This window comes from Dipodomys merriami, unplaced genomic scaffold, assembly GCF_024711535.1.
Source record: "Dipodomys merriami isolate MVZ:Mamm:240054 unplaced genomic scaffold, mDipMer1.0.p SCAF_19, whole genome shotgun sequence".
Taxonomy (NCBI): domain Eukaryota; kingdom Metazoa; phylum Chordata; class Mammalia; order Rodentia; family Heteromyidae; genus Dipodomys; species Dipodomys merriami.
Window position 1 is genome coordinate 8,868,299 of NW_027203270.1, and position 70,339 is coordinate 8,938,637.

The 70,339-nt window shown below is 52.7% G+C and overlaps 1 protein-coding gene across 1 annotated transcript; it reads right to left on the reverse strand.

Moving 5' to 3' along the window:
• Positions 1–1,965: 1,965 nt before the first annotated feature.
• Tmem132e (transmembrane protein 132E) lies at positions 1,966–55,790 on the reverse strand. The gene is made up of 9 exons (XM_070026748.1): positions 55,476–55,790; positions 13,912–14,842; positions 11,602–11,748; positions 11,151–11,343; positions 10,421–10,564; positions 8,011–8,216; positions 5,972–6,260; positions 4,870–5,061; positions 1,966–4,224 (listed from the first exon to the last, which is right to left on the reverse strand). The coding sequence occupies exons 1-9, from the start codon at positions 55,540–55,542 to the stop codon at positions 3,163–3,165; spliced, it is 3,231 nt and encodes a 1,076-aa protein (XP_069882849.1). The 5' UTR covers positions 55,543–55,790; the 3' UTR covers positions 1,966–3,162.
• Positions 55,791–70,339: the final 14,549 nt, after the last annotated feature.

Below are 70,339 nucleotides of genomic sequence, written 5' to 3' on the forward strand. Positions count from 1 at the left end.
CCCCCCTCAGCATCCTGACATTCTCTTAAGGGGAACACAGTGGCTAGTATGTGGTAGGTACTCAGTTAATATCGGTTGGAGACAGGTCTGGCAGGGCAGTGCAGGCTGGCATGGACAGGGAAGCGGGGTAGAGCTGGGCAAGGAATGAGCCCTGGGGTGGGGGGACCAGCTAAGCCTTTCCTCCAGCAGCTTTTCCCCCCTCTCTGCCCTATTCTGGCTGGCTGAGAAATCTCATTTTTTAGTGAGTTGATTCATGGGCTTGGCTTCTTGGTGCTCCCTGAGCAGCTTTGTCAATAACTATTCTTTACAAGGTCCCTCGATCCATTTTGGGGGTTGAAGACAATTTTTTTTTAAAGAGGAGTTCAGTGGCATAGCCATTCCAGAGGGGCTGTTAAGTTAATGCCCCACCTTGCCCCTGCCCGGCCTGCTTCGGCTGCTGGAATTCCACCAGGGTCAGGCACTGTTGCCGTTTCTTGCAATTAACTTTCTAGTTTCTCACGTGTGGATCAAAGGTGAGGGATGAAGAGAAAGGGACACAAATGACGGAGCCGCAGGGCCGGTTCTATTTCAATGTTTGCTGGGTGACTTTTGGCACACAGCGCCTCTCCTCTCTGGGCCCTGATCTCCAGTCCTTAAAGCAATAGCAAAAGCCATTATAACAGTTGTACCCACATTAATCCTGCAGTGGCCTGGGGTCTCGAGCCCATGCAACAGGAAAGCTCTATCATCGTCCTAGATGGCAGTGGATAAGACCTGTCCATCTTCCCTGTAGGGCTGGGATTTCCTTGATGACAGACCCTTATGGCTTCCTGGACTCCTGGCAGAGCCCCCCTATCCCCCGCACCTCCACCCCCCAGTAGGAGTTTAATTTGTGGAATGAACAGCTCCACACTGCAAGTTCAGTCCATTCTGGACACCTCCATGGCTTCTTCCCCTCGGTCCCCAAGAAACCACAGGGGGATGTTTTGCTACATGTAATTTTCTACACTGATTAAGGGGATTCCAACTCCAAACACTTGCAATTGTCCAGTACCTGACAAACCCCAGCACAGTGTTGGATACCAGGGGCTCACTAAAGTGACCTGGGACCTTCACACTAGCCCCATGGTTCAGCCTTATGCAAAAATGTGTGGCCAAGTCCATTCACTGAGACCCTCCACGTAGGGCAACCTAGGGTAGGTGTGCCTGCCCGTTGCCAGGCAACCTTCATACATGGGCTCATGTAACTCTCAAGAAGTCTGGGGTTGGCGTGATGGGTGGAGCTGCTGGTCTCAGAAGCCTGGCATCTTTCTGTGGTGGCCCATGGGGAAGTGCCAATGCAGTCCACCAAGAGATGGCTGCTGGCAGCCCCCTTGGCCAAGCTCCTTCCCCCTGAAGCTTGCAGCCTCTGTGCTCCCCACCCTGGGTTGCTATCTGTGCTGGGGCAACAATATCCAGGGCAAGGAGATACTTGTGCCTGCTCCCAGGCCAGCCACAGACCACTGGCCGGGTGGGGTGCATGCATCATGCCTGTTTGGGCCTATTCTTACTCGTCCAACAGCAAAGGAAGAACTGAAGACAGCAAAGGAAACTGAAGATGCCCAGGTGGGCATCTTAACCCTTGGCCTTCTCCTTAGTTTTCTCTGCCCTTCCTTTTTTCTACAAGTCCCGAGGCCCCCTTTGAGCCAACCAATCACAGCTGACTCCAGGTTGGGGGAAGAGGAACAATTCTATGAAGGACACATCCAATAGCTCCTTTGTCTCTTATGTGGCCATCCTCATGGTACGAGAGGAGCTGAGGGTCCTGCATGGTAGAGGAAGGAAAAGCAGGACCCCAACCTGCCTGGGCTAGCCAGTCATGTGATATACTCTGTGTGTGTGTGTGTGTGTGTGTGTGTGTGTGTGTGTGTGTGTGTTTGTGTGTGTGTTTATGCCAGTCCACCCAAGGAAGAGACTGCCAATCACCAGTCACCATGTACTGTCTGATCACGGGAGCTACGGCCCCCATCCCCAGGCTGATGGCCTCCATTTATTTATGAAAAATCTGACACAGTGGTGGGTAAAACCCAAGAGAAAAGTGACTGTGTGGGAGGAGGGAGAGGAGGGCGTCAGCTCCCTTCTGCCTTTGCTCACTTCACAAGAGGCCTCTGCAGTCCTCCCCGCCCCAGGGGTTGTATGTAGGGATGGGGGGTGTGAGGAAACAGTGGCTCCCTGCCCTGCCGTGCAGAGGGGAAGGAAGCGGTGGTGAGCAGAGCAGAGCTGGGCAGGCTGGGTGGCTAAGGCGCAATAGTGTTGACTTTGCTGGGGTTGGGGGCAGGCGGCACCCAGGCCTCCCTGGGCCTGCAGACCACAGTGCTTAGGATGTTTGGCCAGAGAGGTAGGAGGAACCCCCGTCCCCTTCCCCGCTTGGACCCTAGCCTGTGGGCCAGAGAAAATCCCAGGGAGACCCCAGGAAGGTGCTGTCTTCACACCAGATCGGCTCCAAGTCTTTGAGGAGTTGGGGGGTGGTGGTCACCCAGAAGCCAGCAAATAACAATGACATTGCCCCAAAACCGCCCCCCCTGCAAATGTTTTGTCTGCAGCAAGATCCTTGGCAAGGCAGGCAGCTGCCACCTCCCACCCTGCAGGACAGAAATCCCTGAATATTAGTTTGAGAAAAGTCTTTGTGCATCCTGTGACACAAGCCCCCTTCTCCCCCCCGCAGTTCCCCTCACACAGAGGGGTGGGAGGAGACAGGAGACATGGAAGGCAGGGCCGGGCACAGTGTGGATCCACCTTGCCCACCCCGAGGAGTATGGCCTCCGGTGCCTGACTCTTGGGGCGGTGGGGAACAGGGGGTTACCTTGCATGGGAGGAGGTTTAGGCAGGGGAGAGCAAGGCCAGGCTGCTTTCCTCCAGGTCCTCCTCCACTTGGAATGGGCAAGAGCCCGTAACCTCCAGCCTGGGACTGAATGGACAGACCAGGGAGGCAGTGGCTGGCTAGGAGCAAAGCAGTGTGTGTGGGGGGAGAGAAAGGGGGAGGAGAGGACACGAAGTAGAAAACCAGTTCAGCCACCCTGGTTAGTGTGAGCTGGGAGGGCAGGGGGGGTCCCAGCTAAATCCCATCCAGAGCAGAACATGTGTGTGTGTGTGTGTGTGTGTGTGTGCGCGGTGGGGGTGTCCATAGCACCCCGGATGTCACTTCTATGCAATCTCTTTGATTCTGCGCATGTAATTGTGCAGGTCTGGGGGAGGCGTGGGCCGCGCAGTGCCCGTCACATCGGGGCAGCTCCAGCCTAGATCTTCCTCCTCCTCCTCCTCTTCCTCCTCCTCCCCAGCAGGTACGGAGTCATAGGCCAGCTCCTCTGAGGGCAGCGTGGTAAATGTGGTGAACTTGACCCTCTTGCGCTTGGAGGTGGGTGAGCTGGCAGGGTCCTCTGCTTGGTCCCGGGCAGAGCCCCCCGAAGAGCCGTCACCACGCCCATGCACCTGGCTCTGGACGCTGGTCTGGGAGCTGCCGCTGCTGTGGTGGTCACCATGGCAGCAGGCGGGCACGGTTTCCAGAGGGTTGCCCGTGGGTGGCGAGAGCTCACCTTGGACCCGGAGAGGCTGCCCATTACCCAGGAACACCCAGTGGTGAGAATGGTCCATGCTGGTCTGGCCCTCGGGGGGGATGCGCTTGTGCCGGTAACGCAGCACAAAGACAATGCAGTTGATGAGGAAGACAAGGATGGCCAGGCAGAAGACACCCAACAGTGCGTACATGCCGATCTCCAGGTCCGTCAGGCCCCGGGGCATCTGCAGGAACCCCGTGGGCAGTGGCAAGAAGTCTTCCGTGGGTAATGCTGCAGGGTTGGATGTGCCCAGGCCAGGGGCCTCCAGGGCGGGCACCGCTGTGCCCAGAGGACCAGCTCCCCGGGCTTCGTCCTCACCCCCACCAGGCCCAGGCTGGCTGGGGCCGGGGTAGTCATACGTAGGGTCCTCTTCCTCCCGCCCGAAGTGCACACGCAGCCCCACGGGGGTGGTGGCCAACACGCTCTTGCGTTTGGTTTTCTGGCAGCTCTCGGCGATGGTGAGTTCTGCCCGGAGCAGCTCCCCTGTCCCCTCGGCCTCGGCCACCACCAATGGGAAGGCTCGGTCCTGAATCACGGTGGCCACTCGCTCGTCCAGACTACTCACCAGCAGCCCATAGTCCCGGGGGCTGTAAAGGGAGAGTGGAGCTGTGGTACCATCACTGTAAGATATCCAGAGACTCAGGAGGGCTTCCTGGGGGAAAAGGAGGGAAAGGAGGAGGAAGATACTCAGAGAGAAGGTATTAGAGAAGCCCAAGAGCATTATGTAGGCCTCACACTACCCCTTGAAGAGCATTCCTCTGATGAACTGATGGACTGAAGGTGGGTTATGCTGTGGGTTCAACTCAAGGCTCTTCTGCTGCAGCATCATTACACCTGATCTGGGAAACCCCCTCATCAGACTTTTGTTAAGGAGAATGTACACCCACCCAGCTGTAGACAAGGAAGCAGAGCCCAGCAAGCCCATGGGCATGGGTAACTGAGAATCAGGGGCAGAGGACACACGCACTCCTGGCCTGGCACTGACTCCCACCTCTTCACTACCCCATGCCGCCCCTGGTAACTCTTCCACACTCATCCTGCAACCAGTGCCTAAGCGGTGTAGAGATGGATTTAGGGACTTCCTGCAGCAGGCAGAGGTGATGCCATTCTGAGAGTCCAGGAGTGTGCTCAGCAGGAGCAGTGGGACCCCGTGCAGGCCAATGCGAAGGGGTAGCAGGTGTGTATCTCCCAAGATCCAAATCCTAACTTGGTGGTTCACAGCACATGGCAGGGGAGAGTCCCCCTCACCCCCATTCTCTATCCATACCCCAGACTTCCTGGCTGAGTAGCTGCTTACCTGCTTGAGGAAGCTGAGGGTCTGCTGTGCGGCTGTGGTGGCCAAGATGGTATGGCTGCTCCCAGGGCTGGGCCGTAGGGAGAGGGCCAGGCTGGCCACCACCTGGGCCTGCAGCTGTGTGATGCTCACCTTCTCCTCCGTCACCGTCAGCATTGTCTCCCCCAGCACAGCCTCCGTCAACGGGGACACCACCTGAGGCATAGCAGGCTGGGGTAGGAGACCACCAGGAAAGCAACACACCCTGTCTGTGGTCCCCACGGGGCCCAGAGTCCTATTATTAAGCTTAAAGGGCCCCAGAGGGGATGAGGCAGTGGGGGGGGGGAGGAGGAAAAGTCAGAGTTCCTGGCTCTGCCTTAGTTTGCATGTGTAAGAACAAGGGTTCAGAGGTCATGGGAGGATGGGGGGCTCATGGAAGCCAGACAGCAGTGTGCAATGCGGCGAGCTGATCTTCAGGAAAACAACCCCAATGTCAAGAGGACAGAAGGGAGTGGTGGGAACTATGGCGGACAGGTGACCTCGTGCTCCACGTTGGGGGGGGGCCCTCATATCAAACCTGGCTGATTATTGCCAGGTGGCAATGGTGGCCCAATATTGCTAGCTTCTTTTTTTTCCCCTCTTCTTCTTGTAAAAACCAGAAATCTAGATTATTATTATTTTTTTAACGAGAGGCTTCACATGTGAAATGTTGGATCGATTATTTCGTAACTAAGAATGTTTTCTGTAGGCCACTCCAGCTTTTGGATCACTTGTGTACAATCCCTACCTAGACACCCAATAGTCAGGAAGAAAGGTCAACGTGGGGTCCCTAGCCACCGCCCCCCCCCCATTCCAAGTTGCCTGCCTACTGACCCTTTCTATACCTGCTCTTGGAGAGGGGTCCTCATGAGTACCCTCCCCGAGTGAGGGAAGGATTGATAAAGGTAGAGAAAGCTTGGAGTGATGGCTTTACCACAGCAAAGCTTGACCTTAAAAGGTGCAGGCAGAGGGGCAAGACTGAAGGAAGCGTGGGGAGGGACTAGTGGAGACTGCTTCCGGGAGACCAAGGCTTCTCCACCCACAGGTAACACAGCCTCCAGTGTGCTTGGATGGCACCCTTTCCTACCTTGAAGGGGGTAGTGCCTGGCTCCAGGCCCGCCAGGGTGCTGCTGTCCACAAGATGTGCCACTCTTGGGTCGCCTATCCGCATGAAATCACTGACCAGGTCTGTGACCTCCACCAGCCAGTCCGGGCCCAGCATGGTGACTACCTGGTCGGTGCCCTCAGAGGATGTGGTATGGAACTGGGTGAACACCTGCAACGTGGCATGCTGGTACTGCAGAGTGCAGCCGCGGCTGGCGCTCTGCCGCCGTTCCTCCTCCTCCTCGTCCTCATCCTCACTCTCTCGGGCTGACCTGGGGGCGGAATGGGCCAAGCTCAGAGCCAGCCAGGTAGAGAGAACCTTATGCTGGCTCTAACTTGCATGAGTGATGGTCCTCGTGGTTTTTCCTGCTGGCTCCTCTCTGTTTCTCCCCATGGCGGAAGTTCGACAAATAGCACCCCTCTTCCCTGGTCCATGTCTTCCACTGTTGGGACCCTCTCTTCTTGGACCCTCCTCACTTGTGCCTGGAAATATCTAGCATCTGACCCCTGCCCCTTCTTCAGCTCTGTGCTTGAAGCCTGTGCCTGGGGCTTTGGGCTGGAGCGTAGGGCATCTCTGCTGTAGACACAGACAAGCACAGCCAATCGTGTCTAAAGCGATGTGGAAAGCAGACTTGTAAGTGATGAACCTGGGTGTTTAACTGAGGAGATTTCCAAGCAAAGTGTGGGAGGCACAGCCTGGTTTTCTCTGGCTGCTTGTAGTACAACATGAGAGTAGATACAACTAAAAAAAAAAAGATGAAACCATTGAAGCAAAAGGGAACTTGGATCTGAAAGATTCTGGGAACCCTGCAGCCTATGCAGACTGGGAAGAAGCTAACAACAGGAAATTCATTGCCAGGAAGGCATGCCTGAGATCTCTTTGAGCCAGTGCTTCGTGAGTGCTTTGAAGAGATCAACCAGAATATCTGTTTGCACCGAGGGCTTTTAAAATCTGTGCTAATTATTTTCTTTCTTTATTTGGTCCAAGATTGGAACTCAAACTTGGTACCTGATGCTTTTGCTTCTTGGCTGGTGCCACACATCCAATCCCTTTTGCTATGGAATTCAATCCTCACCATAATCCTATGGGCTATTAGCTTGCTCATTCGACATGGAAGAAAATGAAGCACAGAGAGGTTATGTAAACAGCCAGTAAGGTCACATAGTTAGTCAACACCAGAGTCAGGATTTAAACCAGGCTGTCTGGCTGCAAGGGTGCATTATATCCTGCCTCTTAAAGCACCACAGCCACCACTTGGTGGATGTGAGTATTTCAGAACCACAGGCTTTGCCCCTAACCTGGCCCATTGAGAATCTTCATTCTGTCAGGAAGTGCCAGCCATATGTAGGCTCAGTCAAGCTTGAGAGGCTCTGGTCTGTACTACCTCTACCCTGCCAATCTCTGTGGTTTTCCATGGCCACCTGCGGCTCTCTCCCTAGCCCTGCCCCCAGTTGTCTACCATGACCTTGCTCTTCTCCTGCATACTGATGGCACTCAGGTGTGGCAGCCTGAATCCCAGAAAGGGAGCCTGGGAATGCATCAGAGACTACACTGTGCCAGTGGGACCAGGCTGGGGCTCACCTGTTCAGGTGTGTATACTGCTCCATTTTGGGCTACCCAATTGCCATCTCATCCAGTGTTCTCAGCCAGTCCCTTTCTACAGGACTCAGCTCCAGGAAGCCTGCTTTGGCTTCTGCTGGAAGAGGGGTTCTCATCTTCCTCTAGACGCCTTGATTCCTTGCCTGCTGGCCCTCCCACATATCACCGTGCTATGGGGCATGTGCCTTAACTAACTAGCTGCCCAGCTGGACTAAGAGCTTGGCTCACTCAGATGGTGGCCACCCTCTCCCTGAACCTCAAACCCCTGTCAGCACCTGGCACAGTGTAGCTACTCCATCAAAGTCTGCTGACTGCATAACAGATCCACAGACTGTGTCTACTGAAGGCTTCAGATTAGACTCTTCTGAGGCTGTGTCCACCCCTTCCGTATCCCGAGGGTATAATCTGTGTGAGGGCTGTACCTGCGGTCGGGGAGGATGGGCACTCTCCAGCCTTTCACTTGGCTAAGGTGAGCGTCTGAGAGCTCAATGTCCAGGGGCAGCTTGGGGACCCAGACTGTCATCTCCAGAGGAGCACTGAGAAGGTCGTAGCGAAAGGTGACTCTGGCGTTCATGGATCCCCGGGACTCCTTTCCACTCACAAACACATAGTCACAGCTGCTGGACACCTGCAGGAAGGGAGGAGCGAGTGGCACTGTGTGGCCCTTTTAGACCTCTATCAGTGAGGCAGGGGATTTAGATCTGACCAGCAGCAGGGCCTACAGAGCTGCAGGAGTAAAAGCACCAGCCACAGGGGGCCACAGGCAGGTAAGTGAAGGCCCTGGTTGGGAGCGGGGAGGTGGGGGTGCACCAGCCCCTGTCCCTGGGAGTGGCTCTTGGTCTCTTGAAAATAGCCAACGTGCTATTTATTTATTTATTTTTGTTGTTGGTCGTAGGGCTTGAACTCAGGGTCTGGGTGCTGTCCCTGAGTTCTTTTGAGCTCAACACGCTACCACTTTGAGCCACAGCACCACTTCCAGGTTTTTTTTGGTGGTTAATTGGAGATAAGAATCTCATGGAAAAAATAAAAAATAAAAAAGAGTCTCATGGACTTTCTTTCCAGGCTGGCTTCAAACTGGAATCCTCAGATCTCAGCCAGGATTACAGGCGTGAGGCACCAGCACTCGGCTAATTATTATTTTTTAAATTAAGTCTTGGTCTGTGGAAAACCACAGGAAGGAGGCTCCCAGGGAAGAGGCATCTTGGAGAGTTCCCTCACTGAGGCTCTGAGCCGCATGGAGTCCTCCACCTGTGGGGGTGCTCAACTGGACAGCAGGGAGAAAGATGGGGAGAGAGTCCAGAGAAAGGGCAAATGGTTCACTTTGGGTTCACTTCAGGCTATTGGCAGGGATGGAGGAGAGGGAGTAGAAGAGGACAAGGCAGGAAGGAGACACCCAAGCCCAGCCCGGTGGATGGTTGCCACCCCTGTATGCTGCTTTGACAGGCGCATGCCTGCCTGGCTAGCAACCCCTGTTCCTAAAGGCTCCTGGCACATGCCAGTGGAGACCAGTGCCCACTCAGTGCCAGGACGTGTCTGCCAATGCTTCAGAACAGATGCAGCTGGCCGTGTGTACGAAAGGTGCCCACGCACACACCTGGCATGCCTTGGAGTGGAACCCCAGGTGCACACATCCACACCCAGCTCCGGCTGGAATGTGTCCCTAGGGCTCTGCCCTGACTATGGGGGAAGATCTAGAATGCAGCTGGTGGGGCTGATGATACCTCACATCTCTGCAGGGGTGGGAAGGGTGCTGGGCTCTCCACATCAAGGAGACAGAGGACAGAGGAAAGTGGAAATGGCAGCCTTGCCGGAAATGAGTTCCTTCCCAGCTTGAAGGCGGAGAATTCTGCAGGTTAGTTGTCTCCACCAAGGGCAGGAGCGTATTTCTCCGGGTGGCAGAGAATGCACTGGATGCGGGCCCATCCGGTGCTGTCCCAGCCTGCCATGGGGCAAGGTGACCCCTTTAATGAAGGGGATACAGGTGTGGATGAAGCTGTGCCCTGGCTCCCTGGAGGGCCTTCTGTGTGGATAGGTGTAGATGGGGAGCCCCAGGCTCTTCAGACCCAGGAGACCCAGCGTGAGTGTAAGGAAGCCCAGGTAAGCAGAACAGGATCCACAGAGCCCACTCCCACTGTCCTCCAAACTGAGCGGTCACAAGATCAGCCAGCAGACCCTGATGTCCAGGTATCTGGTTTCTGTCCTGCTGAAGGCAAGCCCACCCTATAGGCATCAGGACTGGACACACTGTCATATCATTGCCTTCTCCACTGCCTCCTACCCCATTCAGCCTCTGACTCCTGTCCAAGGAGCAAGTCTGGAGGGGGTGACAGCCAGGAAGAGGCCCCAAAGAGCTGGAGGAGTTGAGGTGTATGAGACAGGCATGAACAGCCTTTATCCTAGTCTAATCCACATGCTTCCCTCGGGGCAAGCCTCTGGGAGGCCTACACCCCATATTTGACTCTCCCTTTCCTTCCTCCTTCCTCTGCTCCCCACCCACCCCCCACGCCATGTCTGTCATACACCAGGCCTCTTAAACAATTTTCCGAGTTGAATTCAGGTGGTCCACACTGCTGTTTCCCTTCTACCTGCCGTATTTCTACAGGAAGTGCGTAGCTCCTGCCGGAGCAGGAAATACTGGGGTGATCCACTGCTGCGGGAGTGAACACAGTGAGATGGGACTGAGAAAGAACCAACCCAGGCTGGGGCAGGAATTCCTGCCCGCCCAGAGCACAGTCGGACACATGTAGTCTTCAAGGGTGAGTAAGCTAAGCTGTGTGGACTCCTCCCACTCCACCCCCTTCACCCCCAGGCCCTCCCCTCCAGGAAGCCTACCTTGATGATGTCTTCATTGTCAGATTCGCACTCCACCAGGGCAGAGACATCTAGGACAAGGCCAGTCACCTCAATGGCAATGACCTTGACAGGGATGGCTACGGTGCGGCCCGTCAGGATGGCTGTGTTGATGATCTCTGTGTCCTGTAGGGAGGAGAGGGGGGAGAGGCTGCTCTGTCTTTGGTCTCTTACTCTGTGGGGACCTCTCAGTCAGCCAAGACCCTGGCTCCTCGCTGTTGCTGCTCCTCAGATATTCATGGAACCTCTTAGGCTGCTCAGGTGCTCTGCCAGAAAACAGCCCATCCCCAGGCCCCGAGATCAGGACCCTCTGAGGAATGTCAACATGCCTTCCTGGCCATTGAAGGGACTCTGGGCTGGTCCCAGGCAGACACTGCAGCCCTCTATCCCTCTACACTCAGTCTAAACCTCTGAACCAACTACTCAGTGCTGTGCCTTTGCCCATGGGACTCCGGTCTAGGGTACCCAGTCTAGGATATCTTCAAGCTTCAACAGCACAGGTGCCTCTTCCAGGAAGCTACCCCTCCATGGGGACTTCTTCCACTTCAGCTCCTTGGCACCCAAACCAGGTGCAGAACACTGCCTGTGGGTACACAGGTGCCCCTTCCCACACACTGTGCCCGTCCATCCGCATGCAGGCTCGGCCTTATGCGGCCTCTTCCCACATGTGCACACTTGTGTCCAGGGGCCTGGACACTGCCCACTCACTCACCATGGCCAGGGGCAGGATGGCTTGCACATCCCTCTGGATGACCGTCAGCTCAGTGACTGCCCTCTCCAGGTCAGGCAGGGAACCGTGGCCGCGGTAGTCGATGTGCCACATGATCCGCCGCTTGACTGACTGGCTGGTGAAGTTTTCCATCTCAAAGTCCAGCTGCAGGATCTCCAGAGGCCCCTGGCCCTCCCTGCAGAGCAGGGCAGAGAGAAGAGCGGGTGAAGTGGGTTAGGAGAAGTCCAGGGGCCCTGCGACCTCAAGGGGAGGGGGCTTCTTCCCCTCCTTGGAAACTGTCTCCCTAACCCATTCCCCTAGGGGACCCCAGCTCTGGCCCTCAGATTTCCATCAATGGAGTCTCAACCATGGAGAGCCTGATCTCCTTCCTACAAGCACCCCAAGCCCTACAGGTGCCTGTTCTTTGGTGGTGGGAGGTGGGGGGGGGTCTCACCAGGGTGGCAGGGGTGTGCCCTGGGCCCAGGCTACATCTACAGTGGCTGTTGAGTGCTTTGCCCCGGTCAGCAGCTCTGAGGTCACATGCCACTGACCACTCCGAGACTTGGTGCCTAGAAGGGTCACACCCTTCTTGGCCTTCACCCTGGAACAAAGGAGAGGAGGAAGACAGGTCAGGCTGGAATCCAAAGTTGGCCTGCCTGGCCAGCAGCACTAAATTGGAGCTAGGGGAGGGGAATAGGTGAGCTCTATGATGAGGATATCTGGTATCACCAGGCCAAAACTTCTGAGGTTCAATAGGAGTTGCCATCTGTTCTGCCATGTTCTTTTCCCAGGCTTTGTCTAGACTTGAGTGCCTGAGTGACAGGACTTCTACATATGTCACAGACCTTCCTCAGGGAAACCAGAAGGATGTGTGCATTCCTTTTTCATAAATGAAATAAAATGTTCCTGGGTTCTCCTGGGGAAAGGAAGGGCAACTAGTCTCCATCTTTTTGTGTGTGTGCTGGGGCTTGAACTCAGGGACTCAGAGCTTGTGCTCTTTTTTTGATGATTAACTGGAGATATAAGAGACTCACAAGTTTTTCTGTCCATGATCCTCATATCTCAGACTGCTGAGCAACTAGGATTACAGAAGTGAGTCACTGGTGCCTGGCTAATCTCTGTTTTGTGACATTTGTGTGTGTGTGTGTGTGTGTGTGTGTGTGTGTGTGTGTGTGTGTGTGTGTGTGTGTGTGTGTTACTAAGGATTGAAACCAGGGTCTCAAACACACTAGGCAAATGGTCTTCTACTTGAGCCATAACCCTAACCGGGGTGTGTGTGTGTGTGTGTGTGTGTGTGTGTGTGTGTGTGTGTGTGTGTTGGTACTAAGACTTTAATGCAGGGCTTCACACTTTTCACACTTTCCGACTTTTTTTTTTTGCTCTAGGCTAGCATTGAGCCACACCTCTACTTCTTGTTTTTTGCTGACTAGTTGGAGAGAAAAAGTCTCATGGACTTTTCTGCCAGGACTAGATTTGAACTGCAGTCCTCAGATCTCAGCCTCTTGAATGGCTAGGGTTATAGGTATGAGCCACCAGTATCTGGCATTGTTTGTATTTGTTTTGAGACAGGGTCTCGCTAACTTTGCCCATGCTGGTCTTGAACTTGTGATCCTCTTGCCTTCTCCTCCTCTTCCTGAGTGGTAGGATTTTGGATGTGAGCCATGGTACCTAGTTAATAGAGACAGTCCTTTAGATAACTAATAAGGAGATCTTGGCATCTTCTCCAGTTTTTCCATCTATTTTTGCCATGGTTTCAAATCACACCATAGCCCAATTGCTATCTCCCAGACACTCCGAGCACAGGAGAGGAGATACCCTGCACACTTCCGTTCTGCTCTAATTCACACTGACTAAAGCAGGATAATGCTTGCCTCCTAAAGTCTATACTCTCCACTCCTATTAGTGCAGCCGGAGATCTCTGATGACTGAAATAATTCCTACTCATGTTCAGCTAGCCACCGTGGAATATCAGGCCTGACCCTTTCGAGGAATAGGGGAGCTGCATAGGAGAATGCTCAGGGGAGGGAGCAAGGCTTGATTCAAAGATGGAGGCAAATGGTGCGGATGATTCTGGTCCCACAAGCATACTGCTTGTGTGGGCCAGCATTCTGGTGGAGTCTTTTCTACATCTTTAAAATCCTAGAATGTGACTCAACCCCTTCCCCCAAAAGTAGATTTCTACTGTGAAATATTATGTATCACCCTCATCCATATACTTCGAGGCATTTTTGGATATTTAAGGATTTGGGGATATACTTTAAGGAGTTTCTGAATTCAAGAACTGGGTCCTTCAGAAGGTATAGAAAGAGCTGGGATCCTGAAAACTCTTCTCAACTTCAGGATGGCGCCATCATCCCAGCAGGCATAGACGCAGTTTATGCTTTGTTCAGCGGTCCCCGGGGACTGTTTCCTGACCTCAGTCTCCTCCTGTCTCCTTGCCTGTACCACAGAAGAGCTGTACCTATTTACATCTAAGGTCCCGTCTGGCTGGGATCCTACCATTCTTGACCTCCTTGCTTGTGGAAGGTGACATTCGACTCTGTTTCTAGGAGACACCGGGAGAGGCAGACATGGTGGTTGCCACTAGACAGGGAAGAACATCCAATGAACACTGTTTCTTGAGGTTGCCCAAATGATACCTGGGAAAACTGGGATGAGGATGCTAGCTGAATCAGGATCCAGGCTGGGACCCCTGCAAAGGGTCAGGGATACATTTGACTACAGAGGAGAAGCCATTCCCGCCCTTCCGCCCACTTCCATTTACCTGAGTGTGAAATGCTCCACGCTGGGGCTGGCGGGCGCCGAGGAGTTGGGCGCCAGGTAGAGGAGGATGCTGAGCACCTCGCCAGGCTTGAGTGGCCGATCCGGCAGGCGGATCATCAGGTTACTGTCCAGTCGGTGCTCCTGCACGGTCCTCCGGGGAGGCGGGCGGAACAGGCTGATGCTGCCGATGCGCAGGAGCGGGTGCTGCGTGGGGCTCTCAGCGCGCGCCCCTGCCCCGGATCCCGGGCCCCGCCGTGCGCCCCCGCAGCCTCCCGCCGCATCCGGGGCGTGCAGGGTGTAATAGAGCTCGGCCTGCTGGCTCTCCGCTGCCGTCTCGGGTTCCAGGCCGTCCGGGGACTTGCGGCGGGCGCTGGCAGGCACCGCCGGAGCTGGGGGCCCGAACCAAGCCAGGGGCAGCTCGGCGCGCACCAGACAGGTGGCCAGGCCTCCGCGGAGGCGACAGGAGCTCTTGACCTCGCGTGCGTCCCGGAAAGCGTGCAGACGGACGCAGGGCAGCCGCTCGGTGACCCCGAAGTCATCCCAGTCCCGGCCGGCCACGTAGAAGAGCACCTGCGCCACGGGCGCCGAGGCGGGCACGCGGGCGCGCACGATGAAAGCGCGCACCTTCCAGTTGACCGTCAGGCGCTCGGGGATGTCCAGGGTGCTGGATGGCTGCAGCAGCTCCCGTGCCACCGCCTGGCTGGTGCTGAAGGGTCCCAGGGACACGTTGAGGACCGGCAGCTCCTTGGTCTGGAACACCACGAAGGGCTCCGAGCGCTGCAGGGAACCGTTGGCCACGGCAGGCGATGGAGGGCGAGTCTCCCGCAGGAAGAAGGCCAGCCGCGTGTGGGACAGGCGGTAGCTGACAGGGAGCACCGGGCTTGCCTGCGACCCCGGGGGACTGGGACTGGCCGGGTGGGAACGGCCCGATGCTGGGGACACACAAAGCAAAAGAGGCTCAAGGGTCATGAGAGATGGCATTGGGGTGCCCCAGCCCTTCAGAACCAGCCTGGTCCTCCATCATGGTTGGGTATCCTGCCTGGCACCACTTGTGTTCACCACCCTTGCTTCGTTTCTTCACCTGCAACCCAGGGGTAAAGGGATTCCCATCACAAGGCTCTGTGGGGTTCCTCAGAATTTCAAGACCCTCAAAAAGAACATAGAAAAAGCTTCCTGCCTCAGAATGGCTCTGAGGACTTTCCAAAAACAAAATCTGTGCACAAAGGGTGGATCTTAGGCTCTCACATCAGGAGTGCTCCCCCCCTCCCCCGCCCATCCCTACAGCCCAACTGATGTGTGCATGGTGCTTGGCCAGCATTGACTTATTTCATACTAAAATCAATCCTTACAGTAGGAATTATAGTCTCTAGTTCCTCATTCAATTATAATCTCCTGTCTGCCTATAGCTTAGAATTATTATTATTATTATTATTATTATTATTATTATTATTATTATTATTATTGTGCATATCAATTCTGGAGGTTGAATTTAGGGCCTCACGCTCCTGCTTGTTTTTTTTTTTGTTGTTGTTGTTCAAGGTGGGTGCTCTGCTGCTTGAACCACCTCTCTGCTTCCTCCACGGTTTCTTTGAGGAGGGTAAGGTGGGAGGCAGGGAGAACATTATCCTTGCATCTTACCAATAAAGAAGCTAAAGTATAAGGCACTTGTGATTTCCCCAAGTCACATAGGCAAAGGGTCAGCCATAGGATTTGAACCAGGGCCTCAGCCCTTTACAACACCAACTTTTTCAGAAGGTGTAGAGTGTGCTTCTCCCTTTCGCCGAACATGATGCAAGCAGGAATTCTGTCCCTGGTCTCTCAATCTTACATGTGGTCCTCTCCCCAGCAGTCCGGGAAGCTCCCAATTCTAATAATCCCACCTCTTCACTCAGTGCTATGTCCTGAGATGTCCTTTGGCCTCAGTTCTAGCCTCACTGATTGATAATGCTGCCTAACTGGGCTCTCCTTCCTCAATCTCCCTTTCCATGCTGGCTTTCCTCCTCCACACCCCACAGTAACCACAGTGTCCTTTTCTTGGGCACAGACAGGCCCTCCATGCCCAGTCAAGGACCAGAAAGGACTCACGACGGAGGCCTGGAGGTGGTGATTCTTTTCAGGATCTTCTTAGGAGCTCTCTGAGTCTGGCCCTTCAACTTGAAAATCAGGGCAATATTGACTGTCTCCTAGGATGCCATTTGTCATTTGTTTCTGTGTTTGAGAATCACATAAGCAAACGCTATAAATTCTGTAACACAATGCAAACACGGGCAGGTATTATTGAAGAATCTTTCCTCCCTGATGACAGAATAAAACCCACATCTACCTCACTCCTGAGAGCAGCATTCAGCGCTGAGGGCGTATGGCCTCTGGGCTCCTCTTCTGAGCCTCCACTGGCTAAGTAACTGGATACCTCACTGTGGTCTTTGTTCCAGGTTTTATTTCCCTCCCTTGCTCCCTGCATCCAATTCTGTCTTCTTCCAAATCTGAATCTGGCTGCAAGGCCCAACTCCAACACTGCCTTCTCCAGGAAGCCTTCCAGGATGTCTCAATGTCTGGGAATATCCTCAGATCTCTGTCCTTGGACACATGGCTTCACCTACTGCCTTGTGTTTATGTGTGTGTGTGTGTGTGTGTGTGTGTGTGTGTGTGTGTGTGTGTGTGAGAGAGAGAGAGAGAGAGAGAGAGACAGAGAGAGAGAGAGAGAGACAGAGAGAGAGAGAGACAGAGAGAGAGAGAGAGAGAGAGAGAGAGAGAGAGAGAGAGAGAGAGAGAGAGAGAGAGAGAGAGAGAGAGAGTGTCAATTTCTATGGCCTTGCCCCAGGTCAGGCTTCAAGAAATCACAATCAAGCTTTTGTGAATGAATGCCGACCCTTTGGTCCCAAAGAGGCGAGTTAAACAGTAGTAGGTGTTCGGTGCAGTTCATGCATATTTATCATTTTCTTGATGCCAATCCAACATTGGCAGTTTCCCAACCATCCACACCCAATTTCTCACGAAAGCAGTGAACTACAAAACGCTTCTCCCTCCTATTTAAATTCTACAGGGCAATGACCTCATTCAAAACAAAACGGTTGGCAGAAGCGCTTGCTAAGCATGTGAGAAGCAACGGGTTCTACCCCCAACATTGCAACAAAATAAAGCCAACTGAGCAGACAAAAATAAAACCAAGGCAATTGGCTTGGGGCCTAGCAGGGGCATTGGGGTCAGTTATGGGGGCACTGGGTTTCTCCTGAGTAGCCTATGTCCCTGGTCCTTGGGCATGAGACAGACGGCTTCTCTGTTTTCAGGAGGCTGCAGGCCCAGGCCTGTCCTTCCTGCTGGAGTGCCTGCATGGGTCCCTAGTGGCTTCTGAGCTAGAGGAGACTAGCAGAGTCAACTATGGGGTCAGGAAGAGACTAAGAGAATCCTTCTGACTGGTGCCTAGAATCCTCACCCCTGATGACCCCTCGAAGGTTCCAGAATGTATCTCTGCAGCTTGGGAGACTGGCCCTAAGGCATGCATGTTGGGAACCCAGGCAAGATCCTAAGCTGGCACAGCAGCTGGTCATCTGCATTGAAAGCAGCAGGAAGCAGGCAAAGAAGATGGGGCTTTGGGCTCAAAGTCATGACCTCTCCCCACCACAGACTCTCAAGCCTGGGCAAGTTGCTTCCCATTTTGAGTCTCAGTATCCACCTCTCAAACTGCAGGGTGACACCAGCTCCATCCATTTCCTAGAGGCAGTGACTGTGGCTGAAAGACCCAGAACAGCCCCCAGGAGCATCGGCACATATGGTGGGATGTACAGGGGGTTTGTTACTCAGACCCTGGGACTACACATCCTTAGGCTTGGAGAAGGGCAGCATACCATTTAGTGCCATTTGCCCCATCTCAGTATCCCAATTATATAGCCAACCATCTGGACCCCTTGGGGGCACAGTGGGGACAGAGGTCACCAGATGGGCACCAGTGGCATGATGGGAAGGGACTGAGGAACATGGTTGCATGTTTTCTCTGCCTCCTAGAGTGAGGAGCTGCTCTGGTAAAATGAAGATCCTGGATTATCCAAACTGTCCTGGATGTTCCCAGAATCTGCTGAGCAAATACTTCTGCCTCAGGCCTCGAGTGTGGTGTTCCCCAGCCCCAAACTCGGTTCCCTTGACAGTGTGTCTTTACAGCTTTGTTCAGGGACCTGTGTCCTGGGCATCCCATCCAAAAGGGCATGTCCTTCTCCCCTTCTCTATCCATCCTCTTCCTTCATCGATTTTCTTTGGAGCTCTTTGCCACCACCTAACTCTCACAGGTTCTGCTTGTATCTGTTGGCCTTCTGCAGGCCGCATAGCTCTGCTCCCTGCTCTCACTTCAGTGCTTTGAGCACAGCCTGATGCAGGATGGGCCCTCAGCCAACATTTACTGAAAGGATGGAATTCCCTGGATGGGCTGCCAACCCCACCTGGCCACCTGGGTGTGCTGTGGGGTGAGAAGTTCCAGTCTATGAGGGAGTAGACTGGGTGGTTTCGGTGGGCCGGGGTGGGAGGCTTCTCATGTCCTCTTCCATGGAGTGTCTGAGTGGGGAAGTGTGTACACTAAGAAATCAGCTGATATTCATAAAGAGAGCAAAGCTTAAGCCTTGGCTTGGGCTATAATCCTAGCTACCAGGGCAGTACAGATCAAGGGATGGAGGTTTGAGGCCAGTCCAGACATGGAAGTTCAAGAGAACTCTATCTCAATCAGTGCCTGGGCTCAGTGGGCACATACCTGTCATCCCAGCAACACAGGGAGCAAAAATAGGAAGATCGCAGTTCAGGCTGTGATCAGGCATACAACGTGAAAAGAATCAACTCCAAAAGGGACTGGAAGGGTGGCTCAAGTGATAGAGCACCTGTCTAGAGAGCACAGGTGTGAACACCAAAGAAAAGGGGAGGAAGAAGTATGTTATTATGTCACCCAGGAGTCTCATGTCCCTGCTGTGAATCACCTGTATCCTTCTGAGGCCCTGAGGTCCCCTCTGTGGCAGAGCTAAGGGAAGCACTCATTTCTGTTCCCTGCTTGCTTAGTTTGCAGTAGAAAGGAAGTCATTTGGAGTGTTCAGGCCTCGGTTTCTCTAGGAGATGGGGAGGTGCGGTAGCCTTGGAAACATTGCCCTATGGCTGGAGGGTGGCAGGGAGGCCTGGTAGATCACTCAGCAGGCAGGCCAGGTTTCCAGAGACCATGGGTGTAAATGCCTGAGTGTGTGAGTGTGTGTGTGACACATGTATGCGCTGACACATACCTGTACCTCAGCACAGAGCTCTGATCTCAAGATATCATGGAGTAAAACCTAAAGAGGAGAAGCTGCTGGAAGGTTTCTTGAAGGAAGACAGGTGGAAGGAAGACAGTGGACAAGCTACACAAAGAGAGAGGGGTCAAGCCAGGGGTGTGTGTAGTGAGAGAGAGAGAGAGATAGACAGACAGACAGACAGACAGATGGAGGGAGGGAGGGAGTAAGAGAGGAAGATGGAGGGAGGAGAAGAGCCTCAGAGGTGAGACAGATTGGAAGTGGTAACTTGCACCTCGTTGAACATAACACAAAGGAGTTTCCCACAGCCTCCAGGCTGTGTACACACACATGCATACAAGTGCACACACACACACACACACACACACACACACACACACACACACACACACACACACACACACAATACCCTGGTGCACCCCATGCCCTCAGCCCCACTGTTTATTGCAGTTTCCTGGACCGGCTCGGAACCCTAACCCGCCCCCATTCCCTGTGTTTCAGCCCCAGCTCATGCACAGAGCAGGTTGGTCCTGCCTGCCTGTGGCTCCACTCTGCTTTGGCGTACATGTGTGCCCCTGGAAGACCCTCCCTCAGAGAAGGGGCTTCTCTGTATTGTTTCTGCCTTGGATGGTTATTAGGAGTTAAATCGTGTCCCCCTCGCTCATACTCGCAGGATCTCAGAATGGAGGTTTACAGATAAGGTCTCTGAAGAAGGAGTGGAGAACTGAAATAAGACCTACGGTGTGACAGGTGTCTTTGCATGGAGGACAACTGGACAGATATACACAGAGGGAAGGTGACGTGGGACAGAGGGAGGAGACAGGCCCTTGCCACACAGCACCCTGCTAACACCTCCACCCCAGGCTTAAACACATCTCAGTTGCCTAGGCCACCTTGCTGTGGCATTGTGTTAAGACAGACCTAGCAAACAAACAGGGGGATCTGCTACTTCTGCCTCTCCTGGCTTCAGTTTCCCAGAGGCAGCATGCAGGGAGAGGAAGATAGTCTGGGATCCGGATCATCTGATTCTGCCCATAGGATAGTGATGTCCACCAAGGTGTCCCTGCCAGTGGCCCTCAGCTTGCCAGATGGACACCTGGTGAGTGACACCTCTCCCACAGGCTGAGTGGATTCCCTCCACCTCACCAATGAAAGAGACAAGAGAAAGAATAGCATGTTAAAGGCCCTGCAGAAGGATTACCCACCCAACCAGGGCTAGAGATGGGTCCCCATATCCTTTCAGTTCCATCCTGAGTGGGGATACCCTGAACCTCCCTTCATGGTGCCCCCCTGAAAGACAGTCCCCCACTCCTGCTTGCTGCAGCTGCTTTTTCTGTGCAGCCATGGCTCTGAAGGGTCAACAGCCTGGCCCCGGGGCGAGTGAGACACAGACCACCATGGACTCTCTGTAGCTGTCCCCCCCTGGGGCCAGAGAGGCCACCCTGGGGCCAGCTCCTTGGCCAGAGAGGAATTTTCTCAAGCTACCTCCACTAGAGGCATGAGCTTATGTTTTCACACGTTTTATTTCCCCTGATAGAGTCTCACTATGTAGGCCAGACTGGCCTCCAGCCTCCAGATGGCCTTCTTGTCTCTGTCTCCCAAGTGTGTGTTTTGTACTTCTGTTTTACCAGCTGGGCTGGGAGAAGACCAGCAATGCACAGTACAAGGTGTGACATTGACCAGGTCCTTAAAATGGCAGTAATGTGGCCAGGGGACCCGCCTGGGACTGGTGGACCTCCTCTTTATTCTCCACCTGGTCTGGGTGTCCGGAAGCACACTTGGTTCTTCCCTCCCCTCCCCTCATGACCTTATCCCCAGGGGTAGAGAGACATCAGCCCTTATGGAACACCTAAGTGAATCTTCATAAAGGCGTGGGGGAGGTGGGGTGGGGGAGGGCTTCTGGCCATCTTCTGGTTTCTAATCAGGATCAGAAAAAAAATGAAACAAGAAAATCCCCACAATGAACATCATTAGCTTCAGTGAATGTAACAGTGAGGGGCTAAGTAGGCATGCCAGCGAGGTTGAAGGGTATGAGGTTGCACGGGAGAGGGCTCAGCCTGTGCAACTCTGTGTGTGTGTGTGTGTGTGTGTGTGTGTGTGTGTGTGTGTGCGCGCGCGCGCGTGTGCATGCACCTGCCCTACACATGTGTAGGGCACCCGCAGGTCATGTTTGGGGATCCTTCCAGCATTTGATCCTGAGCTTATCCCAATGCAAAACAGCTTGAGAAAAAAAAATCCCAACAGTTAACAGAATCTAGGGATCCATCCAGGCTGCAACAATGGGAATTCACAGAGGAGAGTTGAGGTAAGGTAATCCACGTGTCCATTGAAAGCTCAGGTGTTGTTATCATCACAGAGGTTTAGTAGGAAAGGATGGTGAAGGCACCGAAGATTTGTGACTGGCATAATGTAAGGGTAGCAGTGAGCATGGTTAATGCCAAGCCTAAAATAGTGCCTGGATTGTAGAGTTGACAAGCAAGTCCTTTTGTTTTTGTTTTTGTTTTGGTTAGATCTATGAATGAATGAATGAATGAATGAATGTATTGGTGTGCAAATATATGTATGTATTATGGATAGATGAATGATGGATAGATAGATGTGTGGATGGATAGATTGATAGATGAATGGATGGATAAATAAAATGGATGGGTAGACAAATGGATGGATGGATGGATTGATGGATGGGTGGATGAATGGATGGATGAATGGAGGGATGGGTAGATGGTTGGATGGATTGATGGATGAATGAATGAATGGATGGATGGATAGGTAGGTGGATGGATGGATAGATGGGTAAGTGGATGGATAGATGGGTAGGTGGATGGCTGATGGAATGAATGAATGAATGAGAGGAAGAAAGAGCCATGGTTTTTTTGAAGGTCATAAGGATCCTAGGGGTCAGGATGGCTCTCCTCAGTGACCACCCAAACCCTGACCCAAGGCCTAGGGGGCAGCAGGGACTGGCTCTGGAGAAACACCACTGGCCCAGAAGAGCACAGTGGAGGAAGTAGAGGCCCAGTCTACATAGAAAAGAGTTCTGACCTGGGGATTGCTTTGGTCCCAGGCCTGCTCTCTGTGCCTTACTTTCCCACAAGTGAAAGGGAATTTAATAGCCTGTGGTAATGTGTATGCCTGGAAAGCAGAGTGCAGCTGTAGGGAAACAAAGTCATGAAGAAGAAGGCACCCAGTATTCGCCGGCACTTAAAGAAATAGGGAATCCCTTTGCCAGACTTTTTAAGGAAGCGATTTCAAAATATATTTAACAATTTCCAATCCATTCATGCTCCTTTAAGGTAGCAAATCCTCCTTTCCCTCCCCCAGTCAGGAATCTCACAAGAGAAATGGGCTCAAAGGTTTACATAGAAAGATGTAACACAATGTAATACTGGTGATTGAAAAGCAAGAAAAGAACCAGAAATGTTCAAAAGTGGGGTTGGGTTAAATAGATGAGAATGTTCAAGTATGGAAAAAGGCATCCATTATAGATTATGTTTTCAAAAAAAATTTATCTACCGCGGTGGGGAAATACAAAGTTCCCACAGTAGCTCTGTGGTATGATACCTGTTCATATCACCAGATGAAGACCCTGGGAGGAAATTCGTCAAAATGCTAATGGTGGTTATCTCTTGGAGGTGGGAATTATAGGTGATTGTTATTTTTTTACTTTATGCTTTTATGCATTTCCCAGTTGTCTGAAATAAACATGTATAGCTTGTAAAATTAGACAGGAAACAATAAATGCCTTTTAAAATGAAGGGAAGCGTTTGAAGCTGTTCCAAGAATAAAAATAAAGGAAACTGAAGAAGAAAAAAAAAGTGTGTGTAGTGGGGAGGGAGGAGTGGAGGAGAGAAAGGAAGATAGAACCTGTGTGGCCTACAGTCACATTCAAGTCCCAGAGCTGATTATTTCCTAGGGGTGTGATCTTAGGCACATTGCTAAACCTCTCTGAGCCTCCATCTCCATACCTGACCTATGGATTTCACAGAACCCATTTCATAAAACTGTCATGAATAAAGAAACAAATTAGTTGGCATAGTGCCAGTGAATTAATTCATTCATTCACTCATTCCACACATTGGTCATTCTGTTTCAAGAAGATGAATGTGCTGACCTGTTTTCTCCAGCACTTGGTACACAGTTTGGCTCAGGGAAGGTCCTCTGTCAACATCTGTTAAGTTAAACAGGACAAATAAGAGGTGACAGGGGCATGAAGCAAGGCCCCAAGGGCCCAGGCGTGGAAGCTAGAGAAAGTGCCAGCTACTGGGGCTCATAGGAACTGGTCTCTGCTGCTGGTCTGCTGTGGGACCTGGGCTTGGACCCCTCTGCCTTTCTAGGCTTCACCTTTCTTGGCTGGGGAGGACAATGGTCTCTTCAGGTATGTCACAGCTGACATAGAAGTGGATAGGAAGATTCCGATGGGAATGCAAATACACAAGAATGGAGAAATACCCCTGCACCTGGAGAGCCAGACAGGACCTCTCTGTGGTTTGTGCTTCCAGCAAAGATGTTCGGCTCAGAGAGCAAGCAGGGTGCACAACATCACTCCGGCTCTGCTCGGCACTCTAGGGCCTAGTGTGGAGATGCTTCAGGATTTGTCTAAGCTGTCCAAAGATGCTATCTACCTGGGGTAGTCCATAGGTGCATGTCTGCTTGGTTGGAATTCCAGAAGTAGAAAAAGGCATCCAGCAGATGTGGAAGAAAGGCTGCCTCCCTTGAGGTCTAGGTGGAGAAAGACCTCCACAGCCCCCCCCCCCCCCATCAAGCTGCGTCTCTGTCCTGCAACCTCGGGGCTCCTTTCCCAGGCACCTTACAGTCCCTGTCATGGAGCTTTAGCCCTCTTCTCCAGGACCACTGTGGCACTCCTCCAAGGCAGGGGGCTCTGCTTTCTTTGATGCCTGCATCCCCAACACGAGGGCCCAGTGCATCCTCAAATCAGTGACTCCCAATGCACCAGCTCCTGCCCAGTGTTAGGTGGAAGGGCAGCAAAGCTCCCAGCAGCCTGCAGATGGCTGTGACTGACTCCTGGCAGCCCCAGGCTGTAAATCCTGGAGAGGCATTTCCCAGCACTGCCTCTACCTCACCCCCACCCAAGCAGCCATAAGTCATCTGGAAGGAGAGTCCTGCAGGATGGTGGGGCCCTCCTCCTCCCTCCCTCCCACCACCCCTCCCCCCATGAGCTAAGTCCTCGCAGGAGACCTCCCTGCCGGTGCAATCCAACAGTTAGCTTTCCTTCCATCTGTCTGGGAACTCCCCCACTTCTCAGCCAAGGGGGTGTCAGGGGCTTACACATTGATTTTACAGGAGGAAAAGGGTCACGAAGGCTGGGGTTGGGCTGGCTCTGCCATTTATCAGCTGTGTGCTCATGGGCTGGTGGTTTAGCTTCCCCTGCTAGCTTGGCTTCCTCAACTGTGAAACGGGGTGAGAAAAGTACCTCTCTCCTGTGTTTTAAGATCCCCGTGGAATGCCCCTGTGTTGGGTACACCACTGACGCTCCTGAAATACTATGGGAGGGTTGTGGTCTTGATAGCTAACTGGACCCACACATGGCCTCCTGAGTCAGGGCCCAGAGATCCTCCAAGACCCCATGAATGGCTCCCCTCCCCTCCCCACTCTCCCACATGGAACCCTGACACCAATCCTCTAGTGGTGTCACTGGAGACTGATCTGCTTCCCACCAAGGGCAGAGACCCCAGTGTTTTCGTTATCCCTGACACCCGGCATAGATTATTATATGTGGTTGGTGGTGAGGACAGGGTTGCAGAATGAATGAATGGATGGATGGATGGATGGATGGGTGCACTAATGCATGCTTGGGGCAGGAGGCTATGTTCACACACACACACACACACACACACACACACACACACACACACACACACACACACACACACACACACACACACAGAGCACCCCTGTCATACTTCTGGCCTAGGTTATCTGTCTTTACTCCTTTTGTATCCTCAGCCTCCAACCTTCCACTTGACCAGAGTCCGTGACTCAACTGACTCTGGGAGAGTAGGGAAGGGCAAAGGAGTGATGTAGGAGGAGAGGGAAGGGCTAAGAAGAGGCCGAGTGAGAGAATGAACTGAGTGCACTCATTGAGGGGCTAAGACCTGCTTCGTGAGAGCCCAGACTCTGGGCCAGACACTGAGCCCCACAAAGCTGCAGTAGGGGCAGCCCTTGCTTGCTAGATCCAGCTGTGTAGTCTGGCTTCTGGGGAAAGGGAGGCCCAGCGAGCAAAGACATGCTCACAACAGTATACCACAGAACTCAGGTCTATTATTTTCTCTGCTGCCCGTTCCTCTCCAGGACACTTGGCCTGGTGGCCCCTGGAGCTCCTAAAAGTCAGGAAGCAATTCTAGGGGGGGGGTGACCTGGAGCCATCCCTGTGTCCTGAGAGATGGTCCTCTGCTTGCCCTTTAGCTTCTGCTCCCATGGGACCATGCACAGCTCCCTGGGGCACAGAGCTGGTAAGAGTCCAGAGGTGGGATGGGCCTCATGGGGACAGGGTCTGCGCAATGAATGATTCAAGCTGGTGTCCCTAGGTTATGGGGTCCGAGTAGCCTGGGATGGATGGTGGTCATGGAGGCCCAGTACTGGGGAGAGATGTCCAGGCCAGGGGTGGGGTGGATATTGGCTACTGGGACAGAAGTGGTGCACCTGGTAGGGCAATGGCCTGGAATCTTCCCAGTGCCCTCTCCCTGTCCTACGAGACTGGAGGCTAGGGCTGCTAGTTTGTGACCTCAGGGGTGTGGCCAGGGCCTCCTGCAGGCCTGTTCAAACAAGATGGCTTTTTATTTCCTGTCATTCCGCCATCCCTGCCTCTCCCCCTCCCCAGTCTCCCTCCACCTGCAAACAGCTCTTTTATTTCTGGAAATCTGAGGGCCCCCATCTCTTCCCCTGTCCTCCGGGGCAAACCCTTGTCCCTGCCCTCCATCTGCACAGTCCAGATGGGCTTCCATGTGAGGTCCCTTTGGGTGATGATGAAGGCTAGTGGCTGGGACAGAGGATGGAGGAAAGGGGTGGGGCAGGAAGGCAGGCCAGGAGGGGCTCACTGGTCTCCAGATCCAGGAGTTGGCCAGGAGCTGACCCTTTGTTCTTCAGGGTCCCCATTACCTATAATTCCTGCTCAAGCCAGTCCCCCCCCCATCAGAGGCTTCCTATGCGGCTGGCAATATGGAGACACCCCCCTCCTTGCCCCAGAGAAAGTCATGGCTTCTTGGATTCCAGGAAAGAGAGGCTGAAGGCATGGAGTGGTGGAGATGTAGAGGGAGAGGAGAGGCAGAGAAAGAACATAGGAAGCAAGCAGGAATGGAGAGGGAGGAAAGGCAGGAGAATCCCTCTGTGTGTGGGGGGGGGCAGACAGGGAGAGAGGAGCAGGGGAGGGAGGAGGGAATAGGGCAGGCGGAGGCTAGGGAGGGAGTTGGGGACCTGTTTGCCTGGTTGAGCCAGGAAGTGGGGGAGGGGCAGGGGCGGGGGAGGGAGGCCAAGAGTTACACTAAATGACTAATGTGCATTATCCTAATTATAGCCGAGCAAGCTGAGTCTCCCCACTGGTGCAGCCGCCTGCATCTCCTAATAAACAATTAGCCACAAACAACAGAGAGAGAGAGAGAGAGAGAGAGAGAGAGAGAGAGAGAGAGAGAGAGAGAGAGAGAGAGAGAGAGAGAGAGAGAGGGAGGGAGGGAGGGAGGGAGAGAGAGGGAGAGAGAGGGAGAGAGAGGGAGAGAGACAGAGACAGAGAAAGAGAGAGAAATTCCAGCATTGACAGGATGAGTGGGGGTGAGGTTGGAGCTGGGCCCAAGGTAGATGTCTGTAGGTTGGGGCCTTGCTATGTAGGGTGGGCCCTGAAGGGTCCAGATAACATTCAGAGGCAGTCTTGGGGTGCTAAGCACTGGACTCCGTGTGGCACTGCCCTGGTAATAACCCTGAGGATGTGGCTCCTTTGTTCTTACAAAGGAAGGAATGGGAGCTCAGAGAGGCTAAGAGGCTTACTGAAGCACACACAGCAGAGGGTGGGCCTCATCAACCATCCTGATTTCCCTTGGCCCTGGGCCTAGGTCATGGGAGCGCTGGGGCCTGGCATTTGGGAAGCAGCCCATCCATGCAGGCCCTGAGCCGCTCTGGAGGGCAGCATGGTTACAAAAAAAAAATGGAAAATGTAGTTTCTCCCGAGTCCACAGAGCACTGGCTTGGTGGAGGAGCTCAGCTGTTTCCAGGGTAGCTCTGCTCTGGTCCCCACTGGTATTACAACTTAGAGATGGGAGGATGCTCCAAGGTCTTAGTGCAGGGTGGGTGGCACCTAGAACCCCAGCTCTAAGTGGCGGCTGTATCAGGGCTGCAGGCCGGGCACAGCAGAGAACCACACAGAGCAATCTCAGGTGGGTAGGGTCCCCAGTCTCTGGGGAGGAGATGCCCTCTTCCTCATCCCTGCTTGTCTCCTGACTCATGAGGTGCTGGCTGGTTCTCCATGTCAGTTACAAGCATCTCCATCTTCCTGGCCATCCCAGAAGCTCCCGGCTCATGGCTAGAGTTTAAGGAGCCACAAGAACCAGATGCTTAGCCAGGAAAGCCCAGGTACATGCTGGGAGTGGGGTTTGGGGCCTGGCCACCTACAAGGAAGTGTCAGGGCCTTGCTCCCTGTAAGTGGAGACTCGGGTTGAGATGACTTCCTGGAGAACAAGGACCAGCCTCAGAACGAGGCCACCTCTGGAAGGGGAAGAGGAAGAAGGTTCCTGAGAACTGAGCCTGCCTCTGGATAATCAGAACCAGAACCCGACTCAACTTCTCCATCCACAAAATGGGACAGGTGAAAAGAACAGGGAGCTGGGACCAGTGCTTTGCTCACCTGATACCCTCTCCCTCCCTATCTCAGCTCCCCCAAGGCCCCTCCCTGACTGGCTCTGCTCTCTCCACCTCCCTGAGCCAAGGCCCAAGTATAGAGCCTAGCCTGGCTCTCCTTACACCGTGTCTGAGCTGACAGCTGTCTAATTTTGACTCTGCCCTGTGCCTTGGCCATGCTGTTTCCTCTGTGCACTGGACACATGGAACCGCCTTCCACTTGTCCTTTGTCTTCTTCCAGGCATCACCTTCTCTAGGAGGGCTTCCTTGACTACCCCTGAAGGGCAGGCATCGGACAGTGGAGCTGCTTGGACCCTTTGTTCTATACTTTTCTCTCTGCACGCTGTACTTTCTCTTAGATGGAGACCTTGCTCCGGGCAGGAACCCTGACTTCCTCGGTGCGGCCAGAGTGTCTGGTCCACCACGAGGGCAGCTTGAGACTGACAGATGCTCAAAACACATTCAACAAGTAAATATTTATCCAGACCTGCTTTGCAAAGACCCTGCTGGGAGCCGCCAGGGGAGACAGAGATAAAGAAGATCGGTTCTGCCCTGAAGGAATGTGCCGGCTAACAGGAGCCCAGGCACGTACATAAATAACCGTGCTAAAAGGTGGGCAGTGCTGGGAGTTTGTGCAGAAGCGTGGCTCCCTGGGCTCACTGCCAGCCGGCTGGCAGGGCCCACTCACCGGGCATCCTGATTGAGGGAGAAGGAGTTAGAAGGCTGTTTATGACCCCAGGGCAGAAATTCAGCCAGGGGCTGGGTGAAGTGGGGAGCTGGGAGGGGTCTGGAGGTCTCAAGTAGAAGAGGGTGGAGAGTGGGGTCAGGGACTGATGGTGGGCATGTAGTGTTGAAACTGGACTAGCAACATGGCACCCGGGGGGCATGGGTTTTAGGGGCTCCTTGTCCCTTGGAGCCCTGGGGCTCTGTGAAGTGACTCAGGTCCCAGGGCTGCCTTTATGGCTCTCCCCTGCATTGCTACACAGCAATTCCAGAATGGATCCTGTACCTTTCAAAGTTTGCTCACTATGCTGTGACAATGGGGAGCCAGTAAGATTCTTTTTTTTCTTTTTGTCAGTTGTGGGGCTTGAACTCTGAGCCTGGGCTCTATCCCTCAGCTCTTCAGCTCAAGGCAAGTGCTCTACCATTTGAGCCATAGCATCACTTCTGGTTTTCTGCTGGTTTTTATTAGAGAGAAGAGGCTCACGGACTTTCCTATCCGGGCTGGCTTTAAACCTCAATCTTCCGATCTCAGCCTCCTGAGTAGCTAGCTAGCATTGTGGGTGTGAGCCACCAGCACCCGGTGAATCAGCTGATTCATAGTGTCTGCTGTGAGGGCTAATGGGAAAGTTTCCTGTGGTATCTTTACTGCCCTAGACTCCTGACCCCAAATGTCAGTGTTCAACTGGACATTTTTGAGGCTCTCTCCAGCCCTCTGAGTCTAGGGGAGAACACACAAAAGCTGATGCCAAGAGAGGGCTCTTATGTGCCCTGAAATGCCCACAGCTGGTCTTGTCACCAGGCACCTCCATCCACAGTCTGGGATGGGCAGACCACAGAGTCATAATCCTAGCGATTCTCTGTAGACTCCAACTTGGGGTAAGGGTATAAAGTCCCACTCAGGTCAAAGTCTGGGTTTAGGATGTAACTCAATGGTAGAATACTTGCCTAGTATACATGAGGTCCTGGGTTATAACCAGTCCGCCCATATAAACAAATAAATAGAAGGTGCATGTGTGCTAAATGCGAATTCCTTTTCCAAAGCGAGTCAGGAACAGCCACACTACCATTCATTGTGTCCTCTGCCTTCATTGTGTTCTGTGCCTTCCATGGTCCCACCAGAGAATATGCACGTGAAATCTTTCTTGTTTTTCTCTTTTCCTCCCTCCTTCTCTCCTTCTTTCCCTCCTTCCTTTCTTCCTTCCTTCCATCCTTCCTCCCTTCCTTCCTTCCTTCCTCCCCTCCCTTCCCTTTCCTTCTTTCCTTCCTTCCTTCCTCCATTCTTTCCTTCCTTCCTTCCTTCCTTCCTTCCTTCCTTCCTTCTTTCCTTCCTTCCTTCCTCCCTTCCTTCCTCCCTTCCTTCCTCCCTCCCTTCCTTCCTCCCTCCCTTCCTTCCTTCCTTCCTTCCTTCCTTCCTCCCTCCCTCCCTTCTTTCCTCCCTCCCTCTCTCCCTCCCTCCCTCCCTCCCTTTCTTTCTTCCTTCCTTCCTTCCTTCTTTCCTTCCTTCCTTCCTTCCTTCCTTCCTTCCTCCCTTCTTTCTTCCCTCCCTCCCTCCCTCCCTCCCTCCCTTCCTTCCTTCCTTCCTTCCTTCCTTCCTTCCTTCCTTCCTTCCTTCCTTCCTTCCTTCTTTCCTTCCTTCCTTCCTTCTTTCCTTCCTTTCTTTCTCTTTCTTTCTATGGGGCTGGGTTTGAACTATGGCCTCATGCCCTCTCATGAGTGAGCAGTCTTGGTTGGTGTTCTACCACTTGAGCCATGTCTCCATCCCAGATTTTTGCTAATTAATTGGAGATGAAGTACTCTGATTTCTCTCTCTCTCTCTCTCTCTCTCTCTCTCTCTCTCTCTCTCTCTCTCTCTCACACACACACACACACACACACACACACACACACACACACACACACACACACACGCACTGGCATGATTACAGGCATGAGCCACTGAAATCCTGCTGTTCTCAAGTTTAAATAGAGGACAAAACACCTCAGCCATCCAAGGTTCAAGATTACAGATCTGGAACTCAGATCTGGGTCTAATACCAAAGCACCTGCAAAAGTCCTGTGGAAGAGCAAGGTTGGGTTTCATAAAACCATGTATTTGGTCTTTGTCCTCTGTTTCCCTCTGTTCCCAGTACAGAGTTTCTAAAAACCCTCGTTATTGCTCCCGTTTTAGGGGTGAGAGGAGAATCCTTTGATATGCATAATGAGTCCCTTTCAACCACCCCAGAGTTTATGCTAATGAGCTGACTTCTAGAGGATGCTGTGGTTGCCAGGGGAACTAAGCACATGATGGTGAGAGTTGGGATTTTCAGCCCCACCCCCTGACCTCTGGGTGGAGCCAGGCATTGGAGATTGAGTTGCTCACCAATGACCACTGACTGGTTCACTCCTGACAGTATGGGAACACCTCAACTGCAGGGCTGGAGAGTGGCTGACTAGTGGAATATAGGATGGTGATAGGGACAGAGGCCCCTGCACGCGGGACTCCTCCAGATCTCACCCTAGACACTTCTCTGAGCCACCCACTTTGATCCTTCCCAATGGACTGGCAAGAGCAGGCAGTGTTGCCCAAGTTGTTTGAGCCATGACACAACCATGGAATCTGAAGAAAGGTTCATGGTAGTGAAGATGGACAGAAGTGTGAGAACTCTGGCCATCCCATCCTTTTAATCGGCATCTCCTGCCAAGGACAGTCTTGTGGATTACACCCTTAACCTGTGAGAGCGATCTCTGTAGATTTGGGGCTAGACACACAGTCTCACAACTGCATTGAATGCACAGTTGGTGTCTGCAGAGAACTGGAAAATCATCTGGTGTAGGGAAAAAAAAGAATGTGAGTCCCCCCACCCCAGCTGACATGAGGTAAGACTTCCCTAAATACAGATTGAGTGAAATTGGTGGATGGAATTTGTGGGGAGGCAGGCTTAGAAGTAAAACAGAATGAGTAATTTCTTAGCTACCCCGGCTGTGAAAGGGTTGTCTAGTCGGGTAGTGAGTTCCTGGTGGGTCCACAGAAGGATCCCAGACCCTTGTATTCACTGTTTTCTGTTGGAGAGACTCTTCTGTATGGCAGAAGGCTACCATGAATGCCACCCACCTTTGAGACTCTGGAAGGCTGCCCTGCAAGGGACAGGTGGGGAAGATGGGACTGGAGCTGGAGGAACTTAAAACAGCTCATTAGGGAGGTCTATGGTTTGGACTTGGAGTGTCACCCCAAAGGCCCATGCATGTAGTAAAAGCCTGGTCCTCAAACTGGCACTGGGGATGGTGGCACCTTTAGGAGGTGGGACCTATAGTGGGAGGTCTTCAGGTCATTGGGGGCGTGGCCTTGGAGGGGATTATGGGATCTCCAGCTTCTTCACCTTTCTCTCTGTACTTTCTGGCCAGGAGGAGAGCAGTTTTGCTCTGTGCCTGCTTTGGCTGCAAGGCGCTAGTCTATCATGGACTGGAACGTTCAAGGCTATTGGTAGAAATCAACCTTTATTCTACATGAATATGATCATGATTATCTCAGCCTCTTGTTATAGTGATGCATAACTATCAGCTCGGTAGGCTATTGCCCACAGACTAAACCTTAGTCTCTCCCTCTCTTAAGGGACCCCAACAGGAGCTAAGGCTGAGCTAAGCACCTCTTTCCTAGAGATGGGGTTTCCCAGAAGTCATGGAGGAAAGGTAAAGTTGAGTGGTAGAGAAAATCTAGAATGCTCATCCAGGTGGTTCTTTTCCTGACTCCTCCCAGCCCTTGCTGTGTGACTTAGCTGTGTCTCTCCAGGTCCCAGGGCATGAGTTCCTGTGCTTACAGTGGCTCAGGCCCTTTCCAATTCTGGCTTCTGGACCTCTATATTCTTGGGTGGTAGACTGAACTGGCCCAAACTTTTTTGTTTTTAAAATTTTATTTGTTTTTTAGGTGGTGACCGAACTCAGAGCCGTGGGTTTGTTAGACCACCCCTAGTCCCTTCCCATCCCAATTTTTTTTTTATTTTGTTCTGGTCCCAGGGGTTGAACTTAGGGCACGCTGTCCCTGAGCTTTTGTGCTCAAGGCTGAGACTACCTCTTGAGCCACAGCTCCACTTCTAGCTTTCCTTAGTAATAAATTGGAGATAACAGTCTCATGGACTTTTCCTGCCTGGGCTGGCTTTGAATCTCAATCCTCAGATCTCAGCCTCTTGAGTAGTTAGGATTACAGGCGTGAGCCACTGGTGCTCGACTCCTTTTACCCCCTCCTTTTTTTTCTCATTTTTAGTTTGTTTTTCAGATAGGGTCTCATGTTTTTGCCTGGGTCCATCACATTGTGATGCTCTGACCACTGCCTCCTGAATAGCTGGGATTAAAGATGTGTGTTGCCATCTCTACTTGGTGCAAAATTCCTCAGACCCTGAAATAGCAGGACAAGCCCTAGGCTGGTGATGGCCTGTGGGAGGAGAGACCTTCCCTTGCTCCTGACCTGGGGCTTGCTCTGCCCATGGACTTTAGCTAATGAGAGTCCAGCCCATAGGGCATACACAGACAATGCAGATGTGCTTGCACCACTAAGCCTGTTCACCAGGACAAGAATGCATCCCAATTGGGGCCTGATGCAAACAGGTAGGGAGGAAGGTGGACAGAGCAGGACCTATCTAGCCAGTGGGGCTCAGCCTGGCTCAGCCATACTTCCAACACCTGGGCAGCTCACAAGAAGCAAATTCTCCTGGCTGCAGTCCATAGCATCAGGAGGAGGGTCACCACAACATTTAGTTCCTTTCCTAGACACGTGGAGTCCTGGAGCTCTCACAGGCCTGGGAAGTTCTACCACCTTCAGCCCTTCCTCTGCCCATGGGGGGGCGTGGCTTGCACTAGCCACAGGACAGAGCCTGTCCGTCTGAATGGCAAGCAAGATAGCAGGTCAGGGGCGGGCTGTGTGAGTGTCCAGGTGGGGCTTGGGTTGGTGAAGACCCACTTGGTCCTCCCCAAAGAGGCCAGAGTACAGAGTGCCCCTGACTCCCGATGACAAATGAAGATACTTTGTCTGGGTCCAGTCTTGAAGTGCAGTGTGGCTCCAGAGCGGGTCCAGCCTCACTTATCACACGGTTCATGGTCCGAGAGCCCCAATTGCCCGTGTGACAGCTGGGTGCCAGGGACCCAAGGCTGCTCGCTTAGGACTTCATGGCTGATTATGTGACTCAGGCAGCAGGGGAGGGGCATGGCCTCCCCTGCCCCCTCACCCTATGCAACCCTTTCATCTGCTGGGTCTTCCAGAGCCATCAGTGACCCTGAGCAGCCAGGGCAGCTGGGCTCAGCACTGATGATGCCAGGTTAGCTTCTGGACCCTGAGAGATTTCCTACCTCTCCCCCCGACTCCATCTCGAAGCTTATTCTTGCTTCTTCTCCGCGGTGTGACCTTGAGCAAGTTGTTTAACCTTGCTGGGCCTCAGCCATGTGACCTTCAAAACACAAATACATCCCCCACCCCAGGGTGTTCACTGTAGGGCTGAGCTGCTGGGGCCTCCTGGCCCACCATGGTGCCTGGCACACTTGGAGCGAGCACTCAGTAATAAATGCTGCCAGTGACGATTAATCATAAATCATTCTCGATAGACTTTGGCTTATCTCTTCCCCCAAGGGTGTTCATTTATTGATGGCTTATTTGGTCCTAAAAGGGTTTGCCATGTGCCAGGTGGATCATGGAGAGGTCACAGTTGGTCTCCAAGGGGGACAGGCCTTTAAGCGGCTGACAGAACTTCCCAAGGTGTGCAGTGCAGGGGTGTCGCTCCCACCTGGGAAACTGAGAAGACTCCTAGTAGGCAGAGTGTAGAGGGATTTGTCAGGAAGCAGGGCACCGTGGCACAGGCCTGTCATCTCCCTACTTGGGAGGCTGAGACAAGGGGGATTGAGGATTGAGTGAAAAGTTAGTGAGACCCTATCTCACCATCTCAAAGAACAAAGTGGGTGGGGTGGTTCCTTTCTGCCATCTCTGTTACTCAAGAGGTAAACGTAGGATTACATCATGAGGCTGCCCTTGGCAAAAATGTGAGCTTCTTCCTGACAATTGGCTGAGGCAAAAAGGGAGGGAGGCATGGTTTGAGTGGTAAAGCACTTGCATAGTAAGTACAAGGCTGTGAGTTCAAACTCAAGTCTCTCTCTCTCTCTCACACACACACACATGCTCATCCTGAGAATATTGTGTGTGTGTGTGTGTGTGTGAGAGAGAGAGAGAGAGAGAGAGAGAGAGAGAGAGAGAGAGAGAGAGAGAGAGAGAGAGAGAGAGAGAGAGAGAATGTTAAAAGAAGAAAGTGACAAAGGGATAATGGCATAGGGCACAGGGCAGACCACAGAAAGGGGGTTCCTTGAAAACCACCCCCACCCCATGGGGACCCTGGCAGCAGGACTCCTCTGGACCACAGCTTCAGGGCCCTGGGAAAACTGTAGGAGCCAGTAAGTACCTGGTACCCATAATGGCAGTGGAGCACTGGCTGGAGTCTGAATGTTGGGCTTGGATCCCTCTCCTTCCACAGTTCCCTCTAGAGGAGCCCTAAGGCCCCGGAAGACAGTAAACTCTGGGGTGGGCAGCTGTAGACTGATGGCTGTGCAGATCCCTGGACAATGGTGGGGGTCAGAGGTCCCCAAAGGTCCCTGAGCTTGGGGCTTCCTGAGGGGAGAGGGAGAAAAGGAATCTTGAAGCTAGTGGCTGCCGGTCCTCGCTTTCAGTCCACTCAGGCCCCAGTGGGGCCAGAGCCATTACCTAGAAGGGACTTCCGTCAACAAAGACAAATTGGCTTAATTGACCCAAATTAGCAGCCAGGAGAGAAGGCCCAACAGCCCAGCTGCTGGTGCATTTAATCACTGTCACCCTGTGTGGTAAGGGACAGTCCCCTCCCCCAAGGCCATCAGGGTCATCTCCCCTGTGAATGGCTGCCTCTCTGGGGTATTCCATCAGCTGGAAGCAGGGCTGGGACTTTGAGGGGACAAAGACAGCCTGTGGCCAGAGCTCTGAAGAGCTAGCTGACAGTGTGGCTACAGTAGAGATGCCTGACCTGGGACCTCAAGCCCCTTGGTCAAAAGCAGCCCCTAGGAAAGGGAAGGTCTCTTTGGGACCCTAAGTGTGTGGCTGCTCTAATCACAGGACCTCTGTGGAGAAGATGGTGCCTCTTGGACTTTGTGGAGGGCAACAGAATAGCTGGCCCAGCCCAGGCCTCAGAGCATCTTAATGCTGGAATGAAGTTGGTAGGGACCCCCAAAATACCTTTACCAGGGTGCAGGTAGAGAGCCCTCTGTGGCCTCTGACTACACTCTCTTCAAGACTCTCTCTCTCACTCTGTACACCTGGTGAGATGTTGGGAAAATGGTGGTGTATCTCATGTGCATCTTTTAAGCACATAGCCTGATGGGAGTTTCATGCAGTGTTCTTAAGGTACCTGTTTTTCTGACTGTCGGGGTCCTCTGAGATCTGGAGTAGAATTTCCCTCTGGGTATGTGGCATCAACACTCCGAAAGTTTCAGAGTTTAGACTATTTTAGAGTTTGGTCTTTGGATGGGGCATATTCAGCTTGTAGTAATTCTCAGCATTTATATTCCCAGGTTACCCCACCCAACAGATCTCACCCATAAGTCTTCCAGTAACTGTCCAAGGAACCAAATATGTATTTGATGTGGCACAATGGTGGTTCTAGGAGGGTTCTCCTGAGCTCTGGGGTCCCAACTAGGGAACAAAGTGTGTGTGTGTGTGTGTGTGTGTGTGTGTGTGTGTGTGTGTGTGTGTGTGTGTGTGTGTGTGTGTGTGTGTGTGTGTAAGAGAGAGAGAGGGAACAAGAAAGAGCAAGAAAGAGAGAGAGGGATTGAAGGAGATAGTGAATGAAAATGTTTCTCTCAAAATCTTTTTTTTGTTTTTGCAGGTCCTGGGGCTTGAACTCAGGGCCTGGGCTCTGTCCCTGAGCCTCTCTGTGCTCAAGACTAACACTCTACCACTTGAGCCACAGCACCCCTTCCAGCTTTTTCTGAGTAGTTAATTAGAGATAAAAGAGACTTTCCTGCCCAACTTGGCTTTGAACCATGATCTTCAGATCTCAGCCTCCTGCGTAGCTAGGATTATAAGCATGAGCCACTGCCCACTCAAAACCATTTAAAAACCCTATTGCCAATGTACATTCTATGCTCCACCTCCCTGCTCTGTACAAGGCAGATTGGCCAGGTGCCCAACTGTCAGAATACAGATGGCCCCGTTCCCTCTTCCTTCTGCCTCATGATACACTAGGAAGTTGTGCCCTGGAATTGGGTTTCTTTCCTAGTTTCCTATTAACTGGGTACAAATTTGCAATCTCTAGGCTAGGATGTGGGTCCCATTGCTTCAAATATACTCCTCAGTGTGTCGCTGTGATTGAAAACCTCCTGCCTGGCTGTTCTGTTTTCTTTTCCATGAGTCCAAAGGACCACGATTCACATCTGTGTCTCCCCCCTGTGCCCTTGCTCCATGACACCATTGCAACAGTATCCAACACACACACACACACACACACACACACACACACACACACACACACACACACACACAGATGGCTCCATGATGACACAGCTGATGGCTGACTGGAGGTCAGTGGGTGCCATATCCACAGGTGCCAATGGGGACTGGGGAAGGGGGGTCCTTATGCAGGTTTCTAGGTTGCTCCCTAATGCAAGCCATTTATCTTCCATGCTCTGATTCTCTGCACCCCACTTGCTATGAAGAAACCTCCATTTTTGCTTTCTCAGACAAGAGCCACTCTGGACAGCTCGGAAAACCCATCTGTCCATCTGTAAAGCTTTTGCCTGAAGCTCCTGACATTTGGGTTGGGCCTTTCCCTCTCTGTCCTTCCCGGTACCCACATCTGTACCTTGACTTATTTCAAAAGTGTGTCATTTATCTCCATGTGCCTGGGTTCAGGCAGGATCCCGTGAACTGGTGCCTGTGAACTCTGGGCTGGTGAACTTGGCCCAGGATGCAGACAAATGGCAGGATGTGTGTGGCACAGAGGGGTCAATCGCAGGGCCTGGCCCGGATCTCCTGACACCTAGAATTGGGATGGAGAGCTCTGCTGACCACCCTGCCTCCCACTCCCTTCTCCTGGAGGAAGAATGAGAAGAAACAGCCCCGAAGCCCTGACTGCTAGCCCAGGGCCATCCTGCTGCTGCATGCAGGCCCACACCCCCACGCTGGTGGAAGGTGATTGCACATTTGTAACAATTATTCACTTAATTGGGTTCCAATTAAATCAGAGAGGGAGCAGAGGCCTGTGTCTATGTTTGTTCTCCTCCTTGCTCCTTGGCATAGGAGAGTGAGCACACACGGGATGGAGGATGGAAGATGACAAACAGCTCCATCTCATCCGGCACAATTCGCCTACTGTCGGGTCGTATTGGCCCGGGTGCCCGCCTGCCACCTCCCGAGTTTCTCATGCCCATGGCTCTAACTGAGGGACTGGACCCCATACCAGGGGCCGAGAGAGGCATCTTTACCTCCTCTGGATAACAGAGTGGGGTCATAGGGAAAGGGGCAGAAGAGTGTGAGACCCATCCATTAGCAGTATCTGCTGGACCCCTGGCAGCACAGTAGCCCTCGGGGAGGGAGGAAGTGGACCCAAGGCCTGCCAGCTGGCTCCTTGGGGGCTTCTCAAGGCTGTCATGGAGGAAGGGGGAACTAATGAGATCTCAGGGAGGCCTCTCCACCCTGCCCCCTGCAGCCAGCAGTGTGCATTGATCTGTCATAGCTCATGGATGCTGCATGTGTGATATAAATATATTACGCTCTATTACACATTGCATATATTATATAGTTCCCCCTGGCTAAAGGTGTTTTTAGAAAAATCACATTTCCCATCCAGTCTTATCATATCGCAGACAGGGAAACTGAGGTCCAGGAGCGGGGAAAGAACTTGCTCAAAGCTACTTCAGAGTTGGAGTGCAAGGAAGGTCCCTTCATTTTTGCCCCTAGAGCCAGGCAATGGTACAGCTGCATGGGGAGGGACACAGGGGGGATTCTGAGGGCAGCAGGGCCACAACAGAGTTCCATAGGAGACATTCCCTCTCTCAGAGGGCCCCTCCCTAGCCCACACTGACTGAGGCTGCGGTCATGATGGCCAGCCATGGTGGCTTAAGTCTGAGGCTGGATTCACAACCATGGGGTGTGACCTCAGTGCTGGTCCTTCACAGGCCCGACCCACCCCCAGGACAGCCAGGGCCACACCCTGAGGTCCTAGGCACAGGAGCTCTTTCAGAGGATGTGTATGTATCCAGTTAGGGTGTAGCTCACAGTGAGTATCTAAGAAAGTTTGGTAGGGTGAATGAATGAATGAGCCAATGGGTGAATGAATGACCATGTATGCTCTCAGTCTAGAAGAAACAAAGCTCTGTAAGGAAATGAGATGCAGAACTCTAGCTCTCAAGTTTCCCCAGCCTGGAAAAGCCCCTAGTCGAATGGGAGAGGCTCAGTTTCTCTGGAGCAGTTCCTACACTGATGAGGGAGGTAGGCCCTCCCATCAGCCACCGGGGGAGGGTGCTGATGCGCCCTGCCTCCATGACTGATGGAGGTCACAGTCCTGAGCAGGGCAGCCTCCTGCCCAAGGGAGGAGATGAGGCTCAGGCTCTGAGGCCTTGGAGCAGAGGGGCAGAATCTGCAGGCCTTGAAGAGAAGGAGCTGGGCGCTGCTGTGGCCAAGCGGGAGAGACATCATCGGCATTCTGGTCAGGCAGCCAGTAGCTGAGTTATTATTATTTCGTTCTTCCTTTTTCTTTTTTCCTTTTTTTTTTTTTGGAGCTACTTAGAGCAATTTACAGAAATCATTTAGGGGCCGTTTAGGGAGAAGAGAAAAGATGAATACTTTTAAAGGCAGGGCCTGGGGATGGCTTATGCAAATCAGCTTTGCAGGGACACAGAGGTGAGTGTAGGTTGTGCACAAGGAGGGGCTGCAGGGTTCTGTACCTCCACACCTGGGGCCGGGGAACCAAGGATACAGAAGCAGCAGGGACAGAGGGCTGTACCGTGAGGAAGGAAACCACCCTGTGCCTCAGATTCTCAGGGGGACTGAGTGGAAGGGATTGTGCATCTTCTACATCAGAGGCTGGAAGAAGCAGGGGGGCTTGGGATCCAGCAACCCAGAGTTGGAGGGAGTGGTTCAGGACCTGAGGAAGGGGAAGCATGGTCTCCAGAGACCAAGTCCCACCCTACCAGCTCCTGTCTCTGTGTTCACTTCCCTCACTCAGCCTCTGTTTCTCCATCCACACAATGGGAATCATGATGATCCAGTTTCAAGATGGAGCTGGCATGGGGGTCAGGTGTGTGCATCTATTACTTTATTAACCACCAACGGCTCCCTGCTCCTCGGTCATGGGGGGGGCAAGGGTGTGTGTGTTGGGGGGAGTCCAGGGGTCAGAATTTGACCTTTAAATGCACACACCCCAGACAAGAGAGAACTCTCTCTTCCACGTGCATGCGTGCATGCACACATGTGTGTGATACACATGAATGTACCATATAGGAAGAAGGGTGAGGGTTCTATTGAGGGGAGTGGAGAGGAAAACAAGCACTCAGGTCTTGTGTGTAATGAAGCTCTCTCCATAGTTTGTGCCTCACACTTATGGGTGATGCATGCCTGGGGACAGACTCTGGCGACCTCATGTAAACATCACACCTGCTGAGGCTCGGCTTTTCCCTCTACACAGCACCAGCTGGGGACATCCACATCTATGACCAACCAGTTTCCTCCAGGCGGTCCTTGGCTATGCTGTGCCCACCTTCTCCACAGGTCTTGGCTTCCTAGCTCCTGACTGCTGTGAGCTAAGACCCTTCCTTGTGTCTCTGGGCCTTAGTCTTCTCATCATTAAAACAGCGATGGTTCCAGATGAGAGGAGGCCAAAGACACTTTGAGCTTCCCTGGCACAAGTTCCTATAAGTTTCGAGAGGTTGCCCAGAACAGAAGAGACTGTAGAGTGCAGGATGCTTTTGGGCGGTGCCCCAGGGCACAGACAGAGCATCATGGCCTTATCTGTGCACTCACAAGGAGGCCAGGGCTGGTCTTGCTTTCCCATCGTCGGGTCCAGACCATGCGGCAAGGGACAGCATCTCTGTTTAAGAATACCCACTGGGGTCCCCTGTGTATGAAGCATTGAGACTCCCATGTCTTGGTTCACTGAATCCTGGGATCACGACTTACAGATGAACTAGAAGCTCTGGACACAGACACAGACAGTGACACAGACCCCAGCTGGGGGGTGGGGTAGGGGATACTGATCACTCTAGCTTTTAAGAGGTACTCTTTCATTGTGATTATTTCTATGGTGCTGGGGATGGGACCCAGGGCCTTGCATGTGCTAGGCAGGTGCTCTACCACTGAGCTACACCCACAGCCAGGGCACTGTGGTGTCAGGGGTGGGGGAGGTGACAGAGGAGTCACACTCCAAAGGCAACCACTGAATAGCAGCTACTATTTACTGAGTACGTACCATAACCCAACCACAGCTCCCAGTGGATATTGACTCATGTGTTCATGACAACCACACCACATAGCAGTCTATGCATGGTATAAATGTGTGATCAGCCACGGAGAAGGCAGGCAATATCCCTAAGACCACACAGCTAGGGTTTGACAGATAATGACAGAATTTTTCCACCTTTGGTCCTTGCCACTCATTTAGTGATTGACTAAAAGCATTCCTAGTGGCTCCCTGGTGGGAGGAGGGGCCTCTGGGACCCATCCCTTCAACTCACAAATAAGGACTGAACAAGTTTCCATCCCTGGTTCTGATGCTGGGGTACAGCCTTGAGAAAAAGAGATATGGTCCCCGCTAGAAGGGGCACCTGTTCCTCTGGGGATGTTTAGCCATGTTGATACATAGTGTACAGGAAGACAGAGCAGAGTAAAGGACAGACAGGGAGGGAAAATCTAGTGAGAAGTATTTTGGAGAGACCTGGAAGGCATTCCAGGAGAGGCAGAGGAACTCCTGAGGCATTGTGTCTGGTAAGCTGGGGACAGCAAGGAAGCCAGGTGACCAGACTGGGCAGTCGGGAGAGGTGGTGTCAGGAGAAGGAACAAACAATGATTATTACATTGGTAGCCTCAGTAAGGATTTCAACTTTCACTCCCAGTTTGGTGGAAGGTTCTAAGCAGGCAGGGGACCTGAGCCGGCCTGTGCATTCTACCTTGTCCTGGTGGGTGAGGGAGATAGGGATCTCTGGAGGTAATGGGAAAGAGCAGCTCCTCCCAGCCCTGACCACAGCTGCCTTTGTCTGAGGGAGAATGTGATCACTATTACGATTCTTGCTAACTGGGAAGGGCATGCAGGCCCTGAGCAGGTAGAGGACTTCCAAGAAGGCTGTGCAGGAAGGAGGGTGGATGTGATCATGGGGAGTCAGCAGGCTGACTCCAGAGCCCAGCAGGGCCTCCGTGTAAGGCTGCAGAGCCAGTGAACCGAGTCCTATCCCAGCTGTGGGGCTGTTGGGGCTAGGAGAGACATGCAAGGATGTAACAGAAAAGGAAGGAAGGAAGGAAGGAAGGAAGGAAGGAAGGAAGGAAGGAAGGAAGGAAGGAAGGGAGGGAGGGAGGGAGGGAGGGAGGGAGGGAGGGAGGGAGGGAGGGAGGGAGGAAGGGAGGGAGGGAGGGAGGAAGGAAGAAGGGAGGGAGGGAGGGAGGGAAGGAGGGAGGGAGGGAGGAAGGAAGAACTCCACATGTCACACTCAAAATGTGTTATATGGATTCTTTCCATGCTCAAGTGATAATGTTTCAAATCTTTCGGTTCAAATACTATTAAGTAATAAGAATTAATATTATTAAAAATCAATATTCAAGTGAAGCCCATCGATTTCATGTTTGTTCTTCCTGAATCAGATAAAATTTACATCAGATATGTGGTTCCTGTTAGAGTTCTGTTGGGCAGTGCTGAGTGACTTGGTAACCTAGAGGGTTTGGGGCTTTTTGTTTGTTTGTTTGTTTGTTTTATACTGGTCCTAGGGCTTGAACTCTGGGCCTAGGTACTGTCCCTGAGCTTTTTTTTTTTTTTTTTTTTGTCAAGGCTTGCATTCTACTGCTTGAGCCACAGATCCACTTCTGATTTCTTCTGGGATTAATTGGAGATAAGAGTCTCCTGAGCTTTCCTGCCCCAACTGGCTTTGAACCATGATCCTCAGATCTCAGTCTCTTGCGTAGCTAAGATTATAGGTGTGAGCCACTGCCCGCACCCACTACCACCCAGACTTCTAAGGAACACTGAACCTTATCAAGAAGCAGGGCTGGTCCCAGACTGCACAGCTGGTGAGGCAGGAACCTTCTAAGAAGGGGAGGAGCAGATAGCAGAGGGAGGGGAAGACTGAGACCTGGTTGGGGTGTGGGGGAGAGGAAGGGCAGGTCACTGGGTGGGTCAGGCCTGCTGGAAAGTAATCCCCAGAGGCTCCTGGCCACCAACAGTCCCACTTGGAATCAAACAGAGGTCATAGTGACTTCTTACTTAACGTCATGAGGCCGGGTAGGGGCCATGACCTCAGCTGCACACCCTCCCTATGGGATGAGGGATTTTGCAGCACATTGTTGGTGGTCCAAGGTCACTTGGTCACTGGCCAGCAGTGGATGCAGAGGCTCTGGGACCAGGGGTCTCAGGGTTTGGTTCCTGAATACTTTCAGGCTGCGGGACAAGGCTGGCCTGATCTCTAAAACTCCTTGATTCTGACAAGGGGGTGCCTTTCCCTGAGTGGTGTGTGGGAAGGGATGGGAGTTTTGGGAGGTTATGGCTTTGTTATCCAGATGCCCACCCTGCCAGGGCTGCAGAGGCCAGCTGTCAGCTGGGGCCCAGCAACAAAGGCTCCGCTGGGGTGGGTCACAGAGACTTTGTGAACATAGGGTGATGTCTGCAGTTGTCTTCTTGGTCAGGAAAGGAGTAGAGACAGGACAGGGACCAACAGCTGGTCACTGCTGCTTTAAACAAAACCAACCAACCCAGCAGCATGTTGCTAGGAAGCATCAAAGCAAAGCAAAACAAAACAAAACAAAAAACCCCAAACTAAACAAAACAATAAAAAAAAACCTCAGCTACCAAAAAACACGTTTTTTCCAGGAAGTCTTTGGCAGGGTCTTGACATCTCAGCAGGTGGCAAGGCTTAGCTCCAAGCAAGAAAGGAAGGAAATCACCCAGTGGCTCTTGCCAGTAATCCTAGCTGCTCAGGAGGCTGAAATTCGGGTGAATCAAAGTTTGAAGCCAGTCCAGGAGGAAAGGTCTGAGATACTCCTCCTCTTATTAACCAGCTGGAGGTATGGATCAAGTGGTAAAGTACCAGCCAAATATTCAAACCAAGCAAGTGCAAGGCTCCCTGAGTTCAAACCTGGGTACCAGGCCAGAAAACAAACCTGGGGCCTGTGGCAGGTGCTGGCATTTGTACCAAGTGCCTCCACAGTTTCCCACCACCATCTTGCAGCATGCTGACCTGAAAGATGATGCTATCACCCCACACTTCAGGCAAGGAAACCTAGGCTCAGGGAAATAAGTTCCCCCCAAATCCCCACTCCTGGTTCACTTAGTTTCACTGTGGCAGGTGAGGATTTGAACCTGCTAGTGCCATTCAAATCCTACTACCAAGCTGGGTGCCAGTGGCTCGTGCCTATAGTCCTAGCTACTCAGGAGGCTGAGATCTGAGGATCATGATTTGAATCCAGCCTGGGCAGGAAAGTCTGTGAGACTTTCATCTCCAATGAACCACCAGAAAACTGAAGGTGGCGTTGTGGCTCAAAGTGTTAGAGCAGTGGCCTTGAGCAATAAAACTCTGGGGATGGTGCCCAAGCCCTGAGTTCAAGCCCCATGACCAACAAAAAAAAAAATTAATAAAACCCACAACCATTCTGGGGTCCCTCAAACTGAAGGAACCCTAGAATAGGCTTGTCTTTTGTGTCCCTGGGTGTTGGGATGATGGACAGCTAGGCATACATCACAAAGAGCAAGGGAGATACTGTCTCTGGGCAATCCTATTGGACCACTTTCTTCAAGGCTCCATAAAGACTCTTGCACTGCAGAGTGGGTGTTACTGGCTATGAGTGACAAGCCGGGGCCTGTGCTTCCCACTCCCCAAATCTTGGCTGTGAAAGTAATAAAAAGCATTTCCTCCACACTGAGCCTCTGGACTGCAGGCCCCCAACTCCCATGGGCCATCCAATCTTAGAGAGCTGGACAGTGAGGAGCAGAGGAGCCATCAGGATGTTGGGAAGTGGTGGAGCCGGCTGTTCACAAGCACACCCATCCCTCTGGTTCCCAAAGTGGCCTCTCTGCCATCTGTTGGTGCTAAGGCTGGCACCTGTGGCCATTTCCCATCTCATGATCCCACTCCCCGATCAGTCACTCTCACCGCTCCTGTCCACTCTGCAGCAACCTGCAAACTGTCTCTGGGCAGTGATTCTGGAGACTCCTCCTTAGATCAGGTCATTCCTTCCCTCCATGACTCTCTACCGCTCTCTAGAACTCCATGGAATGCAGGGTCCCCAGTTCTAGCAGACCATCTGCATAAAGAATTTTAAAAAACCCACAAAACAAAACTGGGTGCTGGTAGTTCATCCCTGTAATCCTAGCTTTCCAGGAAGCCGAGATCTAAGGATAGAGGTTCAAAGTCCACCTGGCACAGGAAAGTCCAGGAGATGCTTATCTCCAATTGACCACCAAAAAGCCAGACGCAGAGCTGTGGTTCAAGTGTTAAGAGTGCTAGCCTTGAGTGAAAAAGCTGAGGGACAGTAGCAGGTCCTGAGTTCAAGCCCCAATATTAGTGTCACCCCCCAATAAATAGATAATAAATTTTAAAAATGAAAATAAATTAAAAAAATTTACTAACCATGCACCTGATATTTTGCCTCAAACCCTGTATTCTTTTTTTTTTTTTGGTCGGTCGTGGGACTTGAACTCTGGGCCTGGGCGCTGTCCCTCAGCTCTTCAGCTCAAGGCGAGCGCTCTACCACTTGAGCTACAGCGCCACTTCCAAACCCTGTATTCTTTACCTTGACTGTTCTTCACCCAGAATCTGGCTGCTAAAGGCCAGCATCCATTTTCCCCCCCTAGTTTCTGTCTTTTCTGGTGTGTATCACACACAGGTGAGGTGCTGACTGATTCATCTTCAGAGAAAGAATTCTAGAACCTGATTAAGGATTATTATGTTTTGGGGGGGGTCTGGTCGTGGGGCCTGAACTCTGGGCCTGGGCGCTGTCCCTCAGCTCTTCAGCTCAAGGCTAGCGCTCTACCACTTGAGCCACAGTGCCACTTCCGGCTTTTTTCTTTTTGCTGATGTGGTGCTGAGAAATCGAACCCAGGGCCTCATGCATGCAAGGCAAGCGCTCTACCACTGAGCCACCTTCCCAGCCCCCTGATTAAGGATTCTTGAAGTGGCACCTCCTCTGAGAAGCCTCCCTTGGCTTCTCCCACCATTATGGATTATCTCCCTCTCCTCCCACCACATCCTGGGTCTCTCTCACAGTGTCTGTCACTGTGTTTGATCACAATCTTTGCGGATGCAGCTCCTCTCCCTAGTTAACACCATCTTAGAGACTCCTCCCGGGACAGATCATCCCATTTCCTTCATCGTTACACTCAATACGGTGCTCGGCACTGATGATAACATTAATAGCAAAATATTAACAACTGTCACTTCTGCACTTTCAGACTGTGCCAAGCATGATTCTAAATATTTGACATGTAACAACTCATTGAGTCATCATAACAGCCCTGTAAGTGGGGTACTCCAATAGTCATTTGCAAATGAAAATAGAGAAGCACAGCACGGCTAAGTAACTTGCCTCAAACCACACAGGAAACAACAAAGCCAGACAGTCTGGTCTCCAGGCGTGAGATCGGGGAGGAGGAAAGTTATGAACCCGGAGACTATGTCCAAATTCAACAGCGTTCACACTGAGATTCTACTATGGATCACATAGCAGATGTACAATGATATTAACCTACTCAGTAATTATTAAAGTAAGAGATCCCAGCACTGGTGGCTCATGCCTGTACTCCCAGTTACTCAGGAGGCTGAGATCTAAAGAGCGAGGTCTGAAGCCCAATTGGGCAGAAGTAGAGAAGCTAGAAGTGGAGCCGTGTCTTAAGTGGTAGAGCATCAGTCTGGACCAGGCAAGCTCAGGGTCAGGACTCAGGCCCCGAGTTCAAGCCCTAAGACGGGTGTGTGTTCATGAACATGTGTACACACACACATACATGCATTGCACATGTGTGCGTGTGCGCACACACAATTAAAGTAATAGCATGGTGGCTGCTCAGACACAGCTGTGCAGCTGGTGGGGGTCTGGAGCTGAGGTAGAATGGCCCAGGCTAGCAGCGCCCTGCTGGGAACTCAGCACTCCCTCTGTTTAGACAGCCCTCCCTGTCATCACCACCTCCCCCAGCCCCAGCTTCCAGTCCCTAGCAGGCTCAGACCTCTCATGCATGGGCTGGCTGCTGGCAGTTTTTCTCCTGTGGAGAATAGCACAGAAAATTGAGATCATTTCTCTGCTGTGTTGGCAGCTGAGAAAATAGCATTTTCCCCCCCTCTATTTCCAATCCAAGATTTCCTTCCTATTGGACAATACCCCCCACAAGCCTGTGTGTCCCCTGAAAAGATAGGGCAGGGGATGAGATGGTGGTCTGCTTCACCAAGAGACATGGGCTACAATAGCCTTACAGTGACAAGTAGCTGGTGGTGGGAGAGGAGGCCACCAACCAGGATGCCTGAGGACATACAACGATCTATACAGAGGTCAGAGCAGCAGGTGACCCAGAGCACAGCTCTCTGGGACTTAGGGGAAAGGGATTGTGCAATCTCTGAACACAAGGGCCCTACCTCTTGACTGCCATTCCCCCAAAGCAGAGTCCTGTTAAATCTGGCCAAAGGAGCCAGCCAGCACAGGCAAACCCTACAGCCCCTGGGAGCTGATTCTTTGTGAAGGTAGCTGATTAGTTAGAAGATCAGAATCTGTGTGTGAGAGAAATAAAAATTCGCATCGTCTCAAATGAGAGATAAGAACGGTTGGCATTTGGCCTCCATCAGGACAGCCATTACATAGCTCACTCAGCCTGAGGGCCACTGTCACCCAGACCCAAGAGTGTGGACTCCAACTCCACCCACCTCCCACTGCCCCGCCCCTCCAGCCTCCTTCCTGCTCCCTGAATGGTCACATCCCCGTTCCTGGGTCCTTCATTGGCCCCACCCTCTGCCCAAGACCTGTTCTGGGTATAGGTGTGGGGATGTTCTATTCACTAGGCTCACTTCCTCCCCTGTCCTTCAACTCCAAGCTCAAAGGATTGGTTCATTTCTATGCTCCACATCCCTCCACAAACACCTCTCAAATTTCCCAATTTCCCTAAGCTTTCCTTCCTTCCTTCCTTCCTTCCTTCCTTCCTTCCTTCCTTCCTTCCATTTTTCCCTTCCTTCTCTCCCTCTCTCCCTCCCTCCCTTCCTCCCTTTCTACCTTGCTTCCTTTCTTCTTTTTCACCTTTCTTTCTTATGGTTTTTGAATTAGCCTTGAGATTTGAACTCAGGGACTCATACTTGCTAGGCTGGTATTCTACCACTTGAACCATTCCTTCAAGTCTTGCTTCTTGCTGGTTATTTCTGGAGATGGAATCTAGCAAAGTTTTCTCTCCAGGCTCACCTTAAGCCACAATCCTCTAGATCTCAGCTTCCTGAGTAGCTGGTATCACAGGTGTGAGCACCTACACCCTGCCCCCTGCCACGACTTCTGCCTTCTAATGCATATCATTTATTATTATCCTCTGCCCCCTAACCCTCACACACTACAAAAGCTATAGGCTTCCGGAGTTCTAGTATTTTTGTTATGTCCTAATGCCCAGAAGCATGGCTGGTAAGTAGCAATAGTAAGTAGGAGGAGGAGTAACCTAATGCTTGTTGAGTGATGAGGAGGTGTCTTTGTGGCACCAGGGTGCACCATGGCTCATGTTTGTTTCATTTAACCATTCATCAAAGATCCTCTGTATGCCAGAGGGTGGAGGGAGGCAGTCATAAGCTATCTCAATCCATTGGACTCAGCCAGTAGGGAGGCCAAGAAGCATCACACAGTTAAAAACAGGATAAATCTGCACATGGGGGCAGTGGGTGCTTGTTCATTGGAGAACCTGAGTGGCCTTCTAGAGGAAAATGGTGGACACATGCTGGATGGAAGGCTGGGTAGTGGAAGAGTGTTCTGGTCAGAGGGAACAGCAGGTGCCAACATTCTGACATGAAAAAGAGCATCTCATTCAAGAGACTAGGAAAGAAGCTAGGAAAGAGACTAGAAGAAGCTAGGAAAGAAAGAGCAAGGGGGGTGAACATGAGGTGCCGCCCCCATGCCTGGCTCAGCGGTGTGATCCCTGTGTCTGTTTGCAGGAATCTCCGTGTGCGGAGTCAGAAAACCTGACCGCAAGAGCTGGTACGGCCAGGAACTTGTGGAGCCTCGGTTTCCCTTCTGTGAAGTGGGAACCTCAATGCAGTCTTTAGGTAGCAGCTGCTGTGAGAAACAAATAGAACCCCAGATCTGAAATGCAGAGAACGATCAGGACTTTCCTGGGTAGCGAGGTGTGAGTGAGTGAGCCGGAGTGGGTGTGCATGAGTGTGCGCCTGCACTCTAGCTCCCACGGATACCTTGATCCTGCTGTGACGAACCAGCTGCGTCATCTGAACCAAGCCGCCAAAAATACACTGAATCTGGGCCACAGCCAGGCTCCCCACAGCTCCGGAGGTGGAGGAGGCCTGTGGGGGTTGGGGGGCAGGGTCCTGTCAACTCTCACTGACAGACTCTCACCATTCAAGGGGCTCTGGCCACCTGTGAGGTCCAGGGCTGAGCCTCCCTGATCAAATCAGGGACCTCAGGGATGGCTCAATTCAGCCTCACCTGTCAGAATGGGGGCAGAAACCGTTTCTTTCAACTCCCCCACCCTCCTCCTTCCCTTCTTCCCTTCCTCTCTCAATCCTTCTCTCCTTTCCCCCCTCCTTTTCTCCCCTCCGACCTTCTTTTCTTCCAAAAACCAGAGTGGTACACACAGGCTGTGGCTGGTTTTAGTTAAATGCTAGCCAGCTTCAGGGTGGGTCCTGGGAGGAGTTCAATCAAGGTGAAGGGCAGGTGTCTCTTAGCTGCTTGTTCTTTCTGAGGGCCTAGGTCCTGCCCTGTTGGGTCTGATGGTATTCACATCTGGAATTCTTGGATGGAGATGATCCAGAGAACCAGCACTATTTGAAGAGACAACCAACCCTCCATTGTGGAGACCTGGAGCACATCTCTTTCAGCTCTGAGGACCACCGGGAGATAGGCCCAGGGAAACAGATAAAATGACACCTTCCATTAGCAAGCCCACATCCTAACCGCTGTCCTCAGTGTGAATTGAATAGGGAAAACCATACCAAAGAAAAGAGTAAACCAGTTGTCCACCCTTTTGGGCCAAAAAAGGTACAGGTAAGAATGTAACAGGAAGAACTCCAAATTTTATACATGAGGAGAACTTCCAAAAGGCAGATAATTACCTACATAATTTAGGCAAAAAAAGAGAGATTTTCTTCAATTATCTTTTCTACTTTTTTTCTACACTGAATTATTCATATTTTTTTGCATTCATTCATTCGTGCAACAAGCATTGAATTATCTAGGTAATTGCTTCCATTTTCTACTTCATCCTGCTGGGCTGTCTGTCCACTAGCCAGCAGGCCTAGGGTAGAGAGGGAAGGGAGTGTGGGGCATGCAGAGGTGATAGAGTGATTGCTAGACCCTCAGTCTGTGGGTGCTATCATTCTCACATCTAGCTGGTCCCTCTTTCGCTTTACTGGCCTCTCTTGTCTCCCTCTGATCTGGGCAGCCTATTTGTTCTCTAGACACTGGGTGTGGCCAGGCATGGCCGCTTTATGCCTACACCCCTGTCCTTGAGCCCTGTTGGAGTAGGCTTAGCTAGCTGACTGGATAAAGGAGGCTTTTCTTTGCATTATAAAAGACAGAGGAGGAAAATAGCAGAAGACATCTATTTTCTTTAAAACACACACACACACACATGCACACAACTGGTTCATTAATTTCTTATTAAAATTCTGTGTGGAGCCTGGGGAAGGAAGGAGGGAGAAGACCCTGGGGAGGGGAGGGGTGGCGGATTGCATCTACTTGTTAGCATCTGCCGAAGGCCTCCATGGAGGGAGGCCGGGAAAAGAGGAGGGTGAAGGAAGGGCTTCTTAACTGGGTACTGTAATCCTAGCTACTCGGGAAGCCGAGATCTGAAGATCTAAGTTCAACGTCAACCCCGAGGAAGGAAAGTTCAAGATAATCTTATCTCCAGTGAAGTAGCAAAAAGCTGCAGCTTAAGTGGTAGAGGGTCAGCCTTTGGTGGAAAAGCTAAAGTTCAACATCCCGACCTTGAGTTCAAGCCCTGGTACCAGCATTACAAAAAAACAAAAAACAAAAAAACCTTCCTAATATCCCTAATCAAGAGTTGGATGGGGCCCTGAGAACATCCTCCTCCTCACTACTGGCAGAGGAGAAAAATAAGACTATGGAGAAAGAGGCTTTCTTGGGCTATACAGTAAATCTGGGAGGTTGGGGTTTGGACCCGGGTATCCTGCAACCTTAGGATTATGATTGCAGATTGCTTTGAATGTGCAGACTGGAGCTTTAGAGCTTGAATGTGAAGACTGGGGCTTTAGAGCTTGAATGTGAAGACTGGGGCTGTAGAGCTCCAGGCAGCAAGAGAAGGAAGAGCCCTCGATGCCCTCCATGCTTCTTTCACTGTGCTTGCTCAGCTGTATCCGCGATGGCTACCAGAAACTAGCTTGGGACCAGAAATGCCTCTCTGGAAGAGGCTGCAGAGGGGATGACCTAGGTGGTGGCATCTGCCGAGAAGCCTGGGGCAAACTGCCAATCCATTTAGGCTCTGGGGCTAATTCTGACTCCAGCTTTAACTGGCCGAGTGACCTTGGCCAGTCCCTGCCCCTACATGTCCATTTGCACATCCACGCCACGGGGTGACTCAGTGAGTTTGTGGTCGCTTGGTTACAGGTAGGGAGACAGTGAGATCCCACCCCGGCAGCTGAGCCAAACCTTGGGGATGGGTGGTGGTACCCTCAGCATCCAGGTCTGTATTTTCCAGACAAGTCCAGTTCTGGCACTCACGATGCCTTCCCTTCCTCCCAGCCCAGCACCCAGCCTTCCTCGGAATGAATTCCAATAAAGCTCATTTTCTGCCACCAAGTTTATAACACATCCCCACCTACTGGTCTTAAACATTAACAAAGCTGTGTGGTGGCATATGGCTCTGCGTGGCCACAAGGAAGCCCGGTCTGAGTGAATGGAAGCCGGGCCAGCATACATCTTCCTCTTCACAATGGAGAGCCTGAGGCCTCCTGCATTCCCCCCAAACCCCCAGTCTGGCTTCTTACAATGTGCAGGAGAAGTGCTGGGTGGGTGGGCTGGGGACCACATGCATCCAAAATCACACTGCACCCAGGGTAACACGGGACAGGGTCAAGGCATCCCACCGGAGACCCATGCTTTCCGTGTGCGCTGCCCCAGGGCCTGCTCCTTCCTCTTGTTCTCTTCCTGCCCTCTCTGCCTGGTTATTCCCTCTCTCTCTCTTCAGTCTCTTGCCCCAGAGCTCCCCTTCCTAAGAGCCTGCTGTGTGTGGAGCATGGGAGAAGGAGACTGATGAGTGCAAGACATAACCCCTGTCTTAAGGCAACAGTGTAGGTACCAGGATGGTGACCTGGTAAACACGTCTAGCACCCTGTGTGAGCAGGGATAGCATGGCAGTAGGCAGTGCCAATGGCGCATACACATGAGTTGTGTATATGTATGCTTCCTTCTGCTGGGGTTGCCTGTGTGAAGCCAGAGGAATCTAGGGAGACTCCCTGGAAGAAGTGCTATTTGAGCTGGTCTTTGAAAGCTAAGTAAGGACTTGAATATCCTTGATCCTATAGGCAATGGGGAGTCAGGGCTGGTTACTGAGGAAGGGGGCAAACATAATCAGCTCTTCAACAGATGTAATCACTACTCAGCACCCACCCCCAATACTCCCATTTAAAATGAAAATAGGGGAGATCTTCCTGCAGAGATTGATATAAGAAAGTAGCCTTCACAGACATTCTGTGGAAGAAGTCTTAGGACCTGAAACCGTGGTAATTGGGGGGCCAGCCAGACACACCACTCTGCCCACGCCATGGGCCAAGCTGGGACCTGCAAGGGAGCGGGAACCAGTTCACATGTGATCTCTGCCCAGGAGTCCTGACAGCAAGCAAGAGCAGGGAGGTGGGCCAGAGACCACACTGTGTGGGGAGCTGGAGGGAAGCAGCCCAAGGTCACACTGCCCCATGGCGCCAGAGGCATGCAGAAACCCAGGCTGTCTGGCCTCCAGTCTGGCTATGTGGGAAGAACTCTGTGGCCTCACTGCTCTGCCAAACATCAAACCCTGAAGACGCCTGTCCAGGCCTCAGTGTCTTAGCACGAGCCCAGAAAAATCCAACCAAAAGTTAGCCTGGAGTGGGCACCTTTCCTGATTGAAGGAAGGGAAATATGGTTGAGGTGGGTGTCAGGTAGCTCTAGTAGAGGAAAGCCCAGGGTACATTTATTTACTTATTTGACAGAGCTGTTTTTACTAGCCTTATCCATCTGCGAGATACATAGTTTTAAGCATCTGCTGTGGCACCTGGGGAGACTGATCATGGAAAAGGAAGAGACGTCAGAGCTCATGGTAGTCAGGAAGGAGAATGGTTGGCAGCAGAGCCTCCTGGCTCACCTCTTCCATTCTTCCTGCAGCCAGGCCCTGAGCCCCATGCGAACTGGCACTGTCAGCACTGGCTTGTATGGACAGGGAGAACCTTAAAGCCACCACTCCAGGACTACTGGGGAACAGAAAGGCCTGGAACCTACAGGAAAGAAGTCAGCAGCTACTCCCAGGAATGCATAGGAGGCAGGATGATCACCAGGGAGGGTCATCTAGGGCTGTGGTGGCATGTAAGCAAAGGGAAAAGATCTCCAATACCAGGCTGGGGGATTAGGGAGGTGGGTCATGGGGACCTAGAGACAGCTGCCTGGAGACTATGCCTGGGATTGAAACTGGAACTCTTGAGAGCAACATGCAAAACCACACCTAGACCCAAGGCCTGAGCTTGCAAGCCTCTTCCTGCTGGGTATTCAAGCTTCTTGCTCCTCAGGGCCACAAGGCCAACATACACAGTTCCCAGGAGCAGACAGACAGACAGACAGATTATTTCCTGGCTGCCTCTGTTTCTTACTTGCCACATGGGCAACATGGATGAGGTTTCGGGCTCCTATTGAACCTTTACATTGCTCCCCTATCCTACCCCTGTAGGAGACCCTGCCCAACTCATTGCTGGATAAAGACTTGAGGCTAGCCACTGAACAGAAAACAGCTCCCCAGAAGCCATGGGCCAGCCAGGGAGAGCCAATCCATCCACCGAGGGTGGAGAGTCTGCTTCCTCCCGCCCCCCCCAGCCTCTGGACCCCATGAATCTTATTCAAGAGTCCATTTGCTTTCTTTTGCTTCCACCCTTAGAAACGCTCCCTGCTCAGGGTGCAGGGTGAGGAGAAAGCCTGGCATCACAAACAGAAGGTCCTCCACTAACGCCTAGAGCACAGGGTCCCCCCCTCCATGAGACCCCCACCCCATCCCGTCCCAAGCTTGCCCCCCTCAGTGTGGGGCATCGAAGCTCCCCAACTCGCTCTGGCTGGTGGGGGGAAATGCAGCCCAGGTCTGCGGGCTTCACATTGGGAGGGGGCTTGGGGCTGCTCCTCTCCCCTCTTCCCCCTCCCCAGCTGTCCCTCCCGGCTAGCTTGCTGGGTCAGCGCCCCTCACCGCCTGGAGCGTTTCCAGCTTGCGGGAGGCCCGCTGCAGCTCCCTCGAGTCTGGTCTGAGCTCTCACTCTTTTTGAAGAAGGGGTAGGGGGGAGATGTTGTTCCGAGACCCTCTGTACACCCGCTCCCCCATATCCCCGCTGTCCCATAGCCAAAGCGCGCCAAGACGGGCCCCTCCTTCCCCCACCCCGTTACCGCGGAGCCCCCGGGGCGAGCCTGGGGAGCAGACGCAACAGATTGCAGACCGCCAGAGCTCGGATCCCGCCCGCTCCCTCCGCGCGCTGCCCGCCCGCCCGACGCCTGCGGCCCAGCGCACCCCCCGTCCACCCCCACCCCGGCCGCCCTCCGGGGCTCGCGGGGGCCGGCCCGGTAGATGCAGCTCGCTGCTGGACTTCGGCAGGCCGGCCTTGGCCGCTGCCCGCCCCGGGTCAGGCCACTTCCCTTCACCCGAGGATCGCCGCAGGAAGCCAGGCAGCGAGCCCGCGGCGACTGTGCACCGGCCTGCGCGCCAGGGGCCAAGGAAGGCGCGATCCAGCGGATCACCACCGTCCCCCTTCCCCGCCGGGTGGGCTGCAGGGCGGGGGGGGGGGACCGGCGGGGTGGGGAGAAGCAGGGGAAACCATTTAGCGGGTCTCTAGGAGCCCTGTAAGATTTCCGTGGGCGGACACGCCCCCAAGATGCTTAGGTTGGGATCCTTCTCTTCCCACCCTTCTCCTGCACCGGGCTGGGTCCCCACCGCAGGCTCGAACCTCGGACTCCCCGCTGGGGGACTTGGCTGCCGGCGGTCATTCGAGCTGCAGCCCGTAAGGCAGGTCTGGGAGTCGTGGCCGGAGTGTGTATGCGTGTGTGCGTGTGTTGTGTGTGTGTAAGAGGGGGTGCTCTTCTCCTAGTCCTCCCTGCGCCCCCCTCCAGTGACGCCCGCCGCATCTTCACCCCCCGAGTCTGCGCCGCGACACTTACCGTGGGCGAGCAGCGCCGAGAGGCAGAGCAGGGCGGCGCCGCCGCGGCCCGACATCCCCGGGGCCATGGCCGAGGCCGGGGGGAGGGGAGGGGAGGCGGGAAGAGTCCGAGGTGGGGGCGACAGTCCACGGCGACGTGGCCCCTGGCGGGGCTCGGTCACATCCAACTCACTGTGAGGCTCAGCTGTCTCTGCGGAGGCTTTGTGGTCGGTGGTGATTGGTGGTGAGGGTGGTGGTGGGGGAGACCCAGGGACCGCGATCGGAGGGACACTTGGCGGGGAGGGGGCGTCCCAGACGCCGCCCGGCGACACCCCGGGAAGCTGGCCGAGGAGACGCGGCTCGGGGCGGGAGAAGCCTCCACCTCCCTCGGCTGGTGCCCCCTGCAGGATCTGCCAGGCGAGGGGTGTGTTGGGAGGGAGGGAGGGTTGGTGGGGAGTGGGGGGCACCGCACGTGCGGTTCCCGGGGGGCGCCCCCACCCCACCGGGGAGCCCGCGGGAGTCCCGGGTGCGGAGGGTGCTGCTTGCTTAGAATCTGGTGCCGGATCTCGGGGCCTCGCGGCCCGGTTGGAGTCGGTGCGCGTGCGAGGAGGGCGCGGGTTCCCAGCGCCCGCCCCGGTGGCTTCGCTTTCGGCGGGCACCCCGCATGGAGAGCGCGGCTTCCCTTCCTCCCAGAGCCCGGAATAAATAATAATAATAAGAAGAATAAGACAAAAAATCCCAGGTCAGGTGGCCGAGGGATGATTTCTCTTTCCCAAAGAGAGAAAGGAGAGTGAGGGGGGAGGGAAAAAAATCCAGGCAACTTTAATCCATCCAGAGAAGGAAAAGTTTCCGTGCAGTGCTGAGACCAGGCGACACGGGCCGCCACCCCCCGAGGCGACGCCCAGATGGAACGGCCAAGGCGGGTGGCCCGAGGTCGGTCCCCTCCCAGCGCTTCTTCCGGGACTCCAGCGCGCTCGCTCCAGTCTCGACCCGGGCGGGCCCCGCGCAAACACAGGCCGGCTCCGCGCCTCCCGGCCGGCCGGGCAGCGGTTCCGCAGCTGGGGGGGAGAGATGGCGGTACGGCCGGAACCGGCTACCCCATCAAGATGGGGTTTGGAGAACACGAAGAAGCTTGTGGGAAAGCAAGCTAACGTTCCCGGACCCGAGTCCTTCCAGCCGGCAGCGTCGATTCCAGCCTCCAGCCCATCAACGCCGTAGGATGAAAAAGGAGGGGAGGGCGCTCGGCTTAGCCCGCGGCGGCTCCGGGCCACCCTTCTCTTGCTCTCGGGTCTCCGGTGTCAGCAGAGGGGGTGCACTGCCCCGCTGGTTTCTCCGTCTTCCCTGGGGGAGGAGGGAGAGGGTTGGCTGCACAAACCTTGAACTTTCCCGAGGTTCACGCTCTCCGATGGCTCCTTCTCCCAGCTGCCCCTGCCCGACCCCCCCCCCCTCCCCCGGACGCGCGCTCTCCCGCTGTCTCCGGGGCGGCGGGACACCGACGCTCGGCTCTCCCGGGGTCAGTTGAGATGAGCGGATCGCCGCACCAGTCCGGGCTGCGGGTGTCCAGACGTGGGCGCGGAGCCAGGGGACCAGGGTACCCCGGCACCAGCGCAGCCCCGGGCTGGGGACGAGGCAGCCGATGCCTTCGGGGCCGAGTAGAGAGGAGGTGCGGGCGGCGGGGGGGACCGGCTCCCCATGGACGTGTGTGTGTGTGTGTGTGTGTGTAAGGGTCGGGGGAGAATCCGGGAGCAAAGAGGAGGCGTGGGGGCGTCACAGTTGCACGAAGCCTTGGCCGCCGCCGCCGCCTCTTCCTCGGCGCTCGCTCCGGCTGCTCCGCCGTAAATGACTGGAGAGGGAGAGCAGAGCGAGGCGCACGCTCGCGCCCTCCCTCCCGGGTCCGGGGATCCAGCGCGCCCACCCGGGCAGCGGCGGGCGCCGAGCTGGGCGCGCTCGCTCCCCTCCCCGCCCGACTCCCCGCGGTCACGTGGCCCTGGAGCGCAAGGCCCACGGCTTGCGCGCCACGGAGACCCCCCCCCCGCCCCTCCGCTCCCCACACCCCTGTCCCCCCCCCACCATCCCCGCACTCCCACCCCCGTCTGTCCACGTGTCCGTTCCGCATTCCCAGCCTGGGGGCGCGCGCGCGCGGCTCCTTCTGGAGACTCGAGCCGGGGCTGGCCCGGCGATTCCGCGCTCCGGGTTTACGCTTTATTATTATTATTTCCCCTCCACCCTTCTCCAATGCAGGCCGGCGCTGGGACCCGAGCGGGGCCGGCCGGTGGCGGCAGCCGCCACCGCAGTCACCGCGGTCCCTTGGCAAAGGATGCCAGCTCCCTGCCGGGCGCCGGAGGTGGTTGTTTTTCAGCCGATCTACCAGAGGCGCGGGTAGGGGGCCTCCTAACCACCGCCCCCCGCCCCCAACACCCAGAGCCTGCGTGGGTTTGTCCAGGGGACCCGGTGGGAACCAGCCCGGCGGCTTGTGGCCGCGCCCAGCTCCGCCCCGGCGGCGCGGGAGCTCTCGGGGGCTCCGCTCGGTGCAGGGAGGCGCAGGGAAGGGGGGCGGGCGAAGGAGGGCAGGCCCGGTTGGTGGGGAGGAAGGAGGGGGACTGCGAAACCCACAGGTTGTTTTTGCAAATCTCTACAAAGGTCTGGGGTGGTCGTGAGGAGCCTGCTGACGAGGGGAAAGGGGGGTGGGTGGCCTCTTCCACCAGAGTGCAATCTCCATCAGACCCGACGAGGCAATCAGACATTGGATCGAGGATAGTGATTTTATAGCATCATGGGGCATCACGTCCCCCAAACCCAGAAGTAACGTTGGATGGATGAGGGGCGCTCCATCCTCCCCTCAGGGGCCACCGTAGTCGCCCCTGTGACTTTTCCTTTTAATCCAAGAGAGGGACATTTTGTTTTTGGAAAATGGTCTTGGACCGGATCCTGGAAACCTTCCTTCTCTTGGGCTGATGATGATCGTGGTCTCAGCTTAATACCGGGGGATCTGCAGGAGCAGCTCTCCCCTCTCCCACTGCTATGTGTCTGGAACTTTGAGGTACAAGTGTGGAGGGGTGCGGCGGGGAGAGGGGCAGGTGCGGATGTTGGAGGCTCTGAGGATGGAAGGTGCTGGAGTAGTCAAAGAAGATGATTCTCATTAAGCCTCTAATGCGGGATGGCAATTAATGTCACCCAAGGGCTTATTAACCATCCCACTGAGAGGCACAAGCCAGCAATCAGCCTGTATGTGTGGGAGAAGGGGAAAGAGCCACCCCCTGAGGCAGGGGAAGGAGAAGGGGGGGGCTTTCACAGGCCCTCCTCCAACAGGAGTGGACTCAGGATCTGGGGATGGCCAGGGGGAAGAGGCAAGGTGTCTCAATCCTTCTCTACAATCTAGCTGCCTTTGGAGCAAGAGGGTCTTGGGTTTCAGGCCACTGTCTTCCTGTCCATCCTCAAAACAAAACTGTTCTAGTCAGAGTGTCAGTGACTCAGTCATGGACTTTTCTCTGTGCCTGACTCAGTTTCCCCTCTTCTTGCCAACAAACTTTGGTGAATATGCCCAACACCATAGGCATTACGGGTACCATAAGGAGCCAGAGAAACCAGCTTTGTTCCACAGGGAACATCCCTTCTGGAATGAAAAGCAAGACACTGAGCTTAGGACCACATACGGTTGTGGCACCTGGTGGTCGTGCGTTTTTGTTCATCTTCTGAGCTGGAAGAGACTTGTCTCAGGAAAGGCCAGGGGGCTCCTTGCCATTTCAGCCCAATTCTTCCTGTCCTTCCACTGAGGAGCTGCTCTTCAGTATGTCCAGAGCCTCCTGCTGGGTCAGTAGACCCATTAGTCCTTCCTTCATCCTCCATAGTCTATGACTCTTTCTTCCCTACCTCAGAAGGGAAGGAAGGGCTCATAATCTTTTCCCCACCTCAACCCCCCTAGAATACCTAATAATTCCTATTCCAGTTCTCCGGGGACCTGTCACTCTTGGCAGTGCATGTTCTAGGACTCAGGGAGAAAGCAATTAGCAACAGGCAAGTCAGCCAGCTGCTCTGCCTGGTCTAATCCCACCTGCCATTTACCTGGGAAGGAGCTGATGCATTTCTCACTGCCCTTGGCCTTACCCATGAATCCTCATTCTAGGTTTCCAGATAGCAATGAAATGGGAGAGGCTAGTGGAGTAATTCCAGGTGGAGCCCAGGGAGGAGAGAGGTCCTGGTAGGGCTATTCTTCACTTCTGTCCTCTAGGAGAACCCTACCACACCTTCTCTTTCTGGTTGGGGCTGAGTGTCTTTTTGGATGGAAGATTGTTGATATGGAGGATTGTCTTCATTTCCAACTCTTGGGTGAAGTTTAAAATGGCACTAGCTTCCTTACAAGTACAAGGGCAGTGAATGGGGCTCTGTCCCAGGCTCCAATGCCCTTCATAGATGACCACCAATGACCCCATACTGAAACTAGCACCTACTCCCTGTCCTGCCTGACCTACCTTCACAGGGGACAGGTGATACCTGTCCTCCAGCATGTCCCTGACTTTCAGAATACTTCCTGATAAACAAGATGGGGACTGTCACTGAGAATGGTCCTGGGACTACCCTGGATCACTCATCTGTGTCAGCAGAAAGAGGGCCCTAATTTCCTAAACTAGCACTCCTCCTTTACCACTGCACATAACCAAGGCCTGTTACTTCCATTACTTTATTAAGCTCTTATTGTGCGTGAAGCATCATGCTAGCTATTAGAATACACAGGTTGAGCAAAAGTTCAAGAACCCCTACAAAACCAGAGAAGCTGGTGATACCAGCAGCTGATGTTAACGAGGGCTTTTTCAGTGCCAGGTACGGTGCTTGGCATGTTGCATGCATTACCTGGGTCCTTGCTACAAACCTGCCATTTCCAGATGAGAAAACCAAGGCTCCAGGAAGCTAAGTGTGCTGCCTAGTGTCACACAACTAGAAAGATTGCACGGCTCAGTTATGTAACCTACTTGACCACTTTTACTGTGATAGGTAACAGCTCACTTTAGAGATGGCAAGCTACCATGCTCACTGGACACCCTTATGAGCAGTGGGGCTCTAAGCACAAACAGGCCATGAGCCCAGGGTGAGCAGTGAGCTGAGGGCCAGCACAGGGTCTCTGCAGAGAAGGTAGCACTCTGTGGAGTAGCTCAGCCTCTTACCCTCTCCATTTCCCTCAGCACCTAGACTAATGCCCATGTGTGTTGGCTATGCATTGGGTCTCACTTGTTACTATGAATGGCTATCTTAAGTGTCACACAGCCTCTACCTTGCAGTTTGACTACTTTGCCTCCCCTTGCAGGACCAGCTCCCAGTTCACATTCTAGAACTAGTGCAAATGCACACTGTTTGGGGAAAGTCAAAAGCCAGTGACAATAGCATGTGATGGGCAGCAGAGACTCCCGTCCAGTCTTCTAAGATGAGTCAACAGCAGTGGTCCACTCTAGTGGCCATAACAGATACCACAGGCTGGGCCACTTGAAATGCACATATGTTTATTTCTGACAGTCCTGGGAGGCTGAATGACCAAGAAAAGGTGCTGGTGGGGTTGGCTGGCTTCCCTGAGACCTCTCTGCTTGGTGGGCAGATGGAAGTCCTTATTGTGGCTTTACACAGTGGTCATCTCTCTGTGCTCATGAGTGAGTTCCTGGTCACCTCTTCGTGCTCTTCTTCTCCTGACCAGGAGACCTCATGGATTAGGGCCCCATGCTATCTCACTTCCTTCCTTCCTTCCTTCCTTCCTTCCTTCCTTCCTTTTTTTCTGTCTTTCTGTCTTCCTTTCTTTTGCTCTCCCTCCCTTTTCCTTCCTTTCTTCCTTCTTATTCCTTCCTTCCTTCCTTCCTTCCTTTCTTTCTTTCTTTCTTTCTTTCTTTCTTTCTTTCTTTCTTTCTTTCTTTCTTTCTTTCTTTCTTTCTTTCTTCCTTCCTTCCTTCCTTCCTTTCTTGCTCTTTCTTTCTGTCTTTCTTCCTTTCTTTCTCTCTCTCCCTTCTCCCTCCCTTTTCCTTCCTTCCTTCCTTCCTTCCTTCCTTCCTTCCTTCCTTCCTTCCTTCCTTCCTTTCTTTCTTTCTTTCTTTCTTCCTTTCTTTCTTGCTGTCTTTCTGTCTTCCTTTCTTTCTCTCTCTCCCTTCTCCCTCCCTTTTCCTTCCTTCCTTCCTTCCTTCCTTCCTTCCTTCCTTCCTTCCTTCCTTCCTTCTTTCTTTCTTTCTTTCTTTCTTTCTTTCTTTCTTTCTTTCTTTCTTTCTTTCTTTCTTTCTTTCTTTCTTTCTTTCTTTGTTGTGGGGCTTGAACTCTAGGCCTGGGTATTGTCCTTCAGCTCTTCAGCTCAAGGTAAGCTTTCTACCACTTGAGCCACAGAGAAACTCCTGGTTTTCTGGTGGTTTATTGGAGATAAGAGTGTCATGGACTTTCCTGCCCAGTCTGGCTTTGAACCGTGATCCTCAGCTCTCAGCCTCCTGAGTAGCTAGGATTATAGGTATGAGCCATGGATGCCTGGCCTCTCACTCATTTCTTTAAGGACTTTTTTCTAAATGGAATTTTATTCTGTGGCCCTTCAAAAAAGATCAATTTTAGCAGGATGAGATGTCGCTCTTAGCAATGAGTCTATCATTAAACAGAGTTAATTTTGAGAGCAAAAAGGGGCGCTATTGATAATTTCCTTGGCATATTAGCCTTAAGTAAACCCATCCAAGGCAAATGGGAAGACATGCCCCTAACATTCAGACCCCAGCCCTATCCTGTAGCTCTACCTTTAACTACCTCATCTCCAGCAAGTCCTGAGCACATTGATCCATCCAATTCCTCTTTGCATCTGGTCATTATGTACTAAATATCCTGACTTGGGCTCATGCTCTCAATTTAAGATTATAGGTCAGAATCTATACTCCCCCCGCTCCTTCTCCAGTGCTGGGGATTGAACCCAGAGCCTCACACATATTAAGAGAGTATGCTACCACTGAGCTACAGCCCCAATCTCTTTTCCTATTTTTTCTAAATAAGAAATGTAAGGGATGGGGGTATGACTCAAATGGTAGAGTGCTTGCCTAACAAGCACAAGGCTCTGAGTTCAAGCCCCCAATACTGAAGAAAAAAAAGAAGGAAGGAAGAAAAAAAAGGAAGAGAGGGATTAAGAGAGGAAGGAAGGGAGGGAGAGTAAAAGAGGGAAGGGAGGGGAAAAAGGATAAAGAGGAAGAAGGAGGGAAGGAAAAAAGAAAAGAAGGAAGAGGAGGGAAGAAAGAAGGAAGGAAACCAAAATTCAGAGAGCCAGTGACAGGGCCAAGATCATATAGCCAGTTATTGACACAGACAAGAATGTAACCCCTTGTAAGGATAGACATGTCCATCCCCAAAGTTTCACTATCTGGCTCAGTTCCAAGAGGACGTGGGAAACCATCATGTCTCTCCTGGAGAGAATGAACTTTCTAAGATGATTGTTTCAGGTGTTCAGCCTAGTTGGTGGGGATTGGCTCATCATAGACTTGGGGCTGGAGTTATAATACATTGTATTTGCATGCTCATTCATTCATGCAGCCTCAGCTTGAATGTGAAATCTTTCCCTCTACTGGAGCACTCACACTGTCTTATCCTGCAGATAAGCATCTATCTGGCTGCATTGGCTTATCTGTCTCCCTCTGTAGAGAAGAGACCCAGGAATGTAATCTATCTGTGTTGTCCCCTACTGTTTGACCCTTGCCTGACATATGTCAAGGACTTGGTTAATGGGCATTGAGTAAGTGAACTGTTAATCATCCACGATAGGTCCAGAGCTCTGACAGATCACCAGGCTGGCTCCTGGTCCTGAGGCACTCTTCAGGTAGGAAGCGATTGCAGGCATTACAGACACAGCCATGGAAGAGGTGTACGGCAGTGAGTGCCAGGACAAAGGACGGGGGCTATGGCATTGGGCAGATAATGGAAGGCTTCCTGGAAGAAGTGACTTGTGCCATGCCCTGAAGGAAGACAAGCTGGTGTGGGCCAGGCATGGGGCAAGAAGAGGGAGCTATGGCCTTAAGCTGGAGCCGGAGTGTCAGGAAACTGAGCAGTCATAACACATGGCTGTGATATGAGCTGGCAGAGAAGGAAGCTGAGGAAGCCAGCACGTCTACCATCCCTACCACAGAGGTCCATGCCTGTGATGATCTGTACATCTAGGATTGGCATATTCAGTTACATGCACTTGTCAGGAAGGAACAAGGAGACTTAGAACATCTTTGTAGTGCATATGCTAATGCACATGTATGCACACCACATATGACACACACACACACACACACACACACACACACATACACCCCCCCCAAAGCTATGCAAAGTGAGTTGCTCTCTGAACCATCTGCTTATAAATCTTTTTTATTCTTATTTCCTAGAATCGACACCTTTGGTTCCTCTTTCAAGAACACACTCCTTCCTTTCCGTCCCCACCCATGCCCAGCCCTCCCTCCCTCTGGCTGTCCCTGCCTTTCCCCTCTCCTACACATACACAGTTTGCAAGCTAGGACCACCCTGGGCTCCCAGCCAAGGGAGGACTTGGACTTGGGCCATGCAGGCTGGATGGGCAGGATGCTGCTCCCCTCCTCCCTTCTTCCCTCTCCCTGCTACAGCCTCGTTTAATTCCACTATGAGTGTGTGCGAGAAAGAAAGAGGGGGCCGGGACAGATAGACAATGAGAAAGTAGGAGAAGGAGAGAGAGAGAGAGAGAGAGAGAGAGAGAGAGAGAGAGAGAGAGAGAGAGAGAGAGAGAGAGAGAGAGAGAGAGACAGACAGACAGACAGACAGACAGACAGACAGACAGACAGACAAAGATCATTTCTGCTCCAGCCTAGCAGCTACATGGCAGTACACACAACATTATTACAACATATTTTACCTGGTTACCAGGCATAGAGGATCAGGGGATTCACTGTCTCCCCAGAGCCTCCTGAACTGCCCCTGAAACCCCACATAGTTGTCAATCCAGCTCTGCCTGGCTCCTGGAGTTGGTACTGTCTAGGATTCCTGGCCTGGGTAAAGAGAGCCAAGGTGGGGAGCTAAGGGAGGAGAGGGAGGCAGGCAGGGTCAGTGAATGCAGTGTGTGGGGGGAAGGAGGGGGGAGAATCTCTGAAGACAGAGTATCTAGATACCCAGTGGAGGTCTCTTGGGTCATCCAGGGGCATATAACGGAACAAGAGACTCAGAAAAGCAGATATTTTGCCTGGCTTCACACTGGGAGCTCAGTGCAGGTCTTAGTGCAGACCCTCCCTCCTGCCTACCTCAGGTGAGAATCCTTGCTTTGGTTTCCCAGCCCACCTCCTCCATCGAATTGCAGATTCCTTGTGCTGTCCCACGGAATAGGGCGCTCCCTCGAATAGGGAGGGTTAAGTCTGAATGCCTTGTATTTGCATTTCAGGCCAGGCCTTTCCTTTCCAGTTGGTTCTTCCTTCTAGATACTCTTTCCCCTATTCAACAGTGCTTTGCTCTGCCTGCTGGGGTGCCCTTTATTCAGGCTTTCTGCAGAGGCTTGGAGAGAGGAGGTCTTGCTGTGAAGGCTGCTCCTCCTTGTACCCCCCAGATGGAATCAACTTGTGTCTTCCTCATAGCTAGACTTCACCCAACCTGTCGTAGTTTCCTCTACCTATGTGAAATCCTTAAGGATAAATATGCACGCATGTGCCTGCACGCGCGCGCGTGTACACACACAATTTTTTTGGAGGTACTGGAATCACTCAAGGTCTTCTGCGTGCTAGGCAGACATTCTATCATGCAATCAGACCTCTAGTCCTTTTTTTTTAAAGTTATTTTGGGGCAAAGTTTTCATTTTTGCCTAGGTGCAGCAGGATGGGTGATCCTCTTGTCTTATGCTTTTTGCCATCGTTGAGATGGCAGGTTTCAAAACCGCTTTGCCAAGCTTCTTCTGTTGAGAAGGGGTTTTGAGAACTTTTCTGCCCTGGCTGGACTTAAACCACAGTGCTTCGGACATCAGCCTCCTGAGTAGCTAGGATTATAGGCATGAGTCACCGCTTCCAATAAGCTGATGTTTCACTCAACTTTATTTGTTTTCAGTTATTATAAAGATGCTGTACAGAGGGGTAACAGTTACCTGAGGAAGGCAATGAGTACATTTCTTGCCGAGCATTGAGTATTGTTATCCCTTCCCTTGTTGTTCTCCCATTATCCCTTCCCTCAAAGTTGTAGAGTTCATTTCCAATATACTGTCTGGTGGGTCTCATTGTTGCAATGGGTCATCCTGTGTCCTTGTTTCAGCATTTTGTTATTCCTCTTCCCATCCCCAAATTAGACAAATATAGATATACAAGACACAAGGTACCAAAGTCAAGTACAGTGACAACAGGGGTATACCACAGGGGGGAAGACCATACAAAGGAAACAAAAGAAAATCACATAGTACATTAACAACAACAACAAAGACCTCTTGTGTCCGTATCTTAGGGTTCATTTCACTTAGCATCATCTTTTATGGTCATATGTACACAGCTTTTCATTCAACTTTAAATCCTCCCCCCATACTGAACACAGTGCCACACATGGGGGTGATGTTCCTGAGTGTTTACTGAGCAAACGAGTGAATGAATGAGTGAATGAATGAAGGAAGGATAAAAGAGGCAGTAGTTTGATGCCAGTGCCCTGTGCTGTGTCAGATACTTTCTATTCATCTCCATTTTGAACCTGATGGCATATAGACATCATCTCCGTTGAGAGAGAGAGAAAGAGAGAGAGAGAAAGAGACAGACAGACAGAGAGACAGAGAAAGAGAGAGAGACAGAGACAGAGACAGAGAGACAGAGAAAGAGAGAGAGACAGAGAGAGAGAGCACTAAGGCTCAGAGAGGCAAAGCAACTTGCTCAATGTTACTCAGCTGGGAAAGGGAAGAGATAGGACTCAGCCCCCACACTCCAGTTCCTATAGCCTGTTGGTGTGCGATTCCCCAGGCTCACTGTCCAGCAGTGGAAGCAGATTTTGCTGGGTCTTCTCATGTCCACCTCAAATCCCTCCCTGGGGATCCACAAAGGGAGACAGGGCATCTGCAGAGCCCTGACCTCAGGAGGCCCCACTGTTCCTCCTCCGGACAAGCCAAATGAAGTAATCAACAGTCTAGACAAGCTGACAGAGGAGAGGGAATGGCACTGGTCTCACAGGAAATATTTTCTACCTCACCACCTGCCTTGCAGTGGCTACCAGTGGTTATCTGAACCGCAACACAGGAGCCGGTTCTTACTGCTTTGCTCTGTGACCATGGACGACTCACTTCACCTCTCAGTGCCCAGCTTGGGACCCCTGGGGCCATGGGTCACCCTCCAGGTCAGTGTAACAGGCACTTTGGAACAATGGTTGGATTGGTTGGCAGCCTGGGCATGCTCACTCCACATTATGCTCCTTTCCTGAGACTCAAGGCCCAAGGGGTTCGCCTTATCTTCCTGCAAGCATTCAGCTCATTTCCTTCTGCACGTTCTAGACAGATCCCTATACATTCCCGGCTTCCCATGGAAGGCCAGGAAGAAAAATTGGGCCTGGAAAAAGCAGCTCCAAGGAAAAGCAAATCAAAGTGACTTTTGTGATGACAAATGCTTAATAATAACTTTACAAATCCAGTTGAATTACTATGAATAACAACCTCCTTTTTCCCTTTTTTTTTTCTTGTATGGGTACGGCTCCTGTCTCCCAGAGAACACACAGCTACAACCCTGAAATCTACCCAAAAGAATCATTACTGGGAAAACAAACTAAAAATAACTCCAAATGAAACAGCTCCCGACTCAGAAGCAGTTCTTTGGCGGTGGGGGCGTCCAAGGCCACTTGTCTGTTGCTTTTGGGGTACTAGATTTCATGTTTTTAAACCTCAGGTTGCTTTGGGAATGTGTCTTGCCCTCTGCCCCACAATCTGTCCCCTTCTTCCCCCCCCACATGCACCGCCCCCCCCCCGCGCCCCCCCCCCAGGTCAGCTTCAGGGTTCCTCTTAGACATCTGGCCCTCTTGGGTCAGGTTAAGATCCTACTCCTGGGCCCACATACTGGCTATTACCTTGTGGGTGTTGGAATGCCCTTCTTCCCCCCTTTTTCTTTTTGTCCGCTGTGGGGCCTGAACTCTGGGTCTGGGCGCTGTCCCTCAGCTCTTCAGCTCAAGGCTAGCACTCTACCACTTGAGCCACAGCGCCACTTCCGGGTTTTTCTGTTTATGTGGTGCTCAGGGCTCATGCATGCGGGGCAAGCATTCTGAGCCACCTTCCCAGGCCCCGTCCTTCTCCCTCTTAAGAGCCAGAAACCTCAAACGGATCCTAACCACTTAACCTCCCTTCCTGTGAGTTGGCCTGGCCCAGAGGCTGTCACCCTCCACTGAGGGCCTCTGTATAGCCAATGTTCTGCTCAGCCTTGCTTTCTCTTCAGTTCAGGTCCCATTTCCTAGGCAAAGCCAGAAGTGGAGCTATGGCTCAAGTGTTCGAGTGCTAGCCTTGAGTTAAAAAGCCAAGTGAGTGTATAAGGCCCTGATTTCAAGCCCCAATATCAGCATGGGTATGTGCACATGTGCACGCACATGCATGCATGCACACACATGCACGTGCGTGTTCACACACACATAAATAGATAACAAAAGGGGGATCCTAAGGATAAGATTCCCCCCTCTGTCTATGTCTAGTCCCCATCAGTTAGGAGGAATTCTCAAAACAGGGACTTCTCTCCCCTCTAGAATTGGGGGCTCCCTTGTTAAAGACTGAATTCTCTTCTTCCATTAAGTGCCAGACATGGGGCAATTGCTTCCATCTAACCATGTCTCATCAGTCTTTGCCCTTGACCTCTCTTCTTTCCACTTGCCTCCTGAATTCCAGACTTTCTGGCTGACGGGTGAGTAATGGGAAGAGCAATGGGGATAAATGCAGGGCTCCCCTTGGCAAAGACCGCGGCTGTTTGTCTCCTCTGCAGAGATGGATGCCTGACCCTGGGAGGGTTGACGGCTCTCTCCCTGAGAGTACTGCAGCTCCCCATGATTGAAATGTGCTCTTGGGGTGCTGCTGAGGCCCGCTTTGGGGATTGTGACTGCTATTCCTTCCCCTCTCCCCTGCCCATAGGCTCTGTCTGTCTGTCTGTCTATCTGCCTGTGGAAGATGGATGACATGGTTGCAAGCTGAGATGATGTACCCAAGGTCAGAGTGAAGTGTTTAATTGGAGTGTCAGAGGCCCGGCCTGCTTGCCTGCTGTGATTGATTCCCAGAGGATGTTAAAGAAATGGCCCCTGCAGAGAAAGTGGTGCAGGGAGTTCTGGGAGAGACCCTGGGGGAGGCCAGGGTAGACCGAGGCTTCCAGGCCCTGCCACTTCTTCAGTGTGGCTTGGCTTCTTCCATAGGTATTGCTTCTGTCAGAAGTTTCCAGAAGAAATCTGGGCACCCAGATTTTACACCTGTAAATCCTCACCACTCAATAGGAGGCTGAAATCTGAGGGTTGCAGTTTGAAGCCAGCCCAGTGGGAATGCTCATGAGATTCACCTCCAATTAACCACCCAAAACAAACAAACAAACAAAAAAACCAAGCCAGAACAGAACTGTATTTCAAGTAGTAGAGCACCAGCCTTGAGTATGAAAGCAAATGGACAATGCCAGGCCCTGAGTTCAAGGTCCAGTACTGACACACACACACACACATACACACATGCACACACACATACACATGCGTGCACACACATGCACACAAAGGAGATACAGTCCTAGTGGAAGCATTCCTGGGGTGAGGATCTGGAGCTGCACACTTCTCCCTTCTTGTCTGTCTGACAGCTCTACTTCTCTTTTCCCCTCATCCCTTAGATCTCAGTGCTGACCCCAGGTCCCTGTCTGTAGGAGGTGGTTGAGGAGAAGGCAAAGCTGTACCATGCCTTTTACAGACTTGTTCCTCTAGGTCCCAGAGATGAAGAGGTCACTCCTCTGAAGGGAAACTGAAGCAGAGGTCTGGGCTTGGTGACATCCTGTTACCAAGAAGGGAGGGCAGGGTGTGCCTGCAGACAGGGCTCTGTCTCCTTGCCTCATGTAGTAGGAGGCTGCCTACTGCTGAATGGAATGAGGTCCAGGCAGGGAGAGGTGAGCTGTCACTGGGTCAGAATGGCTGTGGTGAGTGTGTGTGGTCCCTTCACCTGCACAGCAGTGAGTTGGAAAGCACAGCTGGGGGTAACCAGGGGAAGGCAGTCAGGGTGTGAAGAGAGAGTGACACACAGGGGCTCTAGACTAAGTGAACGCTGCAGGAAGGGGCTGGAGGAGACAGGCTGAAGGGGAGATGTGACAGGGATTGGGGGGCCTGGGCTGGTACAAGGTAGGAAGACGTTCTGATAGGAGGTGGAGAGCAACTGGTGTCCCAAAAGTATGCTTCCCCCTTCCATGTCTTGGCGTCAGAGGGTTGGATCCAGGGCCTGGCATTGTCTGTATCATGAGCATGGATACTGTCATCACCGGTATCATTGCCACCATCTCTAATTTTCCCACAAACTCTACTGTGGGGTGATGATGACAATGGTGATGATAATTACCATCATCATCATCATCAATATCATCACCATCCTGATGACTATCATCACCAACACCATCATATCATCACCATCATCATCTTGTCATCATCATCATTGTCATCACCATCACTATCATCATCGTCACTTCCATGATCACCGTCACCATCACCATCCATATCATTGCTTCATCATCACTATCATCAGAGCCATCATCATCACCTCTCACGTCACTTCCTTACCCTCCCAAATCACTTCCATACCCTTCCTTACACAGCCAGTTACCCAGAGGGGGGGGGCAAGCAGGGGACCCCAGGCATCTCCATTCTGCAGAGAAGAAGCTGGTTAAAAACAAGGCTGAGGGGAAGCAGCGGTTCACCGGCTGGCTACCACCAGAAGGGAGTTCTTCCAGAGCT

Bases quoted from the DNA above. Each gene is read 5' to 3' on its own strand.
- Tmem132e (XM_070026748.1), bottom strand. From the start codon at position 55,542: ATGGCCCCGGGGATGTCGGGCCGCGGCGGCGCCGCCCTGCTCTGCCTC. The intron at 11,344-11,601 runs GTGAGACCCCCC...CCTGCTCTGCAG, and splicing joins GGCACACCCCTGCCACCCTG to GGAGGGCCAGGGGCCTCTGG. The intron at 4,225-4,869 runs GTAAGCAGCTAC...CTTTTCCCCCAG, and splicing joins CCCTCAGCTTCCTCAAGCAG to GAAGCCCTCCTGAGTCTCTG.